The sequence below is a fragment of the Anastrepha obliqua genome, chromosome 2 (genome assembly GCF_027943255.1).
Source record: "Anastrepha obliqua isolate idAnaObli1 chromosome 2, idAnaObli1_1.0, whole genome shotgun sequence".
NCBI lineage: Eukaryota > Metazoa > Arthropoda > Insecta > Diptera > Tephritidae > Anastrepha > Anastrepha obliqua.
This window is the reverse complement of record NC_072893.1, coordinates 117,696,473-117,768,561: the sequence shown is the minus strand read 5'-3', so window position 1 is coordinate 117,768,561 and position 72,089 is coordinate 117,696,473. Positions and strand designations below refer to the sequence as shown.

Sequence of the window (72,089 nt, the reverse complement as noted above, 5' to 3'; positions counted from 1 at the left end):
AAATTTTTTTCATAGTTTGCAAATTTGAATTACATGGTTTTTGTTGTAGTCTGAACTGTAGTTTTTGCACTGCTATTTTTGTGAACACAGGTGTATATCCGTACTCTCAGAAAACTGCAGCATACTTAAGAACCAACACCTCCGACGAGAATTTCCACTAACCAATGCACATTTGCATCCTCTACACGGGGAAATGCTTCAGGACAGCTATTACTGCTTCAGGTATTCCTTAAAAAAAAAATCATTTATCACCCACATTCTTGTGAACGGACCTCGTTGAACCCGTATGCGGACCTAGGACTACTTACAACACCTGACGGTTTCATAAAACTATGTATAACCTAGAAAACCATCTTCAGCCACATCTAAGTTAGGTTAGAGAAGTCCATTTGTTCACATTTGGATGCCTAATTCCCAATGTGATCACATCACTTCGGCTCTTTCTAATAAACATTAAAATTATATATTTTGGATAACTGCGGATTCAAATTTCCCAGACATTCAAAGAAGTAAGAGTCTAGACAGCCATGTCGTCTTCTGGCAAGTGCGTTTCAGTGGCAGGGAAAGCGCTGAACTCTCTCCTTGTTTATTCAAGTCATGAAAAAGAAACCCCATACGCTTCTCGTGTGGCTGCCCATTAGGCAGTGCCCGGCGATGATGCCCGTACCAAGTAAGGGGCGATCAATTTAGAGGTGTCGCATTTTAAATTGAAATAAAGCAACAACAATTCAAATTGTTTGGTCAATTTTTATTATTTTTTGTAGAACTGTTCATGAAATTTTTTAAAGATAATCGCTTCGCAATGTTGGCCGCTCTAATTCGGCCGTAAACACCAATTTTGAATGACTCACTGGAGGACTTCGGTCGGTATCTCGTGAGGAACTTTACTAATGTTGCCGTCCAATGCCTCAATCGAAGCTGGTTTTCCCCAAAGCATTTATATTTTACATACCCGAACAAATAAAAGTCCAAAGGTGTGATATCCCACACGATCTTGGTGGCCAATCCACTGGTCCGAGACGCGATATAAATTGCTCACCGAAACGACGACGCAGTAAATCCATTATTTCAGAGGCTGTATGTAGAGGGTGATATTTTGAAATTATTGTATGAGAAACCCCCAGGGGAGTTCCAGGGGGTGTGCCACCGGCATGGGTGGATCGGCCGTCCAAAGTTAGGGTCGGTAATACATTTGGACTCGATTGGAGCACTTTAAACGGGTCAAAGTGGGATTTTTCGTTCGACCCAAATTGGGGGACATCAGAATTCGTTTTAGAGGTATGGTTCCTTCGGCAAAGTTTCTTATTTTGATCCCTAGAATACGATTTTCACAGAGCAATGAGCGATTTTTAAATCGACCCGCCCTACTGTATAGCAAGCAGTGCTATCTTGTGGGAACTAAATGTTGCGGAGATGACGGGCTTCAATTTCCGGCATCAAGAGGTCGTTTATCATGGCGCGCTATCGTTCGCCATTCACCTTGGCTTCCAGCCTGGCCTTTGAAGAAATATGTGTCGATGATTACGTGATTCCTCCAGCCCATGGGACGCATCAAACGGTTGTTTTCAATGGTTGTAATACCTGTTCTTGAATGGCTCCGGGTTGCTCTTTAGCTCAAATATGGCAATTTTGCTTATTGATGTAGTTATTAAGCCAAAATGGGTCTCATCGCTGTGCACCTCAAGTTGGCCTGAGCGCGCGATGAACAGTTTTCATAGAGTGTCCATTTTCGTAATACAATTGAACGATTTGTAAATGTTGTTGAGGCTTAAGTCTTTTCGTGCTAAAATGTCAAGGAATACTGAAAAAAAGTGTGTATTAAGTTTGACAGTAGTCACGCGAGATCTGTCAAAAAACCTATAGGAAAAGGTACGTCCAATCTGATCACTCTTTAAGAAAAGCTCTTTGCTAAAAAAAAGCTCCCGCGTCTGTTGTCTTTACCATTGTCGTTACATCCAAGATGTGGAATATGTCTGTCAAAAAATTTTTATTTTTTGGGGAGTAGTTCAATAATACTTTTTTATTGATTATTACTTTTATTCCTTATAAGAACGAAATACTGTTTTCAGTCAACTAACAAATTTGTATTTTTTTTTTCTCTTTTCAGGTGAGTTCTAATTGAAAAATCATCCATGGTTATACAATACTGAGTTATTTTCAAGTAAGTTTAAGTTTTTGATCAAACCCGCCTAAATCTTTTATTTAATCCAAAATAAGACTCTTCTGTGGAAATTATTTTGATTTGGTGTTTTCGCCCATCACCCATCGCTCATCGTAATCGTCTACAAGTTTTGTGTTTACTACGATCAGAAATGTTGTCTCGGACTTCGAGCCCCAGATCATAATACTGCCGTCTCCATGCAATCTGGATAGCATTCCCACCCCATTGCGTCACACCAGGTGTTCCAAATACCTATAGGAAAGGTAAACAAATCGTTTTATAAGATTTGTGTAATTCCTCGTAATTGGAGTAGGGTAAAGAGGCTGTGGTTGTTGATATTTTTAAATTATATGAACTAAGTCTTCCTCGAAGTTCGATTTATCAGATCGCAGAACATGCGACCAGTCTTCCTCCGTAAAATGTTAGTATCGGAGAGCCCATTCCAAACGGTTTTTCCTAGTTTTTTTCTGAAAGTGACGACATCTTTCGGGCTTTGGATGCTTTTAAACCTGCTTCCAGAAGCCTTGTTCTAGCTGTTCGAGTACTAAGATGGATTTCCAATTTCACACGACAGGGCAGTGAAAAGGGCAGAAGGCGATTTTTTACGATCCTTGAGAGACTTCACTTAAAACTTGGATTCTCACTTTTTGTCGTAACAAAGTTCACTTTTTTAGGGATTTCGATAAAAAGAAATTATTTATAAACGTTTGTTAATTTTGCACTAAAGATTATTCTCAATGTGTGACAATGTAACAAATTTGAAATGCCAACATTTTTTAAGTATAACTTAAAAAATTGAGTTTTTTAGACTTTACGCAGTGCGCCAAGGTTTTTCTAATAATACAATTTATTGTTGTAATCCAAGGCTAACCACAGTAGTGGCAAATTTGCAAAAAGCAGCGGTCATTTTGGCAGTCACATTCGAAATTACTTGTATTTTAGTGGTGGCTTAATATTTTTGGCCAAGGCTGATAGTAATATGTGTTGGGAATTGCCACAAACCGCCCACCACATTACAAATTGATATCTTACGGACATTTCCTTGATCGATTTTGAGTCAGTTGGGAACGATAAGGCAATCACATGAGAAAAGTTCGCCTCATTATCATATCCATCACAGCCATCTTTCCAAAATATTTTCCGCACTAAATTGAGAGAACAAAATAAATATTTTGACTAATTTTTTTCCACCCTATCGTTTCCTCATTCAGTGTTTGTTTCATGTATTCAACTCGTTTTTGCAGCGTTGTTTGTTCCAATACCTTTGATGGCTTAATTTGCGTTTGATCCATGGCGATCTTCAGCGTATCTCATTGAGCTTCATTACTCAATTAAATAGCATAAAATTAGTTAATAGCCGTAACATTACAAAATTATTTAAATGAAGACAGATTTACAAGCCCACATACCCCGTCTACATGCGAGTATGTAAGTCACAGATAATTAAAAATCGCTTTCTCACCAAAAACCCCACAAAAACACCAAATTTTAAAGAAGTACGCAAAAAGATAACCACTTTTTGAACTGTGGTTGAAAAAGCAAAAGGTAGGCAAAAGTTCACTAATTCGTGTATGAACCTACATATTTATTTTCATACATACCCATGCGTATGTGTCATGTATTCATACATGAACTTGTACTTTTATTGTTAAGCACTCCAAAATGAGTATCTCAGCATATGCGACTGTGAGAAAAAACCACCTTTCAACCTTCCACACGTTCAAGGTCTGCCACACTTTCTTATACACCACAGCCACACAATACCAACAAAGATAATTATCTCCATCTGAGTAACGTTAAAATGATGTATAATTAGACTTAATCTTTCTGCAATATTTATCACTCTAACTTTGTTGATTCCAAGCAAACTACAAATATAAATAAACAAAATTATAAAGAAACAAAAAAAAAAAACAATATGATTATATCGTTTGAAATTACTTTGTTAAAATCACACGTAGCGCGGAAATATAGAAGATACAAGCGGAAAAGACCGTAAATGTTCACCAAAGTAAGCGATGAGTCATAGCGTGGATTGCAGAGATCAGCTGGAGATCAATTGAAGATCAGCAGAGTCTGAAAGTGAAGATTTAATAATACTTTTTTTTTGGGCGTGAAATTCATTGAGGAATGATATAAGCGCACAATAGTGAAATGCAAATTACTTAGTTTTTATACCAAAATTAAGTAACAACGAATAAAATTTTTAAAAATTATATTTTACGATTTTCGGCAGTACATATTTTTTTTTTTTTTTTTGGTAAAAACTTAAAACATTGGGCCAACAGCTCTGGCTGGCTGTAGATATCTGCCTGTTGGAGGTCTCATAATGGTATCGCTTTAATCGGCGCTTTAGTGCTACTTGAGGAGTGCCTGACCGGCGCTTCAACCATTTCACCTACCTACCTAAGATGATGATAATAACCCGCCGTTGGACAACTTTTTTAAAACCTTCTGTTGGGCACCCAGGTCTGGCCTTTTTTTCGTCCTGTTCGAGGCTACTTTTTAAAAGGTTGTATCCTTAAGTCGATAGAAATTTAATTTCTAGGAAGCTACCTGGAAGCTCATGTCGTTAACTATATAGGAACTATGTTAAATTCACGTCCAAAGTCGCAAAAGCCAGCCTGGCTCAACGGAGTATTAAAGTGCATTTCTAGTGGAGCTTTGAAATTATTTTCTAATAACAATTTACTTTTTAATCACAAAATTGTCATGTGTGAAACAACATCAACACGCACGCCACAAATAGGAGGAGGAGATCGGCTAAACTCCTAATACCGTAAGCGCTAATTCTGGTTTGCGCCAAAAATTTGTGATCATAGTTTACATGAAAAGTTGCTGATGTTGAATTGCGAATCTGTATAAATTTTAATTGAAATTTGCAATTATATTTACTGCTATTATTTGAACGTTAAATGCTAGCCTGAGGAAAAGCAATTAGTTTACTCATCTGATGTTCATTAGGAGTTAAAGAAATTATATATTACTGGCTAAAATAACAAATTGCATTAACGAAATTTGAAAATATATTCACAAAAATTTTCTGCTGGGCCGGATCTTCCTCTTCCATATACATATAAAGTAGGTAGCCCTTTGAAAAGCATTTGCATTTTTCTTAGGGCAATCATGACAGATAAATTCGAAAGTACCGAAATCTGCAGTACTAAATTAATTAAATGAAATGCTGGATTCAAGGCAGTGTCTTGAAGTGATCTGCACAAGGACTCAATCATGAACAAATATGAAAAAAGATTGATTCTCTTGAGAAGATCAAACTATGCAATTTCAATTACTCTTTAGGTTTACCAATTCTGTGAAAAGGTAATTGGTTTATTGTAGGGATAATAAAATAGAATAAATGAAGATCAGTTCAGCTGATCTTCTGCGTTTATTAATAAACTAAAAAGAGAAAAAAATATTGAGACTGTTATATTTTTTCTATGATGATGGTGGTAGAGGATATCTAAAAATAACTCACGAACTAATGAATAGAATATTATATCAGCTGTCTTTTTGAGGTTAGTACTAACTGAAAAAGAGGTGAATGCAATAAAACTAGTACCTTCTATGTGTTAGGCTCTGAATTTTTCTGCCCAGGTGTTATGCTTAGATATGTAGTTTCTCTTAAACTCATTATCGATCTCTAGTACCAGTTCCGTAAACACTAAACTAACCATGTGATTAGAGAGCAGAAATTAAAGCCAAGAAAAAAAATCAAAAAAAAAAAACATAAAAAGTACAAAATAAACTGAAGTAACATAACATAGTATGATACATACATACAACGTAAACTAAGGTTAGATTAGGTTAGGTTGTAATGGTTGCCCAGAGAGTGGGCCCACTTGGACGAAAGAAGTTTGGTTCATCCTTTGTGATACCATTGCAAGAGGGAAGAAGAGGTGATGGAAAAGGAAAAGGAGAGGGGTGGGGAGGGTTGAGTATTTGTGGACTATAAACGGTGACCAATTTGAGGTTGTGTTAGCTCTCGCGGGACTAAGATTTAAGCTTCTTGATTCTCGCTTTTTTTCTGCGCCTGCTGATATAGCAGGTCTTGATATAAAAAATCTGATAAACTTCATTAGCAGCATAAAACGGCTAACACAACGTAAACTAATTTAAATAACGTGCATAACAGAATATAACACAGCATAAATGATTATAAAATAAACTGAAGAAAAATTTTAATCGAAAAAAAATTCAATTAAATTTCTATAATAAACTAATTTAATAACAGCATAATACAACATAACATAACATAACATAGCATAAGATAAAACAAAAAAAAGTAAAATAAAATTTAATTGAGTTAAAAAAAATTAAATGAAGTAACATAACATAGCTTAACATGAACTGAAATTAAATTACATAATGAGCATAACATAAATGAAAATAAAATAAACTGAAGAAAAATTTAAATTAAATTACATTAATAAACTAATTTAGCATAATACAACACAACATAAAATAACATGGCATAGCATAAAATAAAATTAAGACAGTAAAATAAAATTAAATTAAATGAAATAACGAACATAATACAACATAACATAGCATAATATAAAATTAAATATGTTAAATAAAATTTAATTGAGTTAAATAAAATTAAATTAAATAACATAACGAACATAACAAACCATAACATAACATAACATAACATGAAAGAAAATAAATTAAAACTAAAATTTAATACGAAAATAATTTAAATTAAATTACACTAATAAACTAATTTAGTATAATACAACATAACATAACAGCATAGCATAAAATAAAAAGTAAAATAAAGTTTAACTGAGTTAAATGAAATGAAGTAACATAACATAGCCTAACATAAACTGAAATTAAACTACATAACGAACACAACAGAACATATCATAACATAAATGAAAATAAAATGAACTGGAGAAAAATTTAAAACGAAAATAATTTATATTAAATTACAATACGAAACTAATTTAATAACAGCTTAATAGAACATAACATAACATGACATAGCATAGCATAAAATAAAAATTATAAAGTAAAATGAAATTTAATTGTGTTAAATTAAATGAAGTAACATGACATAGCCTAACATAAACTGAAATTAAATTACATAGCGAATATAACATAACATAAATAAAAATAAAATTGACTGAAGAAAAATGTAAAACGAAATTTAATTAAATTACATTAAATTAAATAACATAGCATAACGTAACTTACATAACAAAGCATAACCAACTAAAATTAAATAACAACATAATGCAACATAACATAGCATAAAATAAAATTTAATTAAATTAAGTAACGTAATATAACATAGCATAGCATAACAAACTTGGTGTAAGGTAAAACAAAATAGAATAGATAGGAAAAAGAATAAAATAAAATACAATGCAAAATTAATAAATAAAAAGAACAGATAAAATTAAGTAAAATAAAATAAATAAAATAAAATAACTAAAATAAAATAAAGCAAAAGAAAATATATTACAATTTACAAAACCAAATAGAATTAAATGACAAATAAAATTAAAAACTAAATAAATAAACTAAAATAAAACAAAATAACATAAAGAAAAATAAAATAACATTAATTAAATAAATCAAAAAAATAAAAAAATTAATAAGTAAAAATAAAAAATTAAATTAGTAAAATAAAAAACGAAAAGTGAAATAAAAATGAAGGATTGAATGAAAAGAAATAAAATGAAAAAATTGAAATAAAAATGAATTAGGTAACATCACGTGACATGTAGCAAAACAAACATGACATAACATAACAAAATATAACAAAAAATTAAAATAATACAAACCAAACAAATGTGTTTTTAATATTCCAATTAAACAGCATAAAAAAGCTACCAGTTCTATAGTAAAACTATAGATACGTTTCAAAAGTGCTAAGAACCGCATAAATCTGAAATAATGTAATAAAATCGCATAAAAAAAGGTACTAGTCCCATATTATTACTATAGATACGTTCCATAGACTGCATGAATCTGAAATATTTAAATAAAATTGTATTTTTGAAAATTATATCTTTATTTAAGAAACGTCAGATTCGAAAAATAAATTTACATCGTCAGAAATAGAATCAGACAATAACCGCATGTTGCGCATTCGTTTAGGATTTGGCGTAAAATCACATCCGTCACTTGAGGAAATGTACACGTCTGATCTACAATTCTCGATATGTCGACATGCATTTTTTAATTTTTTTAAAAACCGCACTATTTCAAAACCGCATAAAAACAGAGCTGTATTTAATTACTCCCCTCCACAAATATTCTCAGTTTCTACCACTTCATTTGTGCTAAACAGAATGAACCACTTTTGCGATAAAGACAACATACAACATCTGACGTCTGTCGTCCAACATCCAACCTTGGCACCGTCTCGTACGTGCTTAACACTTGAGTGCGAAATTTTCTATAGATAATTACTTTCAAGTAAATTTGTTTAACTTCCAATAATGTGGATGAGCATTTTAGTTCAGGTTTGTTTCTTTTTCCCCCTCATCGTACAAACATTGAACGGTTCTGTGAGTATTTCGTATCTCGCTCCGAAAAGACATTTCCCAGTGTTCGATTTGATTGTAAGTTTGCTAGTTTAGTACGTGCTGCTGGCCACTTAACGGCTCTACAAATACCTTTTATCTATCCTATTACCTGCTGGTACTGGCACTGCGCTGCGCTCATATCTCTAACCAACTTTCTTGTTGAAGCGCTCCACTGCCAACGCCAATGGATTAAAATGCTAGCGAGAAAAATGTAGTCATGCGATTTTACATGTTTGTGGTGCTGTTGTTGTTGTTGCCGTGCACTATCAACATTTTTCTGTAGTATTATGCATACCACACATACTATTGTTGCATTTCTGTCGCTTCTTCTTCTTTTTTTTGTGTATACTTCCATTGATTGTACGTACACTTACTCTCACTCGCCAGCATTTTCAACGCTATCCCATTGAGCAGGTGATATTTTTTTGGTATATGGAGGACTTCTTCTCCTGGTTGGGTAAGGTGGAAAATTTCAGTCTGTTTCTGTTACTCTTATTACGATGCGAATGTAGCGGCAAAAAGCGTACGGAGAGCAGGCAAATACTCGTGGATACATAAATACATACATGCGAACCGACATATTTTGCAGCTGCCCGAGCGAAATAGGCAACAGAAAAAGTGTTTGTTTCAAATTACTTCCAATTGTACTTTGGCCTTTGATCTCCGCTGCAGTATGTAATTATAGAGCGAAAGATTAAGAGAAGATGTGGTTTTGAATCGCTCAACGTGCAACAAATACTTCTAATAGAGATAGGAGAAATTTTTCAGTTTTGTAAATAAATACCCGTAATCTGCACACAAAATTTTTCACATCTTGCCTTTCATATGAAGGAAAAAAATGCTCATGCCGCTCATTATCAATGGAGAGCAATAATTAGTAGTATTTAACTAATAATAATAGAATAACACTATTAGGCAAAATGAAGCGGAATTTTAGTGAGCTGAGAGAGAGAACTGAGAGGAAGTGTCAAAATGATAAATTTTGGTAAACTAAAATTAAAAATTAGGTTATGTTAATATTAATGTTAGTATGGAAGTGTACAGATAAATTAATGTAAAGAAAAAAGTAGTTAGTAAAAAAGACTAAATTAAAAAATAAACTGAAATTATTCAACTATTCAAAAAGTTGCTGATTACAAAGTGAGCAATGTTTTTATGGCAATCGATTTTTTTTTTTTTTTGGGTTGAACGAGTTTTTAAAATTCGATTCTGTTACTCCTTCTGTTTACCTATTTGTAACTATATGCGGTGCTATGCAAAAACTATTATTTACATATGCTATAAAAACTCCTCACCAGCCAAAAGAGTAAAATCTTCTGACAACTCATATTTCAGATGCCTTCCAGAAGGAAACGGCATCTTCCGGAACCAGAAAAGAAAGTTTTTTTCTTTTTTTGGCGGAAAGCTAATTCTATCCCGCATACACAATGATTTCGTTCATTAATAGCCGGTGTTTCCTCAGTTTCTCCTTTTTTTTTTTTGCTGGAGTTTTTCTCTATCAAGCGTACAAAGCTTTTTGGATCTTTCGTTTTATGGGCATCATAACCATCAAGCTCGACACCTGTGTTTCCTTGCACGGACCATTGCTTTGCAGCCCAATCCTATACCGAGAATTGAAAAATCGTCGCCTTTTTCTGCAAAATTTGGCTACAACCTATTTTCCCGTTCACTAAATTATGTCGTTCCATGTGTGCCTTATCTTTCCAGAAACGAGAAATGTTGAATAAGTAATATTCACAATTATATTTGGCCGAGTTCCTCCACCTAATTGTTGTGAACGTCTTGATGTTTCCACAAATGGGGCCTACAATTTTATGTCACCTCCGAGCAGTCGATGGTTTTTCATAAGAAACTTTTTTATGATAAAAATCTACTCGTAGATTTTCCATTGCCTGCCGACTAGCGACCGCTACAAAAAAATAAAATAATTTAGTGTTTCATGCCTGGAGTTTCGAATCTCTGCATTACCATATCATATACCCGCACCAAATCATTCAGCTACGGTGGCCGTCTTATTGCTCGAGCTTGAATGACTCCAGCTTGATAGTTCGAAACTGTTTTTTATACCCAAAGGGTTGTTACTGGCGTTACTGACCGGGCCGATAAACTATTCCTAACCTAAAGTGCTCTACAAAATCTTTAGTTTTCTCAACCTGCTTCGCAAAGATAAATTTGATAGCTCCGAAACTATGGCAAGGCTGTAGTCGATATCCAAGTGCTCAACCATTTTCATTTGGTGCGTTGAACCAACTGACCTTTACTCACTTTACCTAAACCTAAATAAACATTTTGAAACGCAAATCTACTAAAATTTAATTATATCTGTCTGAGTGTCGTTTTCAGCACTAAGAATTTAAAATAGCAAATAACTTTGGGCTGGCGCATTCTGAGGTTAAAAAATAAATGGGCTGGTAATCAAAACTTTCAATTCTTTTTCTTTTAAGTAAATAATCTTTCCACTTTCTTTTTAAGTAAATCCTTAATAATATGCACTAAGGCACTATGCGCCCACTAGACGGGAGCTATATCAACTAATTATTATTATTAATATGTCCAAATGCCAAATTTGTTTTGCTATAGCTCAATCTATCAATCAAAGTGCCATTTAATCAGCTTAAAATAATTGCTCGTGGAGACATGGTGTTACAGCGCGGTAATTCTGTTCGTCCGTTGACGAATATTTTTCAACATTCCTTTGGCGCATTGTATTCTGGCACGGTGGAATCTATCAGTCTTGGAATTCTGCTTACTAATTATGTATCTCTTCTAAATCCAACGCTTCCTCTCTCTCACGCTTCTGATGGATATTCTTTCGATGAATGTACGAATATTTCGTAATATAACATGCAGTTGTTATTGCACTGTATATTCAAAGTCCTGCTGCCGTTTCTACCTGGCGATAGCAAGGGGAAAGTATTCCACACTTGATTACTTCGGTTCCTCTCCAAACTCTCTCACAACTGTATTTACTGCACGCGCCTCCAAATGTCCCAAAATAATCTCTCTCTCACTCTTAATGGCACTTAGCTTTTGAATCACATACAGCTATCACTGTTCCACCTTTGTTCGTTGCCTTTGCTGCTATTACTGAAGTTAATGTAGTGTTTTTTTGTGTTTTTGTTTTTTGAAATAAAATCTACGCTGTCTATTCTCTATTGCTATCTGCTATCTATTCACGACGGAGAGAATGCAGCCTATCTCTATGCTAACCTTCAAGGATCTCCTGCATTGCATTTTACCCCGCAGTTTCCGTTGTGCCATGAAGTAGTTCGGTGATATTTTTTGTGAAATCTATAGTGCGTGAGTGTGTTGGAGAAATTCCTATTGGAACTGTACTCAATGGCGCTAAAAAGTGTGTAAAACCACAATGAAGTGGCTGCATACAGACTTGTTAGAAAAAATGCTGATAGAAATGAGACGCTGAAAGGCCAAGTGTTTGTAAGATTAAAACTAAAAAAAAAGTTACTAGTTCTTTGCGTAAAGTAATATAATTATGAATAATAATTCACAATTACAAATTAAAAAAAAAATAAATAAATAAGAAATAAAAAATTTAAATTTTCTAAAAATTCCAATAATCCTAAAACATTTCGAATTCAAAGTGGTCGCTAAAAAACTTAACAGAGTTTCAATCCTTTAAATATTCACGATCGTTTTAAATTGATGGACTAAAAGTTTAAAAAGAAATTAAAATCAGTTTAAAAACGTTAAAGTTAAATAAAAACTTACGCTGTTTATTATACCGAAAAAGGATGCACAAATAATTTCGTAACATCTAAGCAGCCACTAAACTTTTATTGTAATAAATCACGGATGTTACATTTTAGCTATCAGAGTCAAAAATTCGATTATTCAAATTCCAAACGCCAGATAGGCCACTCTGTATGAATTTCAGTAAACAAAAACTTACTTGAAAGTTTCTTTTGTCTTTTGAAAAATTTTGAAAAAATACTCTAAACTAAATTTGTGACGTATGACACTCTTAACTTTAGCTGCCAAAGTAAAAAAATCGATAGTTCAATTTCTCAACTCTTAATCGAGCACCCCGTACATATTACAGTAAACAAAAACTTACTTCCAAGTTTTTATTTTTTTTTTCATTTTATCATTTGAAAATTTCGGAATGTCTATAAACAATTTCTGACACATAACGGTTGTTACCTTAGCAGTCAAAGAAAAAAAGACTCTAAACTTCTCATCGACCACCCTGTATAAATTACTACAAGGAGGTGCAAAATTAATCATCCTATTGGAAGATTCACAATTTTTGCAAATGCCGTCGTACGTGAATCATTTTTGACACTTGTGAAAAGCTGCAGTATACAACAGATTAGAAATGGAGCGCGTAAAGCTCAAAATAAATATTTCCATCAGTGATAATAATTGTTTTTTTGCATGGTAGTAAAAGTTTTATTTAAAGTCTTTTTTATTTAGTAATAATTTTTGTAAAAAAGTTAACCAAAGCAAAACAAAAAAAAAAAAATAAACAAATTCATAATTTTGCGCTACCCTGTACGAACAAAACCATGCTGTACAATTCGTTTCATTGGAAAATTCTGTTTAAAAATTATTTTTCAATGTCAGTTACTTACTTGACGTGATCTTTCCGGTATTTTTAGTTATGTTTTATTCGTATTTTATTTTTTCATCTTCCTCTGAAACCTTTTGTCTGCACTAAAATCTACACTTTTTCACCTTCTATGCCACGCGCACTTCACCTTAAGCATCAGATTTCAAATGTTTTGTGTGCAGCAAACAATACTTAAAAATAAAGGTGCACTTATTATAGGCCCGCCACCGTATCACATTTACAACAGCGTCGCACACAAAAAATAAAAATTGCACACGCACACACACAAATAAAAAATAAAAGTAAAAATAATGAAGTGAAAAACAGCAGTAATCTTAATTTTCGCACTCAATTGTCAAGCTGCTTGGCGAGATCACCTTGATTTTTCGCTTACGAGGCTTGCAAAAACTCTAGAAAAATATGAAAAAGTGAATGTAATTACAGAAAAGATGTGATAAAAAAATTTTTTTTTCATTAAATATGTAAATAAAACAGTATGCAGCAAAAGCATGCGTACATGACACTGAAAAAATATTCATGCAGCCACAACAGCTAATAAACTGTATACGCTGCTCGCTTTTTTTTTGTGTTTTTTCTCGAACACTAGCCGCCTCTCCTTGTAGGCCTCGTTTTCCGCTGTGTTTTTTGTTTCTTTTTGTTTTTTCCTTTTATATATTAACTTTCATCTTACCGCCAATGCTTTATTTATTTCCTCTGTAGCGCAATTTAAGTCGCTTGTTGTTTTTTTTTTTTTTTTTTAATTTGTTGAGTGGTGCAAGTTGATAATATGGATTTTTATACAAAAATATTTGACATCTCACAAAATTTGGGTCTGCAGTTTTCACATAGTCGCATTTATGTTGTGGCACGTCGTATTTTCTATGATTTTTGGGATAGCGAGCCGAGTAGTTACAGCATCGAATTCATACCAGGTGAGCAATTCATGTTAAATAATTTTTAAAGCAAAGCCTATCAGTAAAGAATTGATTATTTATTATTAAAGTGTTTTTTATTCATTATTAACTTTTTGGCATAAATACGAGGGTAAGTCCGTGACTTTTTGTATTTCTGACCTCTTTACTGAAAAAGAAATACTGCTCCTGTCAACAGGCATCTGTCAGTTGACTCCTGTCAAAATTTGAACGTGCTGCGTCAGTTAGTTTGTGTTTTACAGCTACCTTTATCAGACTACCCAGTAATTCACAGTCGACCACAAACGCAATCGTGTAACAACTTCACAGGAAGGTTTGGCGTTGTTTAATCGCAATATGGAGGAGTTTTTGCGCCGTTTTGTAACCGTGGACGAAACATGGATCCATCACCATACACCAGAGACCAAAAAACAGTCGAAATAGTGGGTTTTCTAAGGGTAAATCGGCTTAAGGGGGGAGATACATGTAAATGCTTAAATTTTCCTTGATGTTTGTGATTTATTTTTTTTATTAAAGAGTCATTATATGTTTTTAAAAATTGGCATGTATTTTGTTTAAATATTAAAATAATACAAAAAAAATTTTTTGATTATAATAATTTAAAATGGCGGGTATACGTGAAATTCTTCCTGTGAAGGTCGGAGCGAGGCTTTCTAATCGGCGGGCATTCTAGCATCGTTTCTAGTGATCTGAAAACCAAAAAACAAACATTTTTGTGTTTATTAATATCATAATTTGTCGGTGAACCTAAAAAATTAAAAAAAATTAAAAATTCACGAAATACAATGCTTAAAAAAAATATAATGAATTTTGGCCCTAATTTTTCATGTTGTTTTGCTCTAAAAAAATTATTTTCTCAAAAAATTTTTGGAAACTTGTAGGTTCACATAGAAAGTAATATCATTACAAAGATATGTGCAAAATTTCAGGAAGATCGGTCAATAACTTTTCGAGTTATCGTGTACGCCAATCCGAGAAATATAGTTTTGAGAAAAACGTGACTAAAAAGTCCCAGAGCTCGAAGGCAAAGAATAAAGTTGTCACGGTTTACGCTCTATAATATGAGAAATACTGAAAATTATATTCTAAAAATTTGGTAACATATTCTGAAAGGTCTATACTAACATATTATGGGAAAAAAAAATTTTTTTTTTTCAACATTTTACATGTATCTCCCCCCTTAATAAGCACACGAAATTCAGTTTTTTTCCATTTTCTCCTCAAACTTACTTGTTGAGATGGTTTCTACTCAACTTCCTCTAAAGAGCTTTCGTACTAATATACAAGCAGACATCTTTCGCTAGGTATTTGTAGGATCTTGGCCCATAATTTGTGGTCCAGTTCTTGAGGTAGTAACACAGTTTAATGCCGCCTCCGATGGGCAGATGCCATTGCCTTGGGTTTGCCATTTCCTGTCCACGACTATTGGAAAACACCTTTTCTGTCATTTAATGTTCCATGTTCACAGTGGGCACACAAACGCACTCGGCGAAGTAATTTGTTCATACTTAACGAAATGATTCGCTAGAAAACCCGAATTCTGACTGCAGTTCGGCCTTTTAAGTACAACATCGACTTAGCAAATATTTTAGCATTTGCTGTCGCTGTACTAAATGCTACTCATACTCTTAGTTTCCATGACATATTTTTGACGACATATAAATTTTGACCGTTCCGATAATGTAGGCCCGACTGTCGTGGAAACTTTATATCTCTCGCCGGCTCCCACTCATCACTGAGTGAAATATTTGCCTGGTTTCTGACGATGACTTCGTAAATCGAATGATGAAATGCTATATTTTGTTCCTACCTAAATAAAGTATTCTCGGTGGTAACTCAGGAAAATACCTGAAATAAGGTATGGTGAAACTGGTTGCTAGCTAAAGAAAATTTGTCCATAACCCACTCTGGCTTAGTGCTCAGATATTGCACTTAACTTGGCACTTAGAGAAAGCAAGTACGTTGACTGTTTGGGATTGATTGACTACCACTGCAAACCCTGCAACAAATTCCTGCTGAACAATTTTTTTCTTACAATGCAGTTTATAGTCTTAGAAGTTCACACGAGTATACCTCGGCACAATACCGCAGAGATTAATGAAGCCCTTCTTGACTAAGAGTAATTTCTGGAGCGTTCAATCTCATGTTTGAAGAATTGAGATAAAAGGTGAGGGCTCGGTAGTGGGATGAAACCAGTAGTATTCCATGTATAGTTCCACGCTGTGACAACTTCCCAGCAAGGACAGTGGTGCATTGAAAACTCATTAGAGTCGACATATGTATTTATATCCCTGCCACCAACAATTTCTGATTTCAGATTCATCCATTCGAGTCTGTAATTGATAACAAGTTCAGGAGATAGAAAGTTCAGGAGATAAAAGTTCATTTATAGACCTTTATAGTCATTATAGATCCTGCTTGCGATCAACTTTTAGCCTTTTGTCACTCATATTTAAAATCAGAGAGCAACGGATCAAGTGTTCATTTGCCGGCTATTTTCTTAGAAAATTTACCTCACGGCTTTCCTTCTAGTCACGATTATTACGGAATATCACTCTTTATCAGATAGAGTTTAATAAAAACTATTCCTATGTGAATATAAGAGAAGTCAGTTATTCTGCTTTCGGAGTAATTTCCATTTCGAGAGTATCGTCAAAGAATTTAAAATCTCAAATTCCGCATGAATTACTAATGTAAGATTGTTCATATCATGCAGATTTTTCGATACTTTCACTTAATTTTTTTTCATGAAATTAGTTTCCTTTTCTTAACTTTCTGTCATTTTATGGAATTTACCTTATTATCTCCTCCATTTGTCTTTGCTAATCTAAATAACCTAAAGAGGCCACATATTCATATACTTCGCTTGTAATGCCGCAGTATTTTTTATAGCCCCATAAAGTGTTTAAAACGTTTAGCAACAAAAACAGCAATAGCCACAAATACAATACAAATTTTGAGACCAGGATCTGAAGTACGATCAGTGATAGACGCAGTAGCAGCAATAAGAATAGCAACAACAAGGCGCACATGACAGCAACAAACACCTGACAGTTAAAAATGTGCGCACTTGCTTAATTGCTATTTTCACAAACTAATGAAAACCCCGACAGCACAAGCAACAACAATAACAACCACAAAAAAATATAAAAATTATTGCACATGCACCAGGCCGGTTTCATTGACTGACCAACTCACGATCAGCTAATAGTGGTAATAGTGGTGATGATGAGGTGGTTGGAGTAACTACAGTGGTGGTTGTGCTGGCGGCAGATGTGGCACTAGGGAGCGTTGATGTGCACAATAACAAAAATGAAACAATTGCAGCTGTTGTAGCAGTTAAAAATAACTGGTTATTTGTTGTTAGCTGTGCTGCTATTGGCTGTAGTTCTGCGTTAATGTAAGCTGCGCGAAAACATCGAACTAATAAGACAAATTTATGAATTCAAATTAGTGTTCTTTTGGGAAAGGCGTTACACTGGTCCGATAGGGACTAGTTGAAAAAACAAAATAGGGCGAAATTTAATAATTTTATAAGTGTATATTTTTAAGTTTGTTACATTTGGGGCCGATGGGGACTAGTTTCAGACTAGTCCAAAAATTAAAAAATTTTGATCAAATTGAATAATTTTATAAGAATAAATTTTTAACTTATATACATTTTTTAATTTTCATTTTTTAACTTCCTTTTTAATTTTTTGAATGTAATTTGCATAATAAATTATGCTTCTCTAAATAATTTAACTAAAACTCAGTTTTCTTAAAAGTAAGCTGCGCGAAAACACCGAACTATTTAGTAAGACAAATTTAGGAGTTCAAATTAGCGTACTTTTGGTAAAGGCGTTAAATTGGTCCACTGGTGCCTAGTTTCGGTCTAGTTGGAAAATAACAAATTTCGGACAAATTGAGGAATTTTATATGTATATTATTTTAAGTTATTTACATTTTTAATTTTCATTTTCATTTTTAATTTTGATTTTTAATTTTTTGAATTTAATGCTTCTCTAAATAATTTAACTAAAACTCAGTTTTCTTAAAAGTAGTACTGCTACGAAACACCGAACTAGTAACACAAATTTATAAATTCAAATTAGTATTGTTTTTGGCAAAGACGTTACACTGGTTCGATGGGGACTAGTTTCGGACTAGTTGAAAAATAACAAATTTCGGACAAATTGAAGAATTTTATATGTATATATTTTTAAGTTTGTCAGATTTTTTAATTATCGTTTGTAATTTTTTGAATGCAATTTGTATAATAAATTATGCTTTGCTAAATAATTTAACTAAAACTCAGTTTTCAGAAAAGTATACTGCAAAGAAACACCGAGCTAGTAAGACATATTTATAAATAAAAATTAGTGTTCTTTTGGCAAAGGCGTTACACTGGTTCGATGAGGACTAGTTTCGGACTAGTTGGATAAAACTAATTTAGGTCAAATTTAGTAATTTTATAAATATATATTTTTAAGTTTGTCAAATTAATTTTTTTTTTTTAATTTTTTAAATTTAATTTGCATAATAAATTATGCTTCTCTAAATAATTAAACTAAAACTCAGTTTTCTTTTGCTGAGTGACTTGATCGGCGTGCTATTGCTGTGGACGGAGTAAGTATGTCGGTATATATAGTCTATCGGTAGCCAATCGCACCTAATTTAACGTATATACGAGTACATCTCCGCATCTTATAAAATAAAGTCCTCAAATTCGCATGTGAGCTAATAACTTTTTACAGAATGCCCCTATTGGCATGGGTTTTTCGTAATCTGAAGCTAATCTTTTTTGGAAGGTTTTTTTAACATACATAAATTGCATAAACCTGCAAACGAGCTGTGTCAAAAAATCAAAAAGTGTTAAAAAACATAAAATTAATTTTTAAACTACAACAAATCAAAAATGGCTCAACCGATTTTAGAACTGTTTTCTTGCCACAAAGCCTTGAAGTGTTTACTATCATTCTGCATTAATCAATTTTATCAGTTATTTCCTATTACTAATACAATTTTGAAAACAAAAAGAAAAAAAGTTGTACAACAAAACTCAAAGATGGACTTAATAGCAAATCAGCGAATGCCTAGAATTCGATTGTACTTATGTATATGTATATGTAGGTATGCAAAACCTATGTGTAACTGACACAAACCTATGTATAACTGTACATATCCTTTGCTAGGTTATGTTAAGTATTGCTGACTGGTCTGTAAAAAGATCTCACATAGACCTCTAGGGTCCATTGTGTTATCAATGCTATGTATTTGGAGTCGAATTATGTAATTCTTAATGCACATTTTCGCGAGTTTTAAAAAGCCGTTCAGCCTTTTGTCAGCAATATCCTTCGAGGATGAAAAATATGTTGATCCTAGGCATAATTTTCGAGCCTTACAAAGATTCGGGGCAGTGGAAAAGTAGGTGTTCCAAAATACCCCTAACATTCGCTTCGTTTCAAGTGCGATACGCATCGCTCTGTACTAAACCCATTTTGGCTGCGTGATGTGGGGTGAGACAGTGTCCCGTTAATAGTCCAACCAATATTTTGCAGTTTTTTCTAGAGACTGACAAAATAAAGTTGGTAGTTTTCCTATTCCATATATCATTTTTTGGCAGTTTTGTACGAGATTGAGTGTTCCCATGTCGACTGCGTTTCGTTTTTCTCATTCAGTTCCGTTTTCAGAAAGGAGAGTGTTGGGTATATGTCTGACGTACTCAAGCTCGGCAAGCGAATACACCTGTCTTAGCGAGCTCATCAGCTCCTTTGTGTCCAGGTATTCAGTAAGTCACTCAGCAGGTCACTCATTTCCACGGAGTTCAGCCATTTTCGATCTGCATTCTTGAATACATTCCGTGTTAGTCCGAGTACCCATAATTGCTTTCCTAGGTATTTGGTGCATATTTCATTCGTCTATGGCGGCCACTTACCTCACTTAACCTAACCTTATTAGAAAGGCTAGAATCGCAAGCTGCTGGTTAACCACCAACTCAGCAGCAACGGCTTTCCTGCAGGGTTTTATTTATGCATACTATATATAACTGCCTGTAAGCAGCGAAAATGCGAAAATATTGCCGCTGAATAGATCGCAAAATTAATTGTCTGCACTACAATAACAAACAGAGATTTATTAACGCACAAATGCCAGTAATTTTAACAAAAAAACCACATGCCTAGAGTATATGAGACTTCAAAAGCGATTTGCAAGCAATTTTTACAATAATAAAACACAGACAACATAGCGTTTAAAAGTCAAACGGTTGCTTAGCTGATATATAGGAAAACTTCAGCAACATTGTTGCTACAACTGACATTTAACGGTGTCGGCGTTGCTGCACGAAACGGCATTTTTCATTAGCTGACATTTCGCTGCGCCATTTTGTGGCGTTTATTATAACTTTATTTCACATTGCGCATGCACTCACACACACACACATATGTATATGCATACTAATGTAATTTTAGACATCCTTTTGATTAATGAATTGTCAATTATGAATTCAATTCAATGTCAACAACCTGTTAATTATGCCAATCCGAATGATTGCCATTGCAATTTGCTTTTGCATTTCCCACTATGGTACCTGCTCTCATGGCAATCAGCTGCCTTTAAATTGCTTGCTCCTTACCTATTTGTATGAAATGTAGCACAATCACGAGGTCTAGCAGCACTTGTCTTTCCTAGTGCATCTACATTCAATGGCCAGCTGCGCCAACTGCCCTTACGCGTATTACCTGTCACTCTTCGGACAGTCAGGTCTTTTTCAATTTCCACAATTGCCCTAACTTTGCGTAAATAACATTGCCAGCACAATTTATAATTTATTGCTGGAGCTCTCGAAACTACAACCAACTCTTTGAATTGCAAAATTTTTTAATTAAGTATAATTTTTTCCGGCTAAAACGGCGCAAATTACAAAATTAGTGGCTATTAAAGTGGATGATGGTTGTGTGAGTGATTTGTGGATAGGTTTGAAAGCAATTCACTAATTCTGCAAATATTCGTGGCTGGTACATTTTCGAAAATATGACAATTTCTTTGCTGACCCATCGCACGACCGATGAAATAGCTGGGTAGTGCAAGAAAGCATAATCTTCAGACAAGGAACAAGTTTGAGTTCCTACGTTTTCGACTTACAACTGCGACTACAGCAACGAATGACGCCTTTAAAATAAAAGAAGCTGGCTTTTGGAATGCTAAAATGTTTGGTAATAGGGTTATTTTAGACAGCCAAAGGCTTGCTAGCAATTCATCAGATTTTACTGCCGCCACCATAGATTTTAGAATGGAGTTTAAGGTAAAGTTCCCCACGCGAATGGAATGAGATTTCAATTCAGTAGTCAAAGAAAATACAACTGCATTTTACGCTGATGGATCCAAGCTGGATTACAGCGTCGGCGCCGGTGTATATTCGAAAGACTTTGAAAGTTCCAAGTCTTTTCGCCTGGAAATTGAAATAGTATTTTTCAAGCAGAAGTTCTCGGGATAAGTGAAGCTTACAGGATAACTAGAAACCATTCACACCTGGTTTTATGGAAGTGTCTCGACAAGACTCAATCTTGCGTTGGTTTCGTTGATCTATTTTGATTTCTGACAGGCTAGGTGATTAGCCGGCCGCTATCAGTCCTAAATAGTCAGAATGCCGACCTGTCGTTGCCTAGGAACAACACCTTCTTACTACTTAGAGCGCCATCTACGTTTCACATTTTTCTGGCAGAACGATCGCGCGGATGGTGCAGGACTTCGCTAAATTTGGTGTTTCTGCGCTATTATCGCATTTGCTCGCTTCCTCTTGCTGGTGCCACTGATGCATTGTGCAACTGTGTGTTTTTCTTTGTTTTTGCTTGTTTCAGCAGCCACAACAATGCAAATAATGCGCTGACTATTGTGCGGGAATAAGGATGGGAAGGATAAGTTTTTGGGGTTGAGGAATGACTTTTTTTTTTTTTTTTTAGAAAGAGGGAAAGTAGGTAAATTTGGAAAGTGCGAGGATTCGCACCCACAACTACTGGGATGGCAGGCTAGTGCACTTACACTAGACTACCGAGGCCGATGAAGTATGTAAGTCCAATATCTTTATAGATAGTCAAGCAACCATCTTAGCTTCAAATAACCAATTAAAAGATCGTCAGCCAATGCAAAGAAGAACTTCATGTCTTAACGCACACGACAGACATGACGTTCATCTGGGTACCTGGTCATAGGAAACTAGAAGGAATTGAGAAAGCTGATAAACTGGCGAGACAAGGGGCAGCCTATAACGAATTCGAAGCGGTAGAAATAGGCTGCCCCGAAGGCGGTTGCAAGAGCGAGATCTTCTCGCAGTTGGGTGGCAAAATTAATGCAAATAGAGTTTCAACTCGTTTCGCGCGAAGCAGGGCTTCGTGTCAACTCAGGGAGGAGCGATGGGCCAGTACACCAACTTGCAAGGTCGCGAGATCTTTTTGACTACAAGCGCATCGAAGGCAGGCGAGAGAATTCTTGAATTTTGTGGATACACTTTCCGGATATTGTCCGTTGGGCATCCAAGTTGTCTGGAGGATGTGACGAGATCATTTTAGCACCCACTCTCGCGCTGCAAAAACTGTTACATCTTGGCTCTCAATTTTTTGGTACATCTGCTGATATTGCAGGTTTAGATTTTATCCACCTGATGAAGTTTATCATTAATAACATTTAAATAAGTTTAAATAAAACAAAGCAGAGTTAAATATCAGGCAAATTTATTTTATCTCTGACCCGTCTGAAGCAACACACATGCGCCAACGTTTAATCTAGTCCTCCATGCAACCCCTGGTAGGCCGACGAAAGGATGGCCTCCAGCTCCTTCGTCCCATTCTCTTCGATCTCCTCTATCGACTGAAATCTCCTTCCATGAAGTGGTAACTTCAACTTGGGAAACAAAAACAAGTCGCATGGGACCATATCAGCTGCATACGGTGCTTGCACGATGGCATTTACTTGGTTTTTGGTCAAATAATCCAGCACAATTTGGGCTCGATGCGATGGCGAGTAATCATCATGCAATATCGAAGAATTGTCTGCCCACAATTCTTGCCGTTTGCGACGTACAGCATCTCTCAAACGCTGTAAAAGGGATAAATAATATTCTTTATTGACTATCTGGCCCGATGGAAGGTACTCATGGTGCACTACGCCTTGGCAACCAAAGAAAACAGTCAACATCATCCCGGTACGGTGAATAGACTTCGTTCGGTTTTTTTTTTATAAAATTTTGTCATACAAGAAGGAGTATTCTCCTTTCTTTTTCTGTTTCACAATGGACGAATTCCATTTCTTGTCCAAGTGGGTCCTCTCAGAGCCAACCTAACCAACCTAAAACGAGTCTTCTTTCTGTATGAGTGTACATATAAACTCATATGATTTGCATAAAAATTTTAATGAAATATATAACTGCAGTGTTTTTGAAGCAAGTGCGTGCATGCGTGCCACAACCAGTCCTTTGATTAACAAAAATTACAATTCTGTTTTTGTTTTCTTCTTCTTCCACTAGTTTAACCAGCAGCACAGATCAATGGAAACAAAGAAAATCAATTAGGCGCTTATCGCAATGATAGGCATAAATAAAAAAACAGCAATAACAATAAGGAAAAAAGAGAAATAAAAACCAAGAAATTGCAAAGTGATTGTTTTTCGCAACTGGAATTTATCTTTGCTGCTTTCAAAAGCACCACGTAAATACGCTGGCATTGCCAATATACGAATATTTATGTATTATTATTAGGTGAACCCGGCAAAGCGGTCTTTCCATGCCGCAGAAGCCACACAGGCCAACAAGCGGGCAGGCTATCGCTCAGATAAATATTCATAAACAGTCTAAGGCACGCGTGCGTTTTTTTGCTTTCCTTTTCTTTTAGAAAATCATAAATCAGCAGCACAATTCGATGAATAATGAATAGATAATGGAAAATGAAATGTTGCAACATACAGCAGACTCATTGCAACAATGTGGAGAAATATGTAGCTGAAAGTGCGTAGAAAGGTAATATCAGATACAGTAACAAAAAAAAAAGTATACATGCAATCAAGCTGGAAAAATTGTAATTAAACCACTGGCTGATTGCGTTCATTCAATTGTTTCCACATAAACGCAATCATCGATTACCACAGCCAGCAGGTTGGAAGTAGCAGGTGGTGGCGCAAGAAACAAAGACATGATGCGTTTATTATATTCATATGTTATGTTGCATGTTGCAAGCACCCTGCAGGAAAATTCACACGCTCTAAACTGATACTCTTATAAATTGTTGCTTTTTTAATGGATTTGACCAGCATAATTAGTGCATGCCCGGATGTTGCAATTGCACAACTTCAGCGCCATACATGGAAAAAATGTGTGGCTTATAAAGTGTGGCAGAACTAAAGGAGAGGTTGTTGAAGCAATTGATATCAGTATCGTCGACGCACGCCCAGTAGAATTTTACACTCTTAAAAAGGTTGATGTCTGAGCGATTTAGTACTACAGCTCGACCAATCTTTTTCAGCATTGGGTCAGCAAAAAGTCACGCAATAGGCAGGCATCCTATCTGGAAACCTCGCTTACTATCAAACGGCTCACAGAAATGCTACCCAAATCTTCTAGGTTCCTATGACCAGGTACCCAGATGAGAGTTATGTCTGTCGTGCGCGCTAAAACATTAAGTTCATCTTTGCATTGTCTGGCGATTTTTTAATTGGTTATAGGGGATAGTTGTTGTGGATGGTTTCTAATTATCCTGGAAGCTTCTCTTATCCCGAGAAGTTCTGCTCGAAAAATACTATTCCAATTCCCAGGCGAAAATACACAGCCGTGTGGATACCAAAGTCAGACAAAAATCCTCTTTGTGCTATCCAAAGCAATCATACTTGTCGATTAATTTTCACTCATCTTCTGCAAGGTGGCCGACGTAACCGAATAGATTTGCGCGTGACTATTATTAGATAGAGCCTAGATTCGAAGCCTACTGTGAGCATGAAACATTAAATGATAGAAAGGGTGGTTTTTTATAGCAGTCGTCGCTCAGCAGGCAATGGCAAACCTCCGTCTTGAAAAAGCTATTCATAAAAAACCATCTGCCATTCGGAGTCGGCTTAAAATTGCAGATCCCTTCATTTGTGGAACAACATCAAGACGTACGCCGCAAATTAGAGATGGAGCTCGGCCAAGCACCCAACTTGGTATATAGTGACGGTTGATTTACCAGCTCTAAAATAATACTGACAAGAAGGTTGCTCTTGCAGTTCATTGAGCATCGACTTCAGTATTTTATACAGAAGTAAAATTCTCATTAGAACCTTATATGCTATGTTTAGAAGACTATTCTCGCGAAAGCTGATGCAGTTTACTAAGTCACCCATATTGTGGATGGGGATCACTCAACTCTGGACCGTCATTTTCGTCGTTGGTTTTGCTCTAATTTTTAATTTATAAAAGCTTTGATATAATATGTATTTCTTTTAATTTTGATTAAAAATTCACTAAATATAAAAATTAAATCCAGTATTTACATATATACAGGAGCCATTCAAAATAGATTTGAAATAAGTCATCGTAAAAATGACGAAGGTGACGTTAGTTGAATAGCTCAGCCGGGAGTCTAGAAGTACTGGCTAGACTTCATGTCTTAGGGGGTTAGAAGTAGTCAGAGGCCCGAAAAAAATGATGATTTTCAATAATTTTTGTTTGCTAGTCAATTGCTTTATTTTACAAAAATAAATACATAGCATTAATACATAATTTTTCGACTTGACTTTAGCAAAATTCCACAAAAAAAATTTTTTTTATTGTAAAAGTTATCATTGTTTGTGTGGAGCCCGTTTCTGCAGAAGTCCCTTGTGGGACACATCACAAGTCCTTGCAGATTTATCTAAAAACAATGGGACAAGAAAGCTTTTTTTCAAAAAGTTAACAATATGGCGGTCTCAGGAAATGTTTCCAGATATTCGAGAAAAAAACCGACAATTATTTAAAAAAAAAATCAAAATTTTTCAAAAAAAAAAAAAAATCCTTCGATCAGACACGATGTTTTTCAAAAGCAGTATACATTTTATTGTCATCTACCAAGCGGTTTTTAAGTTACAGTGATCACCAATTCAAAAAAACATAGTTTTGAGAAAAACGCATTTAAAGTTTTGCTATCTGCTTCGGAGCGCCCGAGCGTCCTTTGTTAATTGTTGAATAACTCGAAAAGTATTTGTCGGATTCACTTCAAATTTTCACACAATATTTTTAATATATTATACTTTAAGAAAATGCAAAAAAAAAAATTAAAAATTTTTGGAAAATTCTGACTTCCCATAAATCCTTAAGAAAAGAGCTCATACATGTACAATGCCAGCTCTTGGTTGCGTTTTGAAAATAATTATAGTGCTTTGCTCTTTGGTCACTAAAATTACCGTCAGAAAATCTGAGAACTGTTTCTCTTTTGCGACCTTTCCTTCCATGGTAAAGAGGCTATTGGTTGGCTACGCTGTCAGTTTACTCAATTCGAAAAAGTCCAGTTTGATATTTTCGCTTATTGAATTGATGAAGCTAGAGACAATGTGCGGAATTTTCGATTTAAATTAGACAATTCTTTTTTAAATGACACAATTCTTGGACGGGGAAAAGTTGGTGTGGGATGATTAGGAGGATAGGTTTAGAGTGTGTGGATTATGAACGATGACTGTGCTGCGTTTGCGTCAACCGCTTTGTGCTGCTGATGAAATTCATCTATATCAGCAGGCGTAGCAAAGAAGTAAGAGCCAAGATGCTTGGATTTTAACTGTGAGAAAACCCACGAGATTCGAGAGCTGATATTTTGTCAACCTCAGAAGCTCGCTCGAGCGCCCCGATTCACACGTAGCCGGCCAGAAGGATTTTACAAGTTTGTCTACTTGTCCAACTCTCGCTGAGTTGGCGCGAATCCCATGTTTCCAGGAGCAGAGCGCAGGTAGTCAGGGGATCCCAATTCTCTCCCATCGCGGGAAAATCACCTCACATGTCCTTTGTCTGGCCAGCTCATTCGCCTCACAGTTTTCCGCAATGTCACTGTGATCAGGAACCCAGATGAGGCTTATGTCAAAGAATTCGGACGCAGTCGAACGTGAGACCAGGCCAGGATAAGATATGTTGGGCGACAACCATCTATAGAGTTTATAGAGTACACACACAGAATAACTTAGGTAATAGTGATTACCTTATCCAATCCAGGAAGCTCGTTGAGATCATCAAGTCCATCTAATACCGTCCCACTTTCCTGCAAGTGGAACGAGTTTAATAAAGTGAAGGGGCTTAGGAATAGACATTCAAAGGAATTTTGCTATTATAGAGCTGTCACTAGCACATTAGAGCCCTATGGTAGCTAAGATAATCGGCCTTATCGTGAACTCCATAAGAGTAAACTGTGACTACGACGCTTGCGGTTGCATAACGTTGGACCAGGAGGCACTCATAGCAAAAGAAAAACTTTCAAACAAAGAAGCTTTTTTCTCATCGAATCTGGGCCGAATTGTACGAACTATCCCACATATATCGAGGTCTACAATCCATCTTACGTTATGATGTCAATGCCAGCGGCATACGCCAGCAGTTGTACGCCTTTATAATAAAATATGCCCGAGCAAATCTGAGTTCTGAGGCTCGCACTATCTGTTCCGACATTAGGTTAAACAAATTGCCCGACAGCGAGTCACCCTGTCTGTAGTCTCGTTTGGTATAAAATGGCTCGGAGAGGTCCTTCCCAATTCTTACGGCGCTGCTGGTATTGTTCAACGTCATCTTGTATAGGCCTATTAGTTTTGCGTGGATGCCAAATTCAGACATCACGGCCTATAGGCAGCTTCTTTTCGTGCTGTCGAATGTGGCTTTAAAATCAACGAAAAGCTGGCGTGTGTCGTTTCTCCATTTATGGGTTTTTTCCAAGGCTTGGCGTATTGTTATTGCATATTTAATATATGGCTTTAAAGTAATTTTTGTGAAACAATTCTACTAATAAGAATTCGCGTGTTTGGTTGTTACAAAATGGATTAAGAAAATTCCATTAATTTTAAAATTATCAACATGGAATTTGGACGCAAGCTTCTTACACTCGTCGTAAATGAAGATAAGGCATCAATGCACTCGCCTAACAGGCGGCCGCTTTTAGTAGCTTTTCATAATCAGTTTAATCGGTGGTGACCTGCAAATAGCGCGCGCTCGGCAACTTGCAACACTTGTATCCATTTAATTGTTGCTTTAGTAGTAGTTTTAAGAAGTGGTTACTCTTTTCATTGTTGCTATTGCATGAGTTGCGACACAAAGCTGAAAACAGCAGCAAAAACGACAACAACTATTACAGGTACTTTTCCATGCCGCTCATCCAATACTAGGCAAGCAAGCAACCAAATGAATATGCCACAACAGCAACTTGCACTAAACGAAAAAGCTTAAGCAACACACAAGCTGACCAGCGGGCAAGCGGACAAGCGAGCAAACTGTAGCAAACAAAGCCAAACGGGCGCGCAACACGCATTGCAAGAGAATATGAATTGAAAAACGCATTAAAATGTTGAAAGAAACTCAAGAGAAGAAGCAGGAAAGTGCTCTTAAAAATTATGATACTAAAACACGGCAACAAGAAATTGCAATAAAAGCGTACAAAAGTGGTGCAAAGCGTATGTTGCGGCCACTTGTGGCAAGCAGGCAGGCGGGAATGCGGGTAGACGTCGCTTGTTGCGTTTCTTTTTTTCGAAATTTTCTTTGAGGCAGGGAGCTGGTGGCTACTTGGTTGCAACAACTTTGATGATAGCTTGATAAAAGTGCTTACAATGCAATGGCATGCCTCGGTGTATGCATAAAGAGTGATACAAATTCAAGCTTATTTAGAAAAATTAAATTAAATTACCAGAAAATATTTTTTGCTGGCGTATTATGGCTTTTCATAAAGCTATGACGTTGAATTACAGTCAGATTTCGAGGAGGTAAAAGTTGTAAGTGACAAAAGATCCCATGGTTGAAAAAAGCCTTGTACTTGGTCCACCCTGTATATAGGTGCATACACTCAAATGTATGTATATTTATAAGTTTATATGCATATTTAAAATTGCACTAAGCAACACGCAAAAAATACAACAACGACAACAACAAAACCATCTCTAGTGGCATGGAGTGCCGATTGTGCTCTTATGCGAATGCGCCAGCGCGTTTCTGGAGCAGGCCAAGTGGTTGATTGCTGTAGCTCTGGCGAAGGTGGTTGTATTAAAATATTAAGATGTTGCTATTTTTTGGTTGGTAGTGGTGTTGATTATATAGAGCAGTTTTCTGTTAATACCACAACGGCATTACATTACGGCATTCATTTTATTCAGAATGCTCGAGCAGTTTTCGAAAGCCGATTAAATTCCATGCGATGTAGAAAAGTATATTAGAAAAAAAAAACAAAAAAAAATACCATCTGCTTCTACAATCTTTTTCCATTATTTCCTTTGCTTTATTTTTGAAAAAAAATTTTTGTACTTGCAAAATTTTTAATCTGCAAAACGGCCAAAATCGCGTAAGCGGTTATCGCGGCAATTAAGAAGAAAAAGAAGAAAACCATAACCAAAAAGCTACCACTGCCTCTACAATATTTTCCCAAGTCTGTTACAATAAAATAAAAAAAAAACTTTTCTACTCGGACTCAAAAAACTGCGCTACCGCTTTTTCAACTTGAACAGCATATCACGCGTATATCCGTCCTTGGCCGAAAGGGAAGATAATCTAACAAGCAATGTAGAGTATGAAGCAAAAATTCCTAGTTAAGAAGTTCCGAGTTAAAAAATTACCTTCACTTTCATTTTTGCTGCATAGGGCCTCGCTTTGTCTTGCTGGAGAGGAACGCACTTCAGACGCTTGCCTGTCGAAAAGATCTGAAACCAATTTTCAGTTGATCATTTACTAGCAGCAGCCACTGAAAATGCTCCACATATGCATTTTTTGCAGCTTGGGCAACTTTTTCCATCCAATACCCGTACAGTAAACAAGCCCTGGTTACCTAATAAAAACTGAATTAAGATAAAATAGAATGGAGTGCGTGGAGAACATGTTTTTTTCTCTCCTAGAAAAAAAGTATTCAGAGAAACTGTCATAGATTACACGAGGTAAATAGATGCTGTGGCATGACTTTCTTCCATTTTTTTCGAACCATAATCGCCCCATTATCCCTATCTGATGATCTAAGCACAAAAAAAAAAATTTAGTATACTGAAACTGAAAGTATCGGATTGTAAGTAGTAATCGACTGATTTACATTTTCCATATTTGCATTTTCCAAGTTTTCGTAACGACAACGACCATTCAAACTATTGGCAAAATTCATCCTACCGCAGATATATGTACGTAGACAGATGTAGAAGGCCACTCAGTTCTTCTTAGTAAGATGCCTCGCCTCTCAACGATATTTATTGTTCTTAACACCAGCGATGTTTAGTCACAGCTCCTTGTATAATATTATGCATTCCACATATAAATATATAATTATTTTTAATTTCTTATTCCTTTTTTTACGCATATAAAGTGTGTATAGGTATGTGTATAGGTATATGTATATGTACATACTTGATTTTGTATTAAAGTGCCTGCGGCTTTTTGCATTCTTGGATTATTTTGACTTTTTGTGTTTCATTTTGGAATTCCTCCATTGTTTGTGGTCCTTTCTTGCACACAAATGCATAAAATTACTTACATTTATATGTGCGAGTTGTAAAATGTACCCTGCAGTCAAACCTGTTAGTTCTGAACTACCTTACGAGCACTTTGCTTTGTAGCCGAAGTAGTGCGTCTGCGATCTTTTTTCAATGATGGTAGTTTTGGTTGATATTTGTAGCACAGCGATGTCCTACGTGATGCCTATTGTTAACCTCTTTATCAGCAGTGTACCAATTAACGAAGTAGCCAACCCATGCCTCAGTGTCATATCAGGCAACGAACTAGTCAGATTCAACGTTAAGCTATACCAGTTAACGAACTAGTTCTTGATGAACCAAAAAAAAAAAAACAAGAAGCAGCTGATTCATTCTAATGCTCATTTCGTGCATCCTTAACGTTGGAAACATTGCTATGCATAGTAGTATATATAGAAATATTCCTTTTCCATGCACCTCTAATTGATCATTTTGCAACTGGTCGCTCTTCTAGTCGCTCTCGAACTAATCCGACTTCTACGATCAAATACCAGTACGAGTACATGAGTTGGAATGTCTGCTGAGTTGTTTGTCTTTTCAATGCAGGATAAATACATACACATTGCACATATACAAGTATACCACATCCACTGATATGCCTCCGCGGTTAGCTTATGCGGCTAGTAGCGCCTTGGATGCTATTGATATAGCCATTGTCCAGTGCTATTGCAATAAATTGCTTGTCGTCTAGTGGTCTGCATGCAAAATCTACATATTTACTTTTCGCTGGAATTTGCATTTATTTATTTAAGTTGAGAAAAAGTGTAAAAAATACCCATATGCAGATATGCTAATTTTAAGCGATATTGCAGCGAAAAGTCGCATGCGATTTTTATTCTTCAAAGTTTAGTTCACTGAAGGTTTCTTCAGTGTTTTTTTATATTTTTTTATGTGAATCATCTTACCGCGAATTAATACAAAGTGAAATTCCAAATATTTCACACTCATAAAAGTAAAACTTAACTCAATGGTTACACACATACATGCATGTATGCATGTGCATTAGGGCGGTCCATTTTTTCGTCATGGTTCTTGGCAAATGCGGACATAGAATTCTAAGAAAAAAGTCCTCTAGAGCCTAGCTTTAAAGTCAATTTGAGTCCATAGAATTTTAAAATAAACTATTTTTAATTAACACGAAGTTAATCTAAAGTTTAGTAGGGACTAGAGTATTATGAATATTATTTTTGTTTTAATACAAACTTGGTTGGAGCTTTTTTGGTTCGAAAAATTTATTTTGCATATCTATTTTTTTCTTAAAGTACCCCATGATTGCGCTAAAGAGTAAATTATTGGGTTGGGGAATAAGTTCATAGCGTTTTTATATTTTCTTTTATTTTACAACGATTTGTCTGCCGTTTGGCAAAGGTTAAGTATTCATTCGATAGAACTCTTTCTGCTCTACAAAACTATGTTTATTGTATTTTTGAGTTATTTAATTTTTTATTATGGATTGTATTTTTATTATTTTAATAGCAAATCAAACTCAAACTTGCAACAAACCCAAAAACAACTAAATCTTACAATATTTAAAAGAATGTATTTAACATATTTTTCTAATCATGAATTTTTTTACATTTTTTTTATTGTATTGTAACTCTTAATTTAAGTAACTAACGAAACAATTGGCTTAGGGTTTACGTTACGCAAATGAGTTATGATGCTCTGCATGCTCCGCCAACTACTCTGGGTTGCTGCGTGTGGTGATGCGGCTTTTTACGCTTCAGTCTTTCTTTCCACTCATTCCGGGCGGTGAGAGCAGAAGCTTCGCGATTAACATTTTTTACAATTAACAACATATTTACAATTATTTGGGATCCTTTTTACTTGAGCAGGAAGTGTATTTTATCTCATTTCTATCCGCATTCTATCTAATTGCCCTCTCAATTTTATTATTATTGTACTTAAAGCTATCTCGCTTTAAATTTTTTGGGGCTCGATAAAGTAGAAAAGAAAAAATTAATTCGTCTTGTTTTATTGTGTGCTGACAGCCACATGAACACAGCGAAAGAAAAAACAACTCAGCTGATTTACCAACACCACCTTTAATAGATTCGCCATGGGTTTGATAGGCTTCAAAGCTATGCTGTAACGCACTTTTTTTCTTAGAATTTCATGCAGAATCCAAATCTGCTAGGAACGATGTCGAACGTCGAAATCGTTTCATACAAATTGACTCACCCTAATTCACATACAATTTTATTAATTTGCAAGTATCCAATTTTGGCACCTCCTAAGTGCTTTTTCGCTTAGCTTTTTTGTATACGAGTAGTTGTGGCTTATCTTATTGTATGCACATTTTTTGGATAGTAAATTTAATACGCAGTCTTTTGTTTCACTTCAGAAGATTTAGTCCTTATTAAATACCAAGCTGTATCTTCTTCTGATCTACAAAATTATTGGGTAGCTCGGAAAGTAATTTGGTTTTTTTTTTGGGGTGAAAATGAAAGACGATCTTAAACCCAGACCTATCAGGTGGTCATAAACAGTTGAATTCGATAAATTTAACCTCTCACCGATCTCACGTGTTGTTATTCGCCGGTTTGCATCAACTATTGCCTTTATTGGGTCTTTATCAGGTTCAACCGTCCCTCCAGAACGTGGTGAAATTTTGCAAACCAGTTCTGGCACTGGCGTATTGTCTACACTCTTCTTCATACACATCGGTTAATTTTGTTCTGGCTTGAACAGCATTTTTACCTTTTCTATAGTAAAAAAGTAAAATATGACGAAAATGCTGCTTATTGCTCTCCATATTTAAAGGGCACCGACCAAAAACTACTGCGTAAAATCAATTGCATTTTTTCACACACAAGTCTTGCTATATCAGGTGTCAAAACATATAATGACAATGCGATTTAAGTGTGAAGTTAGCTGTGAGAAAATACAATTAAGTTCTCTGTCGGGAAAAAACGAAATTACTTTCCGAACAGCCCAACAAATTGAAGGCGAGCGAGATTCCCTTTATGAAGGGCAGCCAAATATTTTTTAACCATATGCGTATGGATAATCGATATACATTTATGTTTTTTAGTCGTTTTCGATTTGATGTTGTCCTACAAATGGAATGGCCTACAACCACCTTACTTTTTCCAAAGCATCGTCAGCCTCCTTAAGTTAATATACGTAAGCGAGTCGCTCATTCCAAGACAGGCTTTGTACTTAAACCTTATTTATAACTACGGAGCTGATAAGTGCCAACGACGAAGATGGTTTAAGGGGGGAGCCTGGTTTATGAGGTCTAAAAATTGCATCTCTTTGCGATTTTTTTTTTTAAGGAATAAATTAATTTAGCACTGCAAAGTTTTTTCTATCTTTTAATGAACATTTAAAAAGTATAAAAAATTTTTGTACTGGTTAAAATAAGTTGAAAAAAATGTTTAACATAGAAATTAGTAGAGCGCTGCAGCGCTGGAGTTTCCAACTGGCGTACAAGATACAGCTCGTAATTATTATCTAAAGCAAAAAATTCAAATGGATTTCTAATTATCATGATTTTTTATTCTAGATAAACTAAGAAACTGAGAGAAATTCCAAAATTTCAACTTTTTGGAGGTTTTAAAGGAAAAAATGCCTTTCTAATATATAAAAAAAAAATTCACTTCAACTTGGTATAAAAATCTTGAAATTTTTTTTTTTATCTATTTTGTTAGTTCAAATAGAAGAGAATTTAATACTGAAGGGAACAAGCTATGATTCATTTCAAAAGGTTCATTAGTTTTTTTTCATTCATTCAATTCAAAGAAACCATAAAAATGAAAAGTCGAGAAAAGAAGATAAAGTTTGTACTATAGCTGTCCGGTCACAGCGTAACTACCTAACGCTCGCCTACCTTTGGGTTTGTATCTACGGAAATATTGATAATTAGGCTCTGTAACTTTGTGTGAATATTCTGAAATATATTAGGAATCGCTTAAAACGAAAAAAAAATTGATATTTTTGACCTTATAAACCAGGCTCCCCCCTTAAAGCTGGTTAAACCACAAAACAACAATAATCGTTTCTAACCACACTCACAAAGAATTTTTCAACTCGTGTGATAATATTCTCACCACAAAAGAATGCATAAAAGTTGATAACTAATACATTTCCACATACTGATAAAAAATTGTTCAAAACTAAATTTATTTAAATATATTTTCTGGCATTACATATATTATAAATTAAATATTTTTCAAAGAAAGAAAATTTTAATGTAATTTTTAAATATAATTTCAAATTTTAAATAAAAAATTTATCTCTTTAATTTTTCACAGACACATCGTACGAAAAGGCTTGTAGGCGTGGTTCCGCACCGGCGACACCCATATTGGGTCAAAAACAGCAACAACAAGAACATAATACAACATCAAGGTTTACGAATTTCTTTTCAAAACGGTGAGTTGAAAAATAATATAATATAAACTAAACCAGAATGAATAGAAGATATATTCGTGGCAAATTCCACTTCTCATTATAATTCTTTGAGCTAGAATAACTACATTCTTCTTCTACAGCAAGAAATATTCATTGTTTTTAAAATGACAAAAAAAAAACACGGATAAATATTTTATTATTTTTAATCACTATTAATATTGAACAAAACATGCCGTAGGTGCTATTTATAATATTTTATGGACATAGGTTATTTATTCACACCAATTTTTATACCTTGTTTCATTGGAAAGATTACTGTGTGCTGATCAAGGACCCTTCAAGGACCTAATTTCAGTTCCAAAAGCCTTTCGGTTAAAGTAGACGAATATGAACTGAGGCATCTAATTCCTTCACATTTTGTTAATTGCGAGATTTCGGAATCCTCAAAATTTCAGTCCCGGGTTTTCGAGATTTCTAGGGACCTTTCCGAATTTAGCATTCCTGTCAACTTAGTTATTGTATTACTAGCAGCTAGCAAGTTTTCTACACACTGAACAAACCGAGAAGAACCGTACATGATGAAACGTTCTTTAGCATGAGCTGACTATTACTGAACTGAAAATGTGCGCGTTGCCTATTTTCACTCAAGATTACTCTCGGCACACTAACTTATGGCATGAACTCGGCAATTTAGTCATTGGCTGTGATAACTTTTCTCTATAACCGAAATTTAGAGCTATCCGTATACGAAAAAGTAGCAACAACAACAATAACTACACATTTTCACTACACCCTTCCTCCTTTCTGTATTTCATAAACTGCTTAACTGAATAAACATTTGAAAATTGATAGCCGAAATCAGGAGTAGAATCAAGAATAAAAAACAAAAATTTTAAATTTCAAAAGCAGGAGTCAGGCAATAGGAATCAAGTTTCAAGAATCAAGGATGAAGAGCCGAAATTTATGATAGAAGGACAGGAATCATTAACCAACAATTCGGAATCAATAACTAGCAATCAATAATCCAGAATCCAGAAATATAAATCAAAACTTAGGAATCAGGAATTAAGAATAGGAATCAGTGAAGTAGGAAAGAGGAAACTAAAACCAAAAATTAGAAATGAATAATTAAAAATTAGGAATGGAAAAATACGAAAAAATTGGGAATCGTAAATCAAAAATCCAGAAGCAAAAATCCCAAAATTCAAGAAATAAGAATCGAGCATCAAAAATTAGGAATCAAGAACCAAAAGTCAATAATCAGGGATCAAGAATCAAGAAATATGAATCAAAAAACAAAAATGAGGAATCAAAAATAAAGAGACAAGAAACAAGTAACAGAAACCAAAAATCAGGAAGTAATAATTAAAAATTAGGAATCAGGTAATAAGAAAAAAATGGGAATCGTAATGAAAAATCAGGAATGCAGAAACAAAAATCCCAAATTCAAGAAATAAGAATCAAAAATTTAAAATCAGAAATCAAGAAGCAAAAACCAAAAATCAGGAATTAATAACCAAGAATGAAAAACTAGGAATGAAGAAACAAAAATCAAGAAATAAAAATTAAAATTGAAAAAGTAGGAATCAAGAATCAAAAAAAAAAAACCAAAAATCAGGAATTAATAATGCAAAATTAGGAATCAGGTAACAAGAAAGAAATGGGAATCGTAATCAAAAATCAGGAATGCAAAAATAAAAATCCCAAATTCAAGAAATAAGAATGAAAAATTTAAAATTAGAAATCAAGATGCAAAAACCTAAAATCCGGAATTAATAAGCCACAATGAATAATTAGGAATGAAGAAACAAAAATGAAGAAATAAAAATTAAAAATCAAAAAATAGGAATCAAGAATCAAAAAACAAAACCAAAAATCAGGGGTTAATACCCAAAAATTAAGAATCAAAAAACAAAAATCAGAAAGTTAAGAAATAAGAATAAAAAATTTGAGTTCAGGAATCAAGAAACTAAAACCAAAAATCAGGAATCGAAAATGAGGAATGAAGAAGCAAAAATCAAAAAGTTAAAAAATATTAATCGAAAATCTAAAATCAAGAAATAAAAGCCAAAGCCAAAAATCAGGGTTTAATAATCAAAAATTAGGAATGAACAAACAAAAATCAAGAGATAAGAATTAAAAATCAAAAAACAGGAATGAAGAATCAAAAAACAAAAACCAAAAATGAGGGATAATTAACCAGAAATTAGAAATCAAGATACATAAGTCAAAAAGGCAAGAAATAAGAATCAAACATCTAAAATCAGTGATTAAGAATCAAACTTCAATAACAAGGGATCAAAAATCAAGAAATAGGAATCAAAAATCAGGAATCGAAAATGAGGATGCAAAAAACAAAATCAAAAAGTTAATAAATAATGAAACATTAGAAATCAGGAACCAAGTATCAATAATCAATAATCAGGAATTAAGAAACAAAAACCAGAAATCAAGAACTATTAATCGAGAATTAGAACTCAAGAAACAAAAACCAAAAAGTTAGGCAATGAGAATTGAAAATCTAAAATCAGTAATCAAAAATCATGAAACAAGAACCAAAAATGAAGAATTAATAATCAAGAAAAAGGGATCCAGAAACAAAAATCAAATAGTCAAGAAATAAGAATCGAAAATCAAAAATCAGTTACTAAGAATCAAACATCAATATTAAGGGAGTAAGAATCAAGAAATAGTAACCAAAAATCAGGAATCCGGAAACAAAAATGAAAAAAACAGGAATCAAGAAAAGAGCAATCAAGAATTGAACATTAAAAATCAATTAGTTAGATTAGGTAAGGTCCTATGATCCATACAGGAATAAAAGCATCAAATTTATATAGTTAGGTAAAGTTGAGCCGTTGTCTATTATGGGATACACTCCCGCTAATAACCCATTATAATTCGGCATGGGGAACTTGTCCAGATCTCCCTAAAACCAATGTGAAATTTTCAAAATTTTAGAAGATAGCCGATTTTCACAGTGATGAGAACTTCCAGACCACTAAAGAATTGCCTGCCTAAAATAATAACTCTTCGTCTGGATACAGCAGGACAGTGACACAGGAGGTGCAATACCATCTCGTCCTCTTCTTTATGTAGATAGCTTCTGCAGAAATCAAGCGTCTAGCCTCTAAGCGTGTCTGCCTATAAGACAGTGCGCCGTTATAACAGAAATCTCTGTGATTGAGTTGCGCTTATCTTGGCTTAAGGCTCGTACTAACTTTACAGCCGTTAATTTCCCGTGAAATACTTACGAAATTTCACGTCACTGTAATTTGTATGAATTTTGACAGCCATTCCACGTGTAATGCGAACTTAGTATTATGCTTTAGCAGCGATTCTGTGCGTTTAACATTGAAAGTCGGGCACAATTGTCGGGTAATTGCTGATTTTTTTTTTCTGATTCTTGATTTCTGTTTTTTGATTTTAAATTCTTATTTCTTGGGTGGTCTTCGTGGGTGGGTTCACTACGTCATCTTTCGTTTGCTATTCATAAAAAAAATTCTGTGCCTGTTTGTGGGGGTACTAGACTTATTTGAGGTTTGCACTTTGACCTCATGGTATTTTGTGGCCTTTCCAGGGGCTTGCCTAAATATATAATTTTCTGAGTTCTCGTTAGGAAGTGTTGTGCTGAGCTTCGCTTGTCCAGCCACTCTCCAATTGCCCTCCATATCGCAATGGCCAGGAACTGATATTACATTTGAGCAAAGTGACTCAGCCATCTCGTTAAGAATTAAAACGAAATTGTGCTAGATTTTTTATTTCCTTCCAACAATTTAAATATTTAAACAGTGACTTCCAAAAGGCCATCCGACATCACTGGCAATCTTCCAAGGCACAAATTGAACGCCTAAATGAACCTCCGGTAAAGCGGCAGCAGAAGTTATTCAACCAGCCAGTCAAGCAAATAATAAAGCGAAATTGTTGCAAAGCAATCACCGAACTGTCAATCAATGTCAGAAACACCCAAATGACTATTGACATGACAACTGACAATTGTATGCCAGCAGCGAACAGTAATAGTAACAATGATTTGGAGAAAGGCAATAGAAAAGTGTTTTGAAACAACAATAAAAGTTAGATTACACAAGCAAAACTTTGATTGGAAATAGTTGGCAACCAAAACAAGTGCAGCGCAATTGCAGTACGCCGCCATGGGTGGAAGAGGAAGTGTGCAGCAAGTGCTTGGAACACATTTCATGCAGCACCTTTGAAAATGGACGTAAATGCCTACTTGGTTTAGTTGGTTCAATGACTTCACTTTCCGGGTGTGTGGCAATGTGAAAATTGGCAATGGTGTTGTAATAAATTTTACCGCTGCTGCATTGCAACAAATTCAATGTCTGCACGTTGCCATGACAACCGATTGCTTTGTTGACTTCGCAAATCAACATTTTCAACCATTGTTGCTGAGACATAAAATTGCTGTCACTCCAGTCGTTTGTCGGTTGTTTGTTTTGACATTTTTATAGCGCCCAAGTTTAAAATCACCATTTCATGTATGCGTGTGTGTATGTTTATGAATAGAGTAACTTCATTGCTGCTATGGGGCCATAAAATAACTGGTGCACATAAAAGTTGCGAATGTTGCACCTATTCGCCAAACTTTGCTGAATCTGTCAGTGATAACTTTGTCAGTTGGCATCAACGGCATTTGCATTCGACTCGCACACATACACACCTACATGAACATATATGTAAGTATGTGCTCAAGCGGTCGCATGAGGGCAGACAAAATGCATTGCGAGCACATGTCACGTCACCCACCTGGCGGACAATTAAAGCAACCGAGAGCGGGGAGTGTGGAGCGAGGTAGCACGCGCAAGGAAGTAAGAACGCTTTTAAATGATGTTGCAAGCCATTTGTCCGCCGGCGTTGCCAATACGCCCCGGGCCTTGGCTCACTGACATATCTACATGCATGCATGCATACATACGTACATATAGAGTTATGTGTTGCCCGCATGCGAAATAGTGGCTGTTTTGCTTTTGAGCATTTGGCAGCAGGTGTGGCTATGTTGCATGTCTAATACCTGAGCATTCAATTTGAACTTCTTTTTTTCAGTTGGAAAAAGTTTTGCATTTATCAAACCAGCTGTCAAAATGTTGGCTCGGTGCTTAAATGTGGGTAAATGTTTGAGAGAAAATGCAAATGCAAATGTATAGGTTCAAATCTGTGGACTTTTGACAGAATAACTTAAGTTGACATAGCACTTTCTACCTGTTAAGCGCTAAATTATTGGGTGCTAATAAAAAATTTGAACTTTTAATAAATGGAATCGGCTTAAGGGGTATTCTAGTGTAGAATTTTGAAAAAAAAATCGAAATTTTTTTTTTTGCATATTTTGGAAGTTTAGATATTTAAGAATATGTCATTAAGAGATTTTTTTTTAAATTTCTATTATTTCTTGAGTTATAGCCTTTTTGATGACATGGCATCGGTTTCGAGCCGACCGAATCAACTCAACTTTAAACGCGTTTTTCTCAAAACGAGCCGATACGGCCTCGGTAGTCTAGCGTAAGTGCACTAGCCTGCCATCCCTAGTGAAGCAAGGTCCTCGCACTTTTCCAATTTACCTACTTTCGCTGTTTCTAAAAACAAAAAAAAAAAACAAAACCAAATCCTTTCCATCCTTACTCCCGCACAATAGTCAGCACATAATTTGCATTGTGGCTGCTAAAACAAGCAAAAACAAAGACACATTGCATCAGTGGCCCCAGCAATAGGAAGCGGGAAATCGCGGTAAAAGCGCAGTCACACCAAATTTAGCAAAGACCTCAACCATCTGCGCGCTCCTTCAGCCAGAAAAATGTGAAACACAGATGGCGCCCCAAGCAGTAAGAAGGCGCTATTTCTGGTACTGGTAGCGGCCGGCTAATCACCTATCCTGTCAGAAACCAAAATAGATTAACGAAACCAACGCAAGACTGAATCTTGTCGAGGCCCTATGCTCCGGAGAGGAGTGAAGAAGAGAAAATAATTCATAATCAGTAAACAAATTATAAAAAATGGATGGTAAACAGTTTTTTTGTTTCCGTTTTACAGCGCTTCAAAAACCGGGTGAAATTCATGCCTCTACACTAGAATACCTGAAGAATACATTTTAATAAAATTTTATATACATATTGTATATAAAAATAAACTGCCTGTAAAAGTTCAAGATTTATTGCTCAAAAAACTAAACCGGCTGTTAACCTTAATTGGTTTCCCTACTTTATATCTCAAGCCAACCCTTTCGGTTTCATAGACAAAAAATCGGAGAGACAAAAACCAAGGTTCTGTGGCTTCAAAAACGTCACAGAAGGTGCTATTTCAGCAAGGCACGGTTTCCATAGATATTGACGTCGCTGCTCGAACCAAAGATTGTTTGAGACTCTCCAAATTTCTGTGAGGTCTTCGACGGGGCCTTGTTCTCCAATTCTTACCTCATACTGTAGCCTAATGGATTCAGATCTGGAATTCTAGACGGCTAGTCTTCTGCGGCTATGAACCCAGGAATATTGTTTTTTAGCCACTACTGGGTGGTTTTTACTGGAACGGATCTTCAACGCTCCGCATTGAAGAGAGTACTGCTCAACTGCTTCACCACTCCTTCTAAGACATCCTCCTCGCGCACTTTTGCCCCGGTCTTAACCCCTTTTTTGCAGAAATAAAGAGATGTAACGCCTTTACGAGACACTCCCAACGAAACTATTCAAATCCAGCCCCCGCGGATGGTGTGCACGCTGTACCCTTGGAACAAAACGTTTGGCGTCTTTAGAAGTGTTAGCATATATTTTGTTGTTTTGCTTATAAAAACTTCTTCAACAGTGAAAATTGTCTCGTCTGTGAAAAGAATATTTCCATGGCCGTTGAGCAGCGCGTGCCACCGAAGAAGCTGCTTGCATCTGTCGAGTCGAATTTTCTTCAAGCGCCTTTTTCAAAACATGACCAGTTGAGCGACGCCAGGCTTTCATGTGGAGATCATCTGTAATTAGTCTTGACATGGATCTGGTCGATACATTAATTTTGCTGGACAAGATTTTATGCTTCCTAAGATCCCCTTAGGAATTCTGCGCATTCTTTCTCGAATGGCTTTTATAGTTGCACTGGTTCGAACCACGCGAGAACGACCACTTTACAAAAGCAAAAATAACGGAACTTTTTCTGCGAAATTTGTTATAGAATTTATGGCAAGACTGAGTAGTTCGGTTGCTACACTGCAAACCCGGTAAAAGTATCTCATTTTGCATGCCTATGAGGGTTTCTCCAGTGTTCAGCAGCTTATGCTGTTGTTTCAGCCCTGCCGAGTTCGTCATTAGCCGAGGTAGCGCCGCTGCTAGTTCCACTGTAGGCATCTTTAAGAGTACTTTCGAGAATTTTACCCCATCGGATGGAATTTTATCCCAGTTGGATATCCTTGTTAAGTCTATATTTATCAACTTTTATTTTAAACTTTGATTCACTTAATCCTAATTTACTCTCTCTGACTTATCTTACTCGTCTTTCCTTTTATTGCAGATCAAATCCACTCAAACGTACAAAATCAGTTACCAAATTGGAACGCACCAAAAGAGGCTCAGGCGGCTTGCGCGGCTCGCGTTCACATGAGAGTTTACTCTCCAGTCATGCAGTCATGTCGTCGATCGGTAAGTTGCCTCACTCTAAGGTCTTCTCCCCATTTTTTATTTCCTTTCATTCAACTTCTTTTCTTCTTGCAGATCTCTCCTGCACCGGCGCTGTCGGCGTCGCTCCAGTGCATCAGTCCGTGCTCGGCCGTCGACACTGTTTCCAAGTGCGCGGCGGTCCACGTGGCGAGCGCTACTATGCGTGTGGCTCGCGCCAGGAACGCGATCTCTGGATATACTCCTTGCGTAAATCCATATCACCAAATGCCGACCACACGCGCCACACTGACAATTCGTTGAAAATGTGGATCTACGAAGCAAAGAATCTACCACCAAAGAAGAAATATTTCTGCGAACTACACCTTGACAAGGCCCTGTATGGTCGCACCAGCGTCAAACTACAAACTGATTTGCTCTTCTGGGGTGAATACTTCGATTTTCCAGATGTGCCCGACATCAATGTGATCACGGTGAATGTGTTTCGTGAGGTGGAGAAGAAGAAGAAGCGCGATAAGCATATGTTTGTGGGTTCGGTGAAGATACCGATACACGAAGTAACTTCGCGCATATTTTCCGAGGACTGGTATCCTATACTCAGTGAGAAATCCAACGACAGCTTGAACCGCAATGGCAAGGAAGTGACACCGACGCTACGCATCAAATGTCGTTTCCAGAGCACTGATATTCTGCCGATTAATGTGTACGCCGACTTTCTGGAATATCTGAAAAATAATTATAAACGCGTTTGTGAAACGCTCGAACCGGTGATAGGCGTGAAGGCCAAAGAGGACATCGGGCAGGCGCTCGTGTTGCTAATGCACGCTCAGGGACAGGCAGGCGCCTTCCTCACCGATGTCGTAGCACTGGATTTGTTACGGGTTGGCGATCAACGGCTCACATTCCGCGGCAATTCATTGGCGACCAAGAGCATGGAAGCTTTTCTCAAATTAACTGGCGAACAGTATTTGCAGGACACGCTGTCGGCGCCCATAAACGAGATTATACAGTCCGATCGTGACTGCGAAGTGGATCCGACAAAAGCGAACGGGTCGCTGCAACGGCAGCAAGCTTCACTGCGCGCAGCAGTGCGTAGCGCCTGGCAGTGCATCTATGAGTCGCACAAACATTTTCCACAGCAATTGCGCTCTTGTTTCGCCACCTTCAGAGAGCGCTTACAACAGTTGGGGCGACTGGATATGGCGGATAATTTAATATCGGCTTCCATCTTTCTGCGCTTCCTGTGCCCGGCGATACTGTCGCCAAGCTTGTTCAATATAACCAACGGTGAGTGTAAAGCATATAACCGTTTATTTTGGTGCTAATCATTTTCTCTCTTTCCCTCTCTCTCTATACAGAGCTTCCCTCCGCACGCGCTACGCGCAATCTTACGCTCGTCGCAAAAACACTTCAAACACTGGCAAACTTCACACGCTTCCAAGGCAAGGAAAGCTTCATGGAGTTTCTCAATGACTTTCTCGAGCAGGAGGCGCCACGCATGAAAGAATTCTTGCAACAGATCTCTTCGCGTCCGGAGCACGCCGCTCCCGAGTCCATACTCGACTGGGCGGGCTACATAGATCAGGGCAAACAACTTTCCATACTGCACACTTTGCTCAGCGAAAGCATCAGCAAGCTGCCAGAGGCACGTCAACATGAACTCGACCCACTGCAACACATTTTAGACGAGATTAGCAAAGCCAAAGAGAGCAATAATTTCTTGCAACACATGCCGCACATGTGCCCCACCTCCCACACACCCACTGAGAATCAAGAGAATCGCAATCCGGAGGATATGCCCATGCAGGTGCAACAACATCCACCAATACAACATCAAGCGCAGCTGGCACAGCCACAACACGCAGTCGTCACAAAACCCATGCCGGCGGAGCGCGGCATTATGCGCGGCGTTTTGACGCCCAGCTCCTTGGAGAAGAACATTTTCCGTTACAATGATCCGACAGTGAATGCGCTGCTTCAGCAGCAGCAACAACAACATGCGCATGCACACCCGCATCAATTGCAATCACAGCTCTCAATGGGCAGCAACAGCGGTCTGGACAAGCGGCACTCGAATTCGCAGAGCTCCATCGCGGGCGGCACAGGCTACATGAGCACCCAGCTGCAACACGCGCAGTCACAGAGCTCGTTGGCGTCGTCCTCGATCAATGGCGGTGGCGGTGGCAGCAGCCACAATTTACTGGTTTCAGCCAACATACAGCACCATTGCCCGCCTGCGCCCGCCGCGAGCGCCAACAATACCATGGAACGTTTACTTGTAGGCGGTGGCGCCGGCAATGCGCATTACTACGGCCTCATGGGCAATAGCAACGGAAATATGTCGTCGTCAATGGCCAGCAGCAGCAATTTGAGCAGCCACAATGGTAACGAGAGCGACGGTACTGCTGCGGGCATCCTGCGTGCCACCACATTGCCACGTGGCAATAACAACAACTACGACGAGCTGGCCAACGGCGAGTTCATACAAATTTCCGGCTTGGATACAAATAGCGCTTTTGTGCGCAAGTCACCGACGCCGATGCTGAAGGGTAACGCAGTGCAGCAGCAACGCCAAAAGTTGCACAACTCGAATGTAAGCCTGGTGCTGAACGAACGCACACCGAGCAAATTGAACCTGGGCATACCCGATCACAGCAGCTCCTCCACGCCGCATGCACACAAGCTGCCCGCATACCAAAGACCGCCGCCCGCATCGGGCGCACATCTGCACGGGGCGCGCGACTCCAATCCACATCCGAACATGCCGATGAATCTTGAAGACCTGGATGATCTCTTCAAGTACGCTGAGGAGCATGCGGTGGTGGGTGAGGTTGTGTCTGCCAACATTCACGCATCGCAAGGGGGCGGCCAACAAAAGAGTGCGCGTGAACAGCTATCGGCTAAGAGTAGTCACTGTTCGTCGGGCTATCAGAGCATCGCCACCAATCCGCCGTCACAGTCGTCAAGCCCCATCGAACAGCAGCAGCAGCAACAGCAGAAAAGCAGCGGCAATACGCCGCTCGCTTTTAAGAATCCCACATACCAGCTGCAGCAGCAGCAGTCGACCGGAAACTCAGCGCCCGCGCATCATCACCACCACCATCACCATCATCAGCGTGTCAACTACAGCAGTGGCTTCCACCCCGGTGGCGGCAGCAACGGTCAACCGCAATCGGCACACCAGCAGCTGTTCGGCTCAGCTGCCTCACAACGCCCCAAGCCACAAGGCGGTGGTCTAGTGGCTGCACGTGCAGCGCTCTTGAATAATGGCGGCACGCTGACGCCATCCTCCTCGGAGGAGCGCCTCTCAACCGACAATTACCACGGTTTCGGCGGCAGCAGCGCTAACAGCAAGTTGATGAAGTCACCTTCACACGGTCATTTGGAAGCGCAGCGCTCGCTCAGCGGCGGCAGCAGCTCATCATCGTCGGGCGCCAACATAGGCTTAGGCCCCGTGTTAATACAATCCGCTGCAAGCGGCACTCGCATGCCGCGTACCAATCCACAATTCAAGCGCGAGGACATCTATGCGCCGTTGAATGGCAATAGTAGCGGCAGTTATATGCCAGCAGCAGTCGCTGCTTCCAGCGCAGCGAGTGGAATCTTTAGCAACAATGGCTTTGGAAAACCGGGCGGCGGCTTGGCGCACAGCGGCGCGAATATGGGCGGACGTTATCAGCGGCGCTTGAGTTTAGACTCTGCGCGCACGCTCTCGGATAGCTCAACAGACACAGAAGGTGAGTTGTGGCAGCGCGCAACATATTTGAAGTGCCAACATTTATGAGTTTCATTTCATTTTTGTATTTTAGGTCACTGCGCGCCACATGAAGGCAAACGCCGTCGTCAACCGCGCGCGCACACAAACTCCGGCAATCATCAACAGCACATCGTGGCGGCCGGCAATAGTAGCACTGGTGGCAGCGCTGGCAGCGCAAATAGCGGCAGCTTCGACCAGAATGGCGAAATACAGCTGCTACAGGAAACCTTAGACACGTTGCGGCATACGCTGGACCGCGACGAAGCGGAGCTGCGCGATTCAAGTGATGAGCTGTTCGCGCTAAATCGACACAATAGCGCGAATGGTGGTAGCGGCGGCAGCGGTGTGAGCAATTTGAGCATGCAATCGGAGTCGACAATGCGCAGTATTATCGATAGGTGGGTGTCATAAATTGAGTTGTGGAAAATATTTGTAATTAATTTTTTGTTTTACTAAATTACAGGCTCATTACCATGGAGGAGGAGCTGCGGCGCGAGCAATTGAAGATGTCGCTGGCCTTGTCGCACAAGCAGCGCGTCATTGAGGAGCAGGGCCAGCAAATCGCCGCGTTGGATGCAGCTAATAGTCGGCTGCTGAGCGCGCTGACCGCTCTGCGACAGCGCTATGAAAACCAACAGCAGGCGCAACAACAACAGCAAGCGAATTTGGCGGGCGCAGGTGCACAGCAGCAGCAGCAGGCGCAGTAAAGGGATGCGGTGCAGTGGCGCGGAATGGGAAATGATGGGATATAATTAATTTCTAATTAAATTTATTAAATTATTAACGCATTAGGGTAGGCTAGACGCCGTAGTGTGGAAGCGGCAGCAAAGCATGAAGCTTAAAGTAAAGTAGAAGAAACGGAAAACATTTATGAAAACAAAAAAGAAAAAAATAAGGCAATAAGCTTTCAACGCGCGCGCTAAGTTTAAAGAAAAGTTTAAATGCTAAAAACTTTGTTTATTTTAACGCAAAATTCTTTGTCTGACCAATAAAGTTTTATTAATTTTTTTTTTTTTTTGTTAAAATCCACGTGTAAAAAAATTTTAACAACTGCCACTTTGCGGCTGCTGACTCGTTTTTAAAGTTATTTTTAATGCAAAACTCATTGTAACGAGCATTTTTTAGTTGTATTCCATATTTGGGTTTTTTTTTAATCTTGAAATTTTAACAAAATTTTGCCTGCGTAATTTATTATTTTTTGTTTTTGTTTTGCTTTTGCTTTTGCTCCACTGTCTGTTGTACACAAGCGCATGTATTTTTGAAGTGATTCCCCAAATAGCAGCGATTCTTTAAATGTTTGTATTTTTTTTTTTTGTTAATTTTAATCTTTTTACTGTTTGTATTTTTAAAAATGTATGAATTGAAAATTTGTATAATCCAAAAACACAAACTCGTTTTAAATTACTATTTAAAATAATAAGCGTTTACATTTATTTAATCTTTTAGTATTTAAGCGCAAATTTTTAAGTATTCATATTTTAATGAAATTTTTGAAATAAAAAAAATTTAATAAAATGAAATAAAAAGAATATGAAAATATTATAAAGCACTCAATGTTTGTGTATTGTTTAAAAAAAAAAAAAATATTCAAATATGTAAACAAAAATTACTTATTTAAGAAAGTGTTGGTACGCAGCTTAAGAAAAAGTGTGCATGAGAGAAGATGGCGAAGAAGAGTAGTTTAAGAAGGCGAAAAAGTAGGACTTAAGCAGACGAAGAAGAAGTTGTAGGATTAGTAAAAAGATGTAGGCGCACGAAATGGCGCTCCAAAAATACCAACCAAAGTTTTCCATTTTTTCACATTCAACAAACTCATCATTCTCTCTATCTCTCTCTTACACGCGCTTTTCTCGCTCAAAACGTCTATTAGACAGAAATTTGTAAGCTGTTGAGGCGCTTTGAACAAGTCTCCAGCAGTCTCCGGAGGTTTTGTAGAGCAAAAAATGCTATGGAAATATTTGCGGGCGACTCGTAGGTTGGTTGGTTATGGGGTAAAGTGGGTGAAGCAGGTGTGGAAAAAGTTCTTTAAAAAGTGGACTAAAAAATACTCCAAAGTAGTTCTCTGAAGAGTTGATTCTATGGGTGCCTTCAGGGACTGCAAGTGCTATTATATTTGATCCTTTTATTCCTATATGGAACATAGGGCCTCTGCAAGTTCTATTGGATGCATTTTAATATAGGAGGAATGAAGAATGCAGTTACAAGTACGAAGTTAACTACAAAACTTCAATATTAATTTCTCAATTTGATTGCAGTTTTTTGGATTTTAGTTTTTGAAATTTGTTCGTGTTTGAAAAGCATACAGAATTTCGACTAATTTTTTTGGGGAAGGCTACTTTCTATCCACCTTCCTTGGTCGGTTATAAATAACCTAAGTGCAACTGTTGCGAATGTATTTGACGCTCAAAAACGGCTTCTGCTTTTTCAATATTTAACTAGATTTTAATTTCTCTGTAAAAAAAATTTAATTTCTTTATAAAAAATTTAATTTCTCTACAAAAAAAATTTAAATTTTTCCATAAAAAATGAATTTTTCTACATATAAAAAATTGAATGTCTATAGATATAGTTTCTCTATCTCTAAAATATTAGTTTCTCTATAAAAAATTTAATTCCATTATAAAAAAATTTAGTTTCTCTATACAAAATTTTATTTTTCTGTAAAAAATTTACTTTCTCTACGAAAAAAAATTATCTTCTCTATAAAAACATCATAATAAAAAAACCCCAAAAGATAAAAAGTATAAAAAATACAAAAAAAAATTTTTTAATAAAATAAATATGATTTTATAAAAAGGTTTGAGTTAAATAAATGTTATTTTTTCTTTTTTTTTAATCTTATAAACTTTTATTGACAGCTGAAAAGCACTTTAAGTGGTGGATTTAAATTTTCGCAAAACTCATTATAATTAAACAAAAAAAATTTAAATTTACATAAAAATAAAAATTTTTAAAATTTACATAAAATGTTTTTAAAATAAAATATAATTTTTAGAAAATGTTTCAATTAAATAAATGCTAATTTTTCTTTGCTTTTTTTTATCATTTAAACTTTTGTTGGTAGCTTTTAAACTTACTATATTTGGCCCATTTAGAAATTCTTGATTTTACTTTTTTATTTAATTTCTCTTTCAAAATCATTTTACATTCAAAAATATTTCAAAAAATCAAAAAAAAAATGCATACAAAAATCGGAAATTCTCTCTTCCAAAATCAATTTTGTATTTTTATTTCCTATAAATTAATAAATAAAAAAATAAATAAAAATAATTAAGGTCCCCAATATTCCAAAAATATCCAAAAATCGTTAATTCTTATGCAAATATAATAAAAAAATATTTAATTTAAAAAAATGCTATTTTTTGTTTTTAATGCAAAAATTTTATTCAATGTTTTTTTGCCAGCTTTTAAAAGTACTATAAGTGGTGTATTTGAATTTCTTTTAAAATTAATTATAATTAAAAAACATCTAAAAAATGAAAAAAAAAACTTTCACAAAAGAAAATTTTTTTCATGAAAGAAATTTTTGAAGTAAACAAATTTTAATTTTTCTTGGTTTTTTTTCTCTATCTTATAAACGTTTATTGGCAGTTTCAAACTTACTATATTAAGACATTTAAAAATTCTTTAATTTAATTTTTTTTAAACTCTATAAAAAATATTTCAAAACGTCCAAAAAATGCATATAAGAATCGGCTGAAATTCTTTAATTTAATTTTTTTAAGCTCTCTTTCGAAGTCAATTTTTTATTTTTATTTCCTATAAATAAATAAAAAGTCAAAAACGTTCCAAAAATCCTTAGTTCTTATGAAAATATAATTTAAAAAATACTTCATTTTAGTAAAAACTAATTTTTTAGTTTTTCTGTTTTCTTTAATGACAGAACTTAATTTATTTTTCAATTAAAAGTTCTTATAAGTGGTACATTTAAAGTTTTTAAACTTTAAAAATTTTTTCAATAACAAATAAAATCCCACTGACATCAAACTCCATCGCAACAGTTTAAATAACTCAATTTCTTATTTATTTTGCACTGAGGCGACTCACTCTCGCTCGCTAAATTTATTTCTTACATTTTACTCCTAATAACTAATTCGAACTACGCTCAACATCGCTCACAGCATCCATAGGCGCCAAGTAAGCAATCAATATTCCACTTCTACGCTGCCACCAAACGCACAGAAATGCATAGCAATTGCCTGAATCCGCTTTCTGCAACAAAGTCGCTGCTGTAGTTCTGTTGCGCAGCATCTGTATCCAAGCAACAAGTAGCCTGACAAGAATGTTGCGATGCATTTATTTCAGCAACATTGCAGATGCAGGCCGTTCTTGGGCGCCTAGTAAAAAGGCAGAAGTCGAACATTGTTGACACTATCAGGTGTTGCATACATTTAGGCGGCGGACTTTCGATGAAATTGAAAAATTTATTGAAACTGGAAGATGAAAAATTTATTGAAGCTGGAAGATGCAAAATTTATTGAAACTGGGAATTGAAAATTGATGAAATTGCTTTTAAATTTTTCTGGTTTAAAAGTAATTTTTTTTTAATAAATATAAACAGTTTTTAAACATAGTTTACTTCTTACGCGAAAACTATTTTTTTTTTATTATTTTAATGTATCTGAGCAAAGTTTTTGTTAAAATTACAAAACAAAAAAACTTAAAAATTTAAAATTTCTGAGTCAAAAAGCTTGCATTTTTCGAGTTTAACCCTTTGGGGACGAGTTTCGGCATATAGCCGCCCAAATTAGTTCGTAGCTGTAAGGCTCGCGACGGGTGTCGTTTTGAGCAATAAGATACGCATAGGTATAGTAAAAGAGTCATGCTTTCATTCAAAGACCGTAGGGGTGAAGAAGTCTTATCTTACTTATAATGCAAACTTACGATGTGAGACGACGTTAGAGTTAGAACGAATTTCTGTTCTTCGATTCAGTCTCTCAGTGACACTGCCAAATAAACCGGCAGGCTTTTTATATATTTTATCCTATGCACGATGGCTAGAGATGATGCGTTAGATAGCGACAGTTCTGACGAATATTACTTTGAAACTGATAAGACGGAAGATGACGGCATTACTTCGTCAAATGGATGTGAAATCCGTGCAATAAGGAATCCATTCAAGCATTTCAACATTTCAACATTTCAACATTAGCAGTGATTGCAGTTTGCTTATAATTTTTTTTTGTTTTTATGAAAAGTTTTCTTGTGTTAAATAAAGTCTTAGTTTTTATGTCATTTAACGTATTTATTTTCTCTACTGCCCACTCCATTACCTTTCGTCCTCAGCGACGCTCGCCCGGCGGAATATTAAACCAAAGATTATGATTTATTTAACTCAAGAATTTTTTGAAATCATATTTGCATGCAAATTTTTAAGCAAATTGCATTCCATATTAAAAAATTATTTTAAGCGCTTCAGCCAAAAAAACCCAACCGCTAAGAGAAAAATTTCGTACTTTATCATTTACGCATTTTTTCAGTAACCTCACCCACTCACTCTCCTAAATTAGATGGAAAAATAAGATGTTCCCTAATTTTTTTCAAAGAAAATTTTTTTCCGCACCAAAGAAAAGTGTCAACCAACCATGACGTTGCCTCTTCAAATTTATGTACATATTTTTGTTTAATATACAACTTGGCTATTTTGTTGTATTTTTAATATTAAAAAATTCAAGTTTTATATTTTAATCGCAAGCGCAAAAGTAAATGTAGAACCACAAAATTCAAGAGCTTAGCCCAAACAATAAGAAGCAAAAAGGTTGAAGAGAAAAAGTTTTCATTTTAGAGTAAGCTTTTAATGTAAAAAATAAACATTTTACGCATGAATAAGAAAAATAAGGAAATAAAAAATTTAAAATTTTTGAACGGCATTTCTTTGCATGAAGAAATTTGTGACAAAAAACCAGCACTCAAAATGTTTAAGCAGTGAATGTAAAAATGAAGTTAAAGTTAAATGCATACACTCATACAGATGATTGATTATTGCTTAATTAAAAATTTTTAATTTTTTTTTAAAGCGCATACATTAAAAAAAACAAAAACAAAAATTTATGTGAACCAAAAATACACGAAGATACAGGAAAAGTACATAATTACATAGTAAAAAAAAATACATATGCATATGTTTACATTAGGCTAATGCATTCAATTTCGGACCACTTTCTGGACACCGACTTTTCGGGGTTTCAAACTTAAATTATTGGGATCCCTAAATTTTTCGGTAAATTTCGGTAAATGGTATGCGCGTCATTCAAGCAGAAAATTCAAAGCTAAATCAGTCGATCCCGAGATTTCGGAATTTCAAAGTTTCGGGATCCCGAAAATTTTCGGTAAATAGTATGCGCGTCATTTGATTACAAAATTCGGAGCTAAATCATTCGATCCCTATACTTCGGGATTTAAAAATTATACTTTCGAAATGCCGAAATTTTTCGGAAAAATTCTGTAATATTACGCACGCCATTCGAGCAGAAAAATCGGTGCTAAATCGGTCGATCTGATGCAGATATTAAATGCGCTACTTTATACATACAAAAAGGGGACACTAAGAATTAGCAAACAATTCGAAAGCTTGAATTCTCAGCAGGCGGTTAAAAAAAACTGACATAAGTAAAAGAAAAAAAAACTGTATTTATGTTAAGCCATTCAATTTAGTACCATTTTTTTAATCCCGAAATTTCGGGATTTCAAAATTTCAGTTTCGAGATCCCGAAAATTTCGGGAATATTCTACAAATATTATGCACCTCATCCCGAAAACATGACTCTACGTTTAACAAACAATTTCGTAACCAAAAGCAAAAACAACTACCAAAAAGTTGCGCATTTACTTATAATTTTGACTGCCCAAAGAAACCGAAAAAGTGCTACAAATATGAATTCAATGCAACTTGGTGAATTTTTAATTAAAAAAAAACAAAAAAATTTGTTTGTCTTGTTATGCCTTTACAATGCGCAAAATGTATGCGAATGAAATTTCTGAAATTTTTCACACATTAAACTTTCACAAAAACACTCACACACACCCCTAACAATTACCAAACTCTTTATCAACACCATTCCAGTGTGACTTCTGGGCAAATGTAGACGTAGAATAAAAGGTAAAAAAACTCTTTTTCAAACAAAAGAAAAAAAATTTCAAACAAAAGAAAAGAAAAACTTTTTCAACAAAAAAACAAAAACATTGTAAGCACTTCTTACATATGCATGCATTCACAACACACGCACACACTTAAACATACTCGTATATACCAACACAAATGCGCTGTTTATATTGACGTAGTTTTTAGTATCTGATCTATTATCGAATGTAAATCGAATCGCATTGTCAGTAGCTTTTGTTTCGCTTTCAATTTGCTGAAATGAAATGGCAAGAGATATAAAGTATTTATTAAAAATTAAAAATAATTTCTAAACGTGTTTTACTTACAACTACGGAGGGCCAATGGGGTGGAAATATTAAGGGGTAACACCACTGTACACGCGTAAAATAAACACGATTTTTAAAGAATTTTTTTGTATAGAAGGAAAGGGGAAACAATCACTCTGATTTGGGAAGTTATTACTTATATACTAAAATACAAAACTACAAAGTTTGATCGAAAAATTTTACAAAATGGCGGCATTGGAGACATTTTTGTAATGTGGTTTTTCTTGAAGGAGCTCCGCGGCACGCAGCACAGAGGGTGCAAATTTTAATCTGAAACAAAGAAACATTTTTTTCTTAATCTAGATAAGAATAGCTAGAGAAACACGTAGGGGATTTAAAAAATATTTATTTTTGTGGAATTAGCAAGCATTTGAAGGAAAAAACTATATTTTGGACTAAAAAAACGCCACTTAAATAATTATAACAATCGTTTAAATTAATCTATCGAAAATCCCCTACGCTCTTCTCTTAAGAAGGTTATTATACAGACGTAGTGAAAAACCTGATTAAAAATATTTAAAATTGTTTGAGTTATGCTGCGTGCCAATTTCAGAAAACGTGTTTTGAGAAAAACGCGTTTAAAGTTTGGAAATTTGGAGAAGTCGTAAAACTTTTTGTTCTGTATTTTAAAAGGTTCAAAGAATTTTTTAAGCTTATAAAAAAAATCAATTTTTTGAAATTTCTACAGTGGTGTTACCCCTTAAAGCCCTTATACTTAGAGGTCAAGTGGAAAGCAGGAATGGATCGATTGAAAGAAAAGGTGAGTTATAAATGGAACTGGAAAAGTACTCATAAGAACGGCTCATCAATGTGAGAGAGACATGACAGATGTCTACATTTATTAAAGAGCAGTACGGAAGGTAGAGCGGACAGCGTCGACGAGTGCTTACAGCGTTGAAGAAATGTACGTGGCGTAGAAATTCAGATCCACGAATTCGTTAATAAAACACAAGTAGCGAATAAAAATAAATATAAATATAAAATAAATATAAAATAAATATCGATATTAGGTTAAGTTAGGTTAGTCAGGTTACTTGTTTAAGACAAGACACTCGGCGGCTCTAAGCCTCATTGTGATACGAGCATTTGTTTTCCATCCCCTAACTAAGTTGCTTAAACCACTTAGATCTTTTTAAGAAGGTAACTAAGTCCCTCCAGTGAGACATTTTACAAATTTCCCAGGTTCTCAAGCAAATAATCAACAAGATATTTGGCACGGCTTCTTTGAAGCGCAAAACATTCACGGAGGAGGTGTTATACCGACTCAAATTCTTCTTCATTTTCACAACTCCTGCAGTAGTCATTGTGAAATGCACGCATTTCATCTGTTTAAGATTCAGTTTGGCCAGAGTGCTTTGGAAACCCTGCAGTTAGTAGTCAGAGACAAGCTTCTACGGAGTAGCCAATATTCGAAGGACCCATGTGGCAACCCTGTATCTTTTGACAGAGGCGTCAGATCGCTTAATGACATATCGCTTTGGAAGCGTCAGTCCAAGCAGATTTTTACCATGGAATAGTACACGCCACGCGAGCGCTCCCAAATTGTTGAAATTCGCATTCAACAAAAGAAGTCAATTGTGGAAACTCAACGTGCGTATAAAAAATTAAATAATGTGAAAAGTCCGCCTTCTAAGAACACGTTTGTACGAAAGGTATGACCAAGGTTTGTACGACCAAGGCGATCGGATGAAAATATTGCTCTTGTACGGGCCAGTGTTGAGACGTCGCCAAGGACATCCCAAAATCGCCGTTCTCAGCAGTCAACAGTTGGGCATTGCTCGTACCACTTTACAACGAATTATCCGCATTGATTTGCATTTATTCCCGTATAAGATTCAATTGACGCAAAGATTGTTGCCTGCGGACAAGCTTCGTCGATTGGAATGGGCCCAAAAAACACATGAGTCTATCGAATATGGGCAACCCTGTATTGCTTTCCGCGACTACGCTCAGGTTAATCGCAGTGTATCACTCGTTTAGTGAAATGCTTATATCCTCTACCACTCGCTGAAGGTCCATCTCCGAGCCTATCCTTGCACACTCATCCGCTCTTTCAAATCTCTTCACTCCAGTGTGGCCGGGAACCCTAAAAAGTGAGGTGTTACGTTGTTGGATGAGCTATCGATCTTTATAATAGATGAAATGGTTTGCACGAAGTCTCAATAAGTCGCAATAGTCTTACTTTACTTCTACACTCCCAATTGATTACTCTCACTATTAAAAGCATTCTTCATAATCCTCCGAATTTTAAGCTTGCTGAAACTTCCTGTGCGCCACTCAGTGAGTTACCCTGAACTGCGACTTCATCTTGAATAATAAGAAAATATCGGAGGACACGGTATTGTAGCTTCAGGCTGGGTGCGATAACGTTCGAATGCCTTTTTGCGCCAAAAAATCTTACGCAATGAGCGAGAAATGAGCTGAGGCGTTGTCTAGGTGTAAGATCCAGGCATTCCTTCTGAGTTCGGGACGCCAAAGTAATACTGAATAATCACTGTCTGTCGGTCAAGAATGTATTCACAATGAATAATGCGCAGATATTGAAAAAAAAGTTCAACAACGCATTCAGTCACAAACTTTAGCTCGTAAACTAGTCTGGCGTTTGGTGCTTAGTAAAGGGTGGTGATTTCAGTATTCTTTTTCTTTTTTTTTTTTTGCAAGAGACACAAATGCAAAAAGCATCCGCCCACACATGCAGATCCATTTCCTCATAGTGCTTTATCACAGCTACCGCAAAAGTACCTGATGATCGCATGCCGCAGTTTTCATAGCAAAAATGGAGTATTACTAATGGCATCAGTAAGTACTAAATTTTATTAGTGGACCACTTTTGTATGATAGCTTCGCATGAAGAGCGTTCAATTTCATGAAGAATGCGAGTTAATTTGGCCTTCAGCTCGGTACTCATCAGTAGCTTATCAGCATATGTATACCAGCAATTTCATGTAGCACCAATAAATAGTCGAGCGGTGTTCAGTCCCGGTCACGGTGGCCAGTGAATGTTGCAGATGCGAGTGATGAGGAAGCCCCTAAATTCATTGTTTCCTCCGAATTATCGAAAGTAGCGCTATCGTCTTGAAACTATATATTTCCGAGATCCATATCATTCATCCTAGGCCAAAAAATATTCTATTTCATAGGTCGTCATAGACAGTGAGCGCAGGCTTTTACGCTTTTTCCAAGAAATGAGAGCTGATGATAATGCGTACGAGTGAATGCCTAGGTAAACAGTGGCTTTTTTTAAGCGTAGACACAACTTATGAAGCTCTTGTGGAGTTTTGTAGCTTTAAATCTGGCAAAATTTGCTGTATACGAAGCCACTTAACCAGAAATGAGCGCGGTCAGTGAGGATGCTTTTCTTGTCGACTGATTTCGATAATACATAAATTCCAACAATTTTAACGCCTTGTTTAATTGCGTAGCATCCCATGATTGTATGTCAATGCTAAATAAGTATTCCCGCTTGATTTAGCAGCTGTAGCTCTACCAGAATGGCCGTCATACACTATCGAAGTTCGGGAAAGGCGAACTACGACACACACCAAGAGTCGCTTACCACCTTTATGAATTCTTGCACTCCAAATGTCGTGTTCGTAGTAGGTACAATGACAATCCATCGCAAACGAAAAGTTAGAGTTGCAAAATATTATGAAATTATATAAAAATTTGAAGATATAATGAATGAAAAAAATAAAAGGAAATATATATAATAAAATAAAATAAAACAAAATAAAATAAAGTAAAAAATTATTATAAATAAATAACAAAAATTAATAAAAATAATAAAATATCAATCAAAAATTTTCATAATTTTGCAAAACAAAAAGAATCATAATATCCTAAATGAATCAAAAAGAAAAGAAAAATGAAAAAAGTTAAGAAAAACAAATCTAATAAAAAAAATCTAGATCGAGAATTTCCTTTGAAATATGAATAAAATAAAAATGAAAGAAAATAAATATAATAAAAAAATATATAATATAAATAAAAACAAAGAAATATCAAGCGAACATTTTCATATTCCTGCAAAAAAATATTTATTAAATAAAAATGAAATAAAGATTTAGGAAAATAATTATAATTAAATAATAGTAAAAAGATCGAACAAAAAAAAAATGTCAATTAAAAATTTTCATATTTTTGCAAACAAAAATATTAATAAATGAAATAACAAAGAGAGAAAAAAAGAAAAAAATAATGAGGGGGAAAAATAAGTCAAATAAATATAATAAAATATTAATAAAAAACAAATCTAATAAAAAATAAACTAAATTAATAAAATATCAATCGAAAATTTTCATAGTTTCATAGAAAATCAAAAAAATCTGTGGGCAAAAAGTAAGGTGAATTTATTTGTCAAACTTCGCGGGGTTAAAATTTTGCTCTAGTTATTTTTTTCATGAGTTGGCAGCACTGTTAATAACATCTGGGCCAACTTTCATGTGAATGTCATTATCAGTAATATAATTACGCTTATGTTTACCAAACGACCAATGTTTATAAGTGGTACAAAGACTTCAAAGAGGGTCGAGAACGTGTTGATGACTTGGAGCGCTCCGGACGACCATCGACGTCAACAGATGATTAACACGTCAATAAAGTGAAGGAGTTAGTGCTCAAAAATCGTCGGTTGACTGTTAAAGACCTTACTGATATTATCGGAATATCAGAAGGATCTGTGAAAACCATTTTGAAAGACCATTTGGGCCTACGAAAAGTCAAATCTCGTTTGGTGCCGAAAACTCTCAATTTCTTGGAAAAAAGTCGTCGCGTTGATGTGTGTGAAACAATGCTTTCAGACTATCAGGACAAGCTCAAATGCATCATTACGGGAGATGAGACTTGGATTTATGCTTACGACCCTGAAACAACCGACCAATCAAGCGAATATCGTGCTAAAGACGAGGCCAGACCGAAAAGAGCACGTCAAAGTCGTTCAAAAATAAAGGTCATGATGACAGTTTTTTTCGATTTTCGTGGTGTGGTGCACTATGAACTCCTTCCACCTGGCCAAACTGTTTATAAGGAATATTATTTGAGCATTATGTGTCGTTTACGTGAAGCAATTCGCCTAAAAAGACCAGAATTATGGGCCAACAACTCTTGGTTTTTGCATCACGTTAATGTACCGTCTCACACTGCACTCGTTCTTCGTGACCATTTCGCCAAAAATTCCACGCATATCGTTCCGCAACCACCGTTTTTGCCTGGTTTGGCTCCGTGTGACTTCTGGCTATTCCCAAAACCCAAGAGATCACTCCGGGGAACGCGTTTTGAGTCGATTGAGGAGGTAAAAGCTGAATCGAAGAAAGTGCTGATGGCTATACCGGAAATGGACTATTTCGCATGTTTCGGAGATTGGAAAAATCGTTGGCATAAGTGTATTTCATCGAGAGGGAATTATTTTGAAGGGGATGAAATTGATTTACAAGAATAAATAAATATTTTTCATTTTACAACCAAATTCACCTTACTTTTTGCCCACAGTAGTAAAAGAATATCAAGCGATTTTTTTTTTTGCAAAACCATAATTAAATAAAAATGAAAGAAAATAAATATAAAAAATAATAATAAAGAAATTTGATAAAAATAAATGCAGGTGGTATAAAACGAAAATTAAAATCAAAATTTTCATATTTTTGTGTAAATATAAAAAAATACAAATAAAAAAATTTAATAAAACAAATGAGAATAAATGAAAATCAAAAAATTAAAATCACAATTTTCATATTTTTGCAAAAAAATAAAAGTAATAAATGAGAGAAAAATATAAAAAAAAGATTGGAAAAAATAAATACAATAACAAAATAATAATAAAATAAATCTAAAAAAAAAATTTTAATAATATCGGGTGGGTCATGTTAAATTTGCTTTTTGAATCGGCTATAAAAAAAAACTTATCAATATTTTTTCAAACTTTTTTTTTATTTTGAATATTGAACATTGTTATTTATGAATGAAAAATAATATCGTTCAAATGACTGCCACGACTGGCTTTACAGTAGGCCATTCGATCAACCCAATTTTTAAGCACATTTTCGATTGTTTGGGCTTCAATTTCATGAATGGCAACTTCGATTTCGTATTTTAAGGCATCAATCGTCTCTGGATGGTTCGCATAGCATTTATCCTTAACGGCTCCCCACAAAAAATAGTCCAAAAACGGTACCCAAAAGTTCGAGTGTAACTTTGGCAGTGTAACAAGTTGCACCGTCCTGTTGAAACCAAATGTCGTCCATGTCATTCAATTTTTGGAAACAAAAACCCGTTGAGCATGTCACGGTAGCGCTCGCCATTTACTGTAACCGCGGCTCCTCGCTCATTTTCGAAAAAAATGGCCCGATGATGCCGCCAGACGAAAAACCGCACCAAACAGTGACTCTTTGTGGATGCGTTTGCTTCTCTACAGTAACGTGTGGATTTTCTGAGCCCCAAATCCGACAATTTTGCTTATTGACGTAGCCACTGATGTGAAAATGAGCTTCATCAGAAATATTTCCCAATTTTGTTCAAGCGTATAGCGTCCCATTTCGTAAATGTGAAACCTTTAAGTAAATTATGAACACATTTGACATTTCATTTGTGTTACCATTCTCAAAAAAATAGGTGGTTCAAAAAGCATACGCTATATGGCCCACCCTGTACAATAGTAGAAATCGAGAATTTTAATATTTTTGAAAAAAAAAAAATCAGCTTTTTACTTTGTAAATATCCTGAAAACATTTTCAATGAAAAATTAAGCATAAATGCAATAATTTAATTAACTTCAATTTTACCAACTTTTCAATATTACAAACGTTTATCATCTACTCGTTGCCTTTAATCGAAAATCGTTATTTGCCGCTACACGAAAACTGCATGACAAGAAAAAATATGCCGATTTTCGGACACAGCAACCGACTTTACATAAGAATTCGAAGCTCTGGTGTTTGAGTAAAAAAAATATGAATTATTTGTAAACCAGTGTAATTATCAACGAAAGTTTTCTACCTAGAAGCGTAAGTAACTTTATCTAACGAGATTTCGAAAAATGAACAAATTTTTTATAAAATGCTATTCAAAGCGTTGAGGTAGAATTTTCATAGTATGCCAGTGTAGGTGTGCCTGCGAAATAAACAGCAAAGCTCCCACTGCGCCCAGTGGATATCATTTCAGCATTTAATTATGCAAATGTGTGAGTAAGTTATTTTACAGCACATCGCAGATAAGTTAAAAGCTTATAAAATAAGCAACAAATGCGCAGCGCAAATACACACACACACATACATACGTACTATGAACGGGAGAATATACAATTGTGTGTACCTAAATATACGAGTATAGATTGTGAATGTTCGTATGTATGTATGTATGTATATACGCATGCAAACTTATAAGCTTAGAGTGAATCAAGCACCGCATTAATATCGGAATGGCAAATACCAACACTTCTGAGCGCCTAATTAGCAAATTCAAAAAATAAACGCTGACTAACTGCTTTGACGGCGATGATCTAACAAAGCTGCGCGCCTGCTATTTCGAAGATAATCTACGGCCAATGTTGTTAATTCGGCGATGAATGAACAAAGTCAATTCAAATAACTTACCAGTAATGCAAAACGGTTTAATGAAAACGTACACCCAAGAAGTTTGCTTGAATGGTACCGCTAAAGACAAACGCTCGCATCGAGAAGTAACTGAGAACGGCAGTAAAGTCACACAGTGACTAATAACAATAACCCATTTGATGGCGAGTCATTTAAGTCATTCTCGCAATTCATTTATTCGAATATAACCCGCAGCTGTGGTGCCTGCTTGTTTGCTGGCGCATTTGTCGCGGAATCGATTTCGTTATGCGATTTTAAATCGATTTCAATACCACAATTAAACCAGGCAAACAGCAAAGCGTTGATCAACGACAATGTCGCCGGCGAAAGGTTATGACGGAAGCGGCAAGGTGTTAAGCGCTGCAGTGCCGAGTGGACGTGCACATTTAAGAAGAGACAAATATCATATGGCCATGCATGCGTTTGCGTTTGTGTGCATGTGTATGCGCCCATTGCGGCGAGTGCAGCAAAGCTGGAGCATCCGGCGAATGTTGGTGGAGGAAATTTCGTTTTACGGCAAATTAGCCAGGGACCTGCAAAATATTCTGATGCTCCGTGCGCAATGGAGAGAATTTCAGCAAAAGGGAGTTAAGAGGGAGTAGTGTGGTTGTTGGCATGTTAAAAAAGCGCGGGAAAATGTTTTCAACATTCAATCAGAGTAGTGCTGAAATGGCGAAGTTGTAGGTTAGAGTGTGTGAGTGAGAGTAAGAGAAAGTTCAGAATGTGTGAGCGAAAGAGAAGTGGCTGTCAGTTCAGCAGCGCAGGGTTGCTAAAACTGTGCGAAGACAGAAATAGCATTTAAAATATGAAATATGAAATTGAATTTTGCTCGAAACTTTTTAAACTTAACCATTTGCACTCGAGGCCCTTAACGCGCGTATTAACCAGCAACAAGAAGCGTTTCGTGGCGCTTTTGATGAATTTCTTACCGCTAACTTAAAATGATTGCACATATAAAACTTGTATATATTAGTATGTAAATTGAATTTTCACATCTATATTGATGATTCTAAACTATTGATTCTAAAACATTAGTCTTTGTAATTTTGTTTTTTTTTTTTGCATGAACACAAATTACGGGTGATTTTTTAGCTATTATCTTTTTAAACAGTGGGTTTAAACAGCTGACGCACGTTTCGTGTTTTGTTTCACTGTCAAACATCTTCAGTTTGGTCTATAATTTAACTATGAATCGTCTTACAAACGAACAATGCTTGAAAATCATTGAATTTTATTATAAAAATGCTTGTTCTGTTAAGGGGTTAGGGGTAGTCAGAGGCCCGAAAAAATGATGATTTTCACGAATTTTTTTTTGCTACTTAATTAATTTATTTAACAAAAATAAAAACATAGCATAAAAACATCATGTATTAACTTGACTTCACCAAAATTTCAAAAAAAAAAAATTAATAATTGCAAAAGTTATCGCTGTTTGTGTGAATCCCGTTTCTCCAGAAGTCCCTTGCGGTGAACATCACAAGTCCTTGCAGATTCATCTAAAACCAATCGGACAAGAAAAATTAGTTTTATTAATAGATAATCTTGTGCCTGATCGAAGCTTTTTTTTTTCAAAATGAACAAAATGGCGGCCTCAGAAAATTTTTTCCAGATTTTAGAAAAAAAAACCAACAGTTAATTGTTAAAAAAAAATCGAAATTTTTGAAAAAAAAAAATCCTTCGATCAGGCACAAGTTTTTTATGTTTTTCAAAAGCTGTATAAATTTTATTGAAATCTACGTAGCGGTTTTTAAGTTACAGTGCAAATGCAAAAAAAAAAATCGATTTTTTGAAAATTCTGACTACCCCTAACCCCTTAAGAAAGTTTATCGCGCGCTTCTTCCATTTTATGATCAGTTTAATCGAGCCGCTGTAGCGGCTATTCAAGATATTGGGACTAAATTTAGAACCAAATTTACATTATTGCACATCAAACCACCAACACGCTTACGTAGAGTGCGAACTGAAGAAAATATCGCAGCTGTATCGGCCAGCTAATGATGACCATCAATTATCGATTCGTCGCCATTCGCAGCAATTGGGCGTCTGATACTCAACAACTTGGAACATTTTGCGAAAGGATTTAGGTCCGAAGCCTTTCAAAATACAGCTGGTGCAAGAATTGAAGCCAAACGACCTACCGCAAAGCAGAGTTTTTGGTGACTGGGCTCTTGGAAAGTTGGCCGAAGATCCACTTTTTAATCGAACATTTGTGTTCAGCGACGAAGCTCATTTTTGGATCAATGGGTACGTAAATAAGCAGAATTGTCGATTTTGGAGTGAAGATCAGCCAGAAGAATTGCAAGAGCCACCAATATATCCCGAAAACGTCACAGTTTGGCGCGGTTTATGGGCTGGAGGTATTATTGGACCGTACTTCTTCAAAGATGCTGCGAATCGTAACGTAACTGTGAATGGCGAGCGCTACGATGAAATGATATCCAACTTTTTTTTGCCCAAAATGCAAGAACTTGAGTTGCATGACATGTGGTTTCAGCAAGACGGTGCCACATGCCACACAGCACGCGTAACAGTGGACTTGCTGAGAGGCGAATCAGGTTAACATTTTATTTCACGTTCGGGACCTGCCAATTGACCACCCAGATCGTGCGATATAACGCCTTTAGATTATTTTTTGTGAGGCTATGTTAAAGCTCATGTCTATTCAGACAAGCCTGCATCAATTAACGCATTGGAAGACAACATTAAAGCATTTATATGTGAGATACCGGCCGAAACATTGGAAAGAGTATGCCAAAATTGGACTAAGCGGATGGACCATTTGAAGAGCAGTGGCGATTAACATTTGCATCACATAATCTTCAAAAATTAAATTATATGGACTGTACTATCGACTTAAATAAAAATTTAATGCATTTTTCTGAATTTTACGTGTGTTTTTTTGAAAAACTTTCCTATAGCTCTTAAAAAATCATCCTTTAGTTTACACAGCGTGTCAAATTTTCGCACCAAACAAAGTGGTGAGCGAGGGTCAAGTCTCGAGTGTAAAGGGTTAATCCTTTTCGCTTGAAAGGATTTTTGGCAGGAAATTTTTCACTTGCGAACATAAAATCCCTTATTGGTAACACAAATTTCGAGTGAAAATAATAGCAATTTTACACCGTAATTTTTCACTTAGTTTTGAGAGGTCAATAATTTATTTTCAATATGTTATTTAGTTATTTATTTTTGTATTAAAAATAATAAAAAATTGTATACCTACTCAAAAATCACAATTATTCCCATTTACATTATTGTAAGAAAACAAAACTAATTAGTAAATTTGAAAAAGACATTTTGTTGAGTAAGACACAGAAAAAACCGTGCATGCCCAGAGGATTTATGAGAGAGAATAAAAAGAATGTGGCAGTGCGGGGGCCGTTCAGTGCAAAATGGTCCGAATGGTAGCCAACGAACTAACATTACTTGGATATTTCAAAAATTATTATTTAAATTATTTATACATTTCAAATAGGCCGGGAATGACTAATTGAATGCCGGTCGCCGTAGCTGAATAAGTTTATGCATGATTACCATTCGATAGGTGTTAGAAACCCACTATGGGCTGAAAGTATAGAAAAAAAAGTCTTCTAAGAGCGGTCGCCTCGAAGTTGGCAATGTCAAATCTCTGAAAGTTTTCTGCCCTGAAAACAGCTCCTTATAAACAACCATCCGCCATTTGGAGGCGGCATAAAACTGAGGGTCTCTTCACTTGTAGGACAACATCAAGACGCACACCACAAATTGTGGCAGAAATTTGGTGAAATACCTAAAGTAAGATATACGTGCTAATTATTTACATACATACATATGTATATTAGGCCGGGTCGATTTGTGGGGAGGCAAAAAAATCGCCCATTGCTCTGTGAAAATCATATTCTAGGGATCAAAATAAGAAACTTTGCCGAAGGAACCATACCTCTAACACAAATTCTGATGTCCCCCAATTTGGGTCGAACTTTTTAGTTTCTTTTCTCATGTAAAGGCCAAAAATGGTGATATTTTGAAATGATTATATGGGGAACCCCCCAGGGGAGTTCCAGGGGGTGTGCCACTAGCAGGGGTGGATCGGCGGTCCAAAATTAGTGGGGGTCGGTCATACATTTTGACTCGATTGGAGCACTCTAAATGGGTCAAAGTGGGATTTTTCGTTCGACCCAAATTGGGGGACATCAGAATTCGTTTTAGAGGTATGGTTCCTTCGGCAAAGTTTCTTATTTTGACCCCTAGAATACGATTTTCATAGAGCAATGAGCGATTTTTAAATCGACCCGCCCTAATGTATATTGTATGAAAAATTGCAACATAGAAATAGGCAAACAATATAAATGAAGCGGCATATAAATTAAGTTGAGAAAATAAAAAAAGAAAAACTAGAAATAAATCATCGTGCGAATGGAAAATTTCTCCGTAAATATTTTTCTGGGCATAGCTCATGAGAAGTTCGATTTATTAGGTAGGTAAGTAGGTATAGTGGTTGTCGGTTGACACACTTAGGCCTGCTGTAGGCCCATTGAGATACCACCAGGGCTGTCCGCTCTCCTCACGCCGCATTGGCCTCATTGAACCAACCTGTGGCTTTAATATGCCACAGGCTTGTTATTTTTGTATTGGCTACTTCTGCCAAGTTATTCAGGGAAGCTTTTCCTAAAAAATTGAACCTTCTTCTATCCAGAGCCATGCACCTGCACAGAAGGTGTTCTATAGCCTCTTCTTCTTCAATGTCGTTACAGCTTCTGCAATAGTCGTTATAGGGTGCTCCCAGTCTACTGGCATGCTTGCCAATCAGACAATACCCTGTTAGGACCCCGAGAAGATTTCTCAAGTTCTTCCTGTTTAGTTTCAAAAATCGGTTTGTGCGGCCCATGTTCCATTCCGGCCACGTCATTCTACTTGATTTATTAAAAAATTCAAATGAATTAAGGGAAATTTCATAGGTAAAGCGTGGGTCATACATCAATTGAGATTCTTTTAAAAATGCTATGAAAATTGTTATTTTTCAATATTTTTCAATAGATGTTACTCTATCAAAAAAAAAATTAAATAAAATAAACCTTCTAATACTAAGTCATTTAAATGGCTGCCACACTTGACCCTGCAGTGGCCCGTGATGACAGTTCAATTTTCCAAAACTGCACCTCGCACCTGGTCCCGACATTATTCGTCTTGAGCGGTTAGACTGTTTTACTGTTATATTCATCAAATAGATTTTTAGCAAACCCCAATTAGCCCTATTTTTTATTCTTTTTTGCTATTAAGAAAGAGATTTTTGAAATTTTCTTAGATATAAACATTAGGCATTGGAGTGCTAGGCGAGAAGATATCCAAATTATACAAAGGTCTTCTTTTGGGCGGCAAATGTGTTCCTCAGTGAGCCATGTAGAAAACCGCAGAAAGCAAACAAATGATGTTTTACTATCTTACAAAAATAAAGTATGTGTTTCTGTGCATTCAGATGCTCCAAGAAAGGTCACAAAAACCCACTAAAAAGTCCAGTGAGACAATATTATTCCATTTAGAACTAAGTAAAAAGCTTTGGATTTAAAATTTAAATTGAATAAATAAAAGAAATATTACCAGTATTCATTTTTGTTTTGGCGCTGGGATAAAAAAGGTAGGGAATTTGTTAAGAGATCTAAAACTATACAGGTACAGAAAAATTCATAAACTGAATGCGAGGTTAGAGGGCCACTATTCCAGAATGATAACAAGATTACAAGATTGCGACACCCGTGGGAGTATTGCTGATGTAAAAATTTGATAAAAAAGAGGTTGTCTGTAAAGTCGGTTTACTGACGATAGTTTAACGTGACAACGTCATAAGAAAATATTGATGGAATGGTTGCAATTTTCAAAACAAAATTTTAATTTTTTTTGTTTGATAGATATTTTGTATGGATATAGAGGAGGAGGTAAATGGAATTGCAATGGAATAGGTCAAGTTACATTTACACAAACGTGAAAAATGACGAAACATTTATCAAATTCATGAAAGATATCTTCAATTTCGATTGTGCATCAGACGTTAATAAGTCAACAACACTAAGAGGCACCATCAACAATTTGCCTTTTTCAAGACGCTTTACACTCGAAACAGCCCCTTTCATTTCCTACTTTTTCTATCATCGTCCTATTCTCAACAGAGAAATGGTTCATTACCATGCACACAGAACGAAGGCATATGCAAATACAAGTATGTGAATTTATATACAAATGCGCATATACATACATATACATATATGCTCACTCAAGTAGGACAGAGCCAGATGTTGAACGTTGCCGAACGCGGGGGCCGATTGTGCTCTTTGTCGTTCGTTTCGCGTTCTCGCTCGCAGTTCAAGCACATTAGCTTACATTTGCTTGCGTACGGAATAGATTCGTATATTTGATATGTCCATATGACTTGTATGCATCTTTACATATAGATTTGTTCTTTTTGAAAATTGTGCGAAATTCTATATGTATATGCATGTTTATATACATATATTAGTATACAACATATCTTATAAGGTATATGGTAAATATTACCATACATTTTTTCCTTCATATATAATAAAAAAGTGAATAATAATAACATTAAAACAACAGGTATTATTAACAAACTTGGTTTTATTTTAAATTCTTCAAGTAAATCAAATTAATAATAATCAATAAGAAGGCATATGCAAATACAAATACGTGAATTTATATGTACATGTGCGCATATACATACATACATATATACGCTCACTTAAGTAGGAGAGAGCACGATGTCGAACGTTGCCGTTCGTTTGCTTTGTCGTTCGTTCCGCGCTTTCGCTTGCAGTTCATTCAAGGTAACGGCAATGAGCAAGGTAACGACAAATGCGCAAGGTAACGACAAATGAGCAAGGTAACGTTGAATGAGCAAGGTAACGACACATTTTTTCGTGCGTGCAACCGGCTAAATCGAATTATAAGACGTTATCACGTCAACAAAATTATATTACTGTATCAGCAAATCAGCTAATTCTGTCAAATTCATTGGGAAGCATAGCAATACTCGAATGTCATACCTTCTGTACTCTTTTCCTTCCTTTATTTTCTTCGACAAACTCTTATTGAGAGAGGATAATAGCACAATTTTTACAATGAAAAGCGGGTTCGATATATCAAAAGTGCCGGAATGAGAGTTAAAATTTTAGTACAATGAACGAAATGGTTCAAAAATGTCGCATGCTGCTTGCATGATTTCAAAAGATGAGGTCGTAAGTGAAAAAGATATTGAAATAGTGATGAGGTTCATTGGAAGCTCTATGAAGGCGCAGAAAGGCACTCAGAGGAATGCGACTGTCTGCTGAAAGCGAGCGAGGTAACTACTAATTTGCTTGTTTTTTGCATTATTAAAAATTAAATTAAAAAAAGTACTTCAACAAAATGTAGTTTTTGTATTTTAAAGTTTCATGTTAAGAAATTCATCAAATTTCAGACTATTATTATTAGAAGGCCATTACGCACTGCGACCAGAGCTGATCTATTGTGGAGGGCCTATTTTTGTAACCCTAGAGTTTTAGGCTTTTTAAAAATTTTAGCACAATTCTGGTTTGTTGTTCCAAAGATTGCATGGAGATACTACGATACCACCAAGGTGATGAAGTCTCTGTCTGCCCAACGCAGGACATTCACAAAGCACATGTTCTGTGCTTTCTATGTCCATTTCGCAAAAGCGGTAGACATTGGTCTCAGATAGACCAATATTGTTTAAATGATACCTCAGGCTGCAGTGACCTGTAAGATATCCTGTTAAAAGACGCAGATCTACTCTGCTTAGTGAGAGAAGTTTGTCAGATATTCCTTTGTTGGGACTTAGGAATAGTTTGGCTTGACGCTGACCGGCACAGTTTAGCCAGTATGCAGCAAATTTTCTTTCTTCCCATTTCCTAAGGAATTCATTAATGTGGACTTTTGTGAGTCCACAGAAAGGCTCAGGACCAGTAAGTTGCATATTTGCTCCTTGTTTTGCAAGGTCATCAGCCATTTCATTTCCCTCATGTCCTTCATGTCCCGGAATCCAGCCTAGTGTTACTATGTTGAGGTTCCCTAACGTGTTGAGAAGGTTTAGGCAATCATTTACCAATTTAGAGGTGATAATTGTTGATAGAAGGGCTTTTAGAGCCGCTTGGCTATCTGAAAGTGTGTAGATGTGAGTACCTCTCATTTTCCTGCTAAGGCATTCTCTCACACATATTTCAATGGCATGTATTTCTGCCTGGAATATTGTTGGGTAGAATTCCATCGGAATCGATTTTTTGAGTTTTAGGCCCATTGATTCCTGCCCCTGTTTTACCATTTTCCAATTTGGACCCATCAGTAAACCATAGCTGGGAGCCAGGTTTGAAAGTGATAGAGTTAGTTCTCCAGTCTGTGCGTTCATTAATTATAACTTGGAAGTTCCTGAAGTGTATTGGTTTGGGTGATAATATATCATCCCTATGAAGAAAGTCTTCTAAGATCTGTAAATGTCCTTTCATATCCCCACTTTTAAGTTCAGATATACCTTTTAATCTTAAGGCACTCGAGCGAGCTTCCCTTTCAAACAAGATTGGAAGCGGTGGTATGTTCAAGAGCACACCCAATGCATCCGTGGGACAAGTTTTCATAGCCCCTGTAATACCAACACATATCAGGCGATGCAGTTTGTTTAATTCGTTTACTGCTTTTCTTTGCTTGACCTTGGGCCACCATGCTAAGGATGCATAAGTGACTATGGGTTTCACAACTGTGGTGAATGTCCAGAAGGTCATTCTAGGGTTTAGTCCCCATGTCTTACCAAAAAGCCTTGTGCAGGCAAAGAATGCCCTTGTGGCTTTTGAACTAACTCAAATTTCAGACTACTAAGATTTATTTTTTTTTGTATGCACTTATACAACTCATTTAATTCTAGTTGCTGAAAATTCTCGTTGATTTTTAATATTTTTTTGTTTTCTAACGTTCTTTTATATATTCTTTCATGCAACGCTTGCATGCATGAAGGGAGAAAAATGCCAAGCAAGGAACAATATACAATTTTTACAAAGTAAATGCATATCAAGAAAAAAGTTTGACATTCTGAGTAAAAAGTTCAAGTAAAAGTTTCATGAACTTTTTTGAGTTTTTGAAAAGGTTTGAAAACTTCGATTTATACGGCTTTTATTATACAAAAAACTATGTTTTCACACAAAACTAATGATAAAATTTCTGTACGAAAAATGGTGTGAGTACTTAAAAAAATCACTTAACCAATACGTGTTAGACGCGCCGTATGTCTGAATTTGGATACAAACTTCGATACATTTCAAGCAAACACAAGTTAAACTAAATTTTCAATTCACTACCAACTTTTCTTTTTACACTACTTTTCGTGTTTAAATACGCATTGTAAATCAATGCTTTCCAACCCTGCCTTTGCATTGTGCATTTTGCAATTGTAGTGGTGTGCATGAGCGTAAGCTCATATTTTCTTTGCGTACTTCGTTGCTCTCAGTCTCTCACTCTTTCTCTCTCTCGCTGGTTATGCCACTCGTGAGCATCGAATTGCAATGTTTACAATTTTTTCATAACAACACAAAAGTCAATGAACTTGAAATGTGTGCTCACACAAACAAAGCCATCGTTCACGTAAGTATGGATGTGTATATGTGAGTTGTAAGTTTGTATGCACATTAACTTTTACATATATTAAAGAAGAGCGCACGGGGTAGCGGACCGCAATAAGGAAGAGAATAACCAGGCTATTCAAGAAATTATGCTAATAAAAAACGAAATAGAAATGAAAGCTGAAGAGAAAGAGTTACAAAAATAAAAATACAACAAGTAGAGAATTAAGAGAGTGGAATATGGAAGAGACGTTTTGCAGAGCATATGGCTGATATGCTCGTTAAATATCTGAATATTATTAATGAGATTTGGAATTATTTTACGATTTTATGTAAATTTTTTATTACCAAATTTAAAAAGTGTTTTGTGAATTGTTATTATTTTTAAATATTTGCATGTTTGTGATTTATTTACTTAACAGATATATTGCATTTCATTTTTTCTCATTAGCGTTAAAGTTTAATTCTTATTTATGCCAAACAATATTTGAATATATATGAATATCGAGTACACTAGGGGACACTGGACATTTTACAACTAATACAGTTGTGGTCACATTCGAACTAGTTTAACTCCTACCATCGAAACAGCAGTGCCTGTAGTAGAATATTTGCTGAATATATCGGCTTTTCACTGCAGGGGCAGTAATAACTAAAATTTATATTCATACATATACATAAACAAACAACAAATTTTTCGTAGTAATTTTCAAAGTATTCTTTTTTAATTTTAATTTTTTTTTTTTTTTTTTGCTTAGTCGGCAAATGCAATGGTTTATTCACCCATAGCTTTCGAGTTCTTAGAGGAATAAAGCAAGAATACAGTGCCGGACAAATAAAATATGCCATTTCAGCAAATCGGCATTTAACGTAAAAGCCAAATGCAGAAAAAGTT

At 36.0% G+C, this 72,089-nt stretch overlaps 1 protein-coding gene across 1 annotated transcript; it reads left to right on the top strand.

Annotated features, from left to right (window-relative positions):
* The first annotated feature begins 14,060 nt into the window (after positions 1-14,060).
* Positions 14,061-48,041, top strand: LOC129238379 (ras GTPase-activating protein raskol-like). Its single transcript, XM_054873405.1, has 7 exons — positions 14,061-14,205; positions 35,130-35,250; positions 42,730-42,857; positions 42,930-44,120; positions 44,192-46,570; positions 46,643-46,988; positions 47,054-48,041. Exons 1-7 carry the CDS (start codon positions 14,061-14,063, stop codon positions 47,295-47,297), a joined length of 4,554 nt encoding a protein of 1,517 aa, XP_054729380.1. The 3' UTR covers positions 47,298-48,041.
* The last annotated feature ends 24,048 nt before the right edge of the window (positions 48,042-72,089 follow it).

Coding starts and splice junctions, on each gene's coding strand:
- LOC129238379 (XM_054873405.1), top strand. CDS start 14,061: ATGGATTTTTATACAAAAATATTTGACATCTCACAAAATTTGGGTCTG. Junction 35,251..42,729: donor ACGAATTTCTTTTCAAAACG/GTGAGTTGAAAA, acceptor CTTTTATTGCAG/ATCAAATCCACTCAAACGTA. Junction 46,989..47,053: donor ATGCGCAGTATTATCGATAG/GTGGGTGTCATA, acceptor ACTAAATTACAG/GCTCATTACCATGGAGGAGG.